The 71,351-nt window shown below is 44.7% G+C and overlaps 3 protein-coding genes across 9 annotated transcripts; all 3 read right to left on the reverse strand.

Moving 5' to 3' along the window:
• Positions 1–11,029: 11,029 nt before the first annotated feature.
• Positions 11,030–21,029, reverse strand: LOC106578932 (homeobox protein SIX3). 2 transcript variants are annotated; one of them, XM_014158209.2, is made up of 5 exons: positions 19,991–21,029; positions 12,643–12,749; positions 12,198–12,569; positions 11,828–11,991; positions 11,030–11,533 (listed from the first exon to the last, which is right to left on the reverse strand). In XM_014158209.2, the coding sequence occupies exons 2-5, from the start codon at positions 12,715–12,717 to the stop codon at positions 11,401–11,403; spliced, it is 744 nt and encodes a 247-aa protein (XP_014013684.1). In that variant the 5' UTR covers positions 12,718–12,749; positions 19,991–21,029; the 3' UTR covers positions 11,030–11,400. The 2 variants fall into 2 exon arrangements, with proteins under 2 accessions (XP_014013684.1, XP_014013683.1); XM_014158208.2 differs by lacking the exon at positions 19,991–21,029 and having other exon boundaries at positions 12,643–13,024.
• A 1,717-nt stretch (positions 21,030–22,746) lies between these two features.
• On the reverse strand, positions 22,747–54,001 carry LOC106578933 (protein phosphatase 1B). 4 transcript variants are annotated; one of them, XR_001322554.2, is made up of 9 exons: positions 44,616–44,645; positions 33,224–33,718; positions 32,628–32,801; positions 32,330–32,503; positions 27,521–27,638; positions 26,703–26,814; positions 26,528–26,585; positions 22,975–24,847; positions 22,747–22,937 (listed from the first exon to the last, which is right to left on the reverse strand). XR_001322554.2 is itself a non-coding variant. In XM_014158214.2 (8 exons), the coding sequence occupies exons 2-8, from the start codon at positions 33,704–33,706 to the stop codon at positions 24,824–24,826; spliced, it is 1,143 nt and encodes a 380-aa protein (XP_014013689.1). In that variant the 5' UTR covers positions 33,707–33,718; positions 53,629–54,001; the 3' UTR covers positions 22,747–24,823. The 4 variants fall into 4 exon arrangements, 3 of the variants coding, with proteins under 3 accessions (XP_014013689.1, XP_014013688.1, XP_014013685.1); XM_014158214.2 differs by lacking the exon at positions 44,616–44,645 and adding an exon at positions 53,629–54,001 and having other exon boundaries at positions 22,747–24,847; XM_014158213.2 differs by lacking the exon at positions 44,616–44,645 and adding an exon at positions 53,629–54,000 and having other exon boundaries at positions 22,747–24,847; positions 33,224–33,715.
• Positions 54,002–63,941: 9,940 nt separating this feature from the next.
• On the reverse strand, positions 63,942–68,900 carry LOC106578935 (metastasis-associated protein MTA1). Of its 3 annotated transcripts, XM_014158218.2 has the most exons (6): positions 68,438–68,900; positions 68,129–68,290; positions 67,997–68,025; positions 67,561–67,691; positions 66,859–66,886; positions 63,942–64,976 (listed from the first exon to the last, which is right to left on the reverse strand). In XM_014158218.2, exons 1-6 carry the CDS (start codon positions 68,526–68,528, stop codon positions 64,917–64,919), a joined length of 501 nt encoding a protein of 166 aa, XP_014013693.1. In that variant the 5' UTR covers positions 68,529–68,900; the 3' UTR covers positions 63,942–64,916. The 3 variants fall into 3 exon arrangements, with proteins under 3 accessions (XP_014013693.1, XP_014013692.1, XP_014013691.1); XM_014158217.2 differs by lacking the exon at positions 66,859–66,886 and having other exon boundaries at positions 67,561–67,688; XM_014158216.2 differs by lacking the exon at positions 66,859–66,886.
• Between the last annotated feature and the right edge of the window lie 2,451 nt (positions 68,901–71,351).

Here is a 71,351-nt window from a genome sequence, read left to right on the forward strand (position 1 = left end):
AACTCAGAATCAAATATGCTTCCCAAAAATAACATGATCGCTGTGGTAGAACTTTTATTTTGATTGGCGATTTTCTGCATTGCTCTGATGATGGGTAATTCAAATGTTTTAAATTTTATGATTATTTTGCACAATGTTGTATGCATGTTTGAAGAAAAAAATGTATACTTCTATGTTAGTATTAAATCAAATCAAATTGTATTGGTCACATACACATGGTTAGCAGATGTTAATGCGAGTGTAGTGAAATACTTCTAGTTCCAACAGTGCAGTAATATCTAACAAATAATTTAACAATTCCCAACAACTACCGAATGCACACAAATCTAACAAGTAATCTAACAATTCCCCAACAACTACCTAATACACACAAATCTAAAGGGGTGAATGAGAATATGTACATTATTAAAGTGGCCAGTGATTGGGTCTCAATGTAGGCAACAGCCTCTTTGAGTTAGTGATGGCTGTTTAGCAGTCTGATGGCCTTGAGATAGAAGCTGTTTCTCAATCTCTCGGTCCCAGTTTTGATGTACTGACCTCGCCTTCTGGATGATAGCAGTGTGAACAGGCAGTGGCTTGGTGGTTGTTGTCCTTGATGATCTTTTTGGCCTTCCTGTGACATCGGGTGCTGTAGGTGTCATGGAGGGCAGGTCGTTTTCCCCCGATGATGCGTTGTGCAGACCGCATGTCAAGTCCTGACCATAGAGAGCTATTATTTTCTGTGGTTGAGTAGGTCAGGGCGTGACTGGGGGGGTTTTCTAGTTATTATTTTCTATGTGGGGTTCTAGTTTAGTTTTTCTATGTTTGGGTGTTTGGTATGATTCCCAATTAGAGGCAGCTGGCTATCGTTGTCTCTAATTGGGGATCATACTTAAGTAGATTTTTTTTCCACCTGTGGTTTATGGGATATTGTTTTGAGTTAGTGCACGTAGCATCTCTGTAGTCATGGTTCGTTGTTAGTTTATTGTTTATTTGTTTTTGTCTTTGCTTAGTTTCACTTTCTAATAAATAATGTGGAACTCAACATTCGCTGCGCCTTGGTCTGACATTCATTCCAACGAACGTGACAGAATATCCCATCAACAAAGGACCAAGCAGCGTGTTCACCAGGTGAAGGAGTCCTGGACTTAGGAGGAGATCCGGGCCGGAAAGGATCGCCTTCCATGGGATCAGACAGAGGCAGCGAGGGAGGAATAACGACGACACCGGGGTTCGCGACCACGAGGGAAGCCCGAGAGGCAGCCCCCCAATTTTTTTGTGGGGGGGCACACAGGGTGGTTGGCGAAGCCAGGGTTTGAACCAGAGCCAACTCCCCGTACTCACCGTGGGGAGCGTGTGACCGGTCAGGCACCATGTTTTGCGATGATACGCACGGTGTCTCCAGTGCGCATCCACAGCCGGGTGCGTTCTGTGCCAGCTCCTCGCACTTGCCGTGCGAAAGTGGGCATCTGTCCAGGACGGGTGGTGCCGGCTCAGCGAGCCTGGTCTCCAGTGCGCCTCCTCGGTCCAGGATATCCTGCGCCGGCTCTACGCACTGTGTCCCCAGTACGCCTTCACAGCCCGGTACGCCCTGTGCCAGCTCCAGGCACCAGGCCTCCAGCGACGGTTCCCAGTCCAGAGCTTCCGGCGACAGTTCCCAGTCCAGAGCTTCTGGCAACAGTTCCCAGTCCAGAGCTTCTGGCGACAGTTCCCAGTCCAGAGCTTCCGGCGACGGTTCCCAGTCCAGAGCTTCCGGCGAAGGTCCACGGTCCGGAACCTCCAGAGATGGTCCACGGTCCGGAACCTCCAGAGACGGTCCACAGTTCGAAACCTCCAGAGACAGTACACGGTCCGGAACCTCCTGCAACGGTCCGGAACCTCCAGCTCCATGGCCGGAGCCTTCCCCTGCGCCGATGCCCAGTCCAGGCACAGCGTCCAGTCCTGTTCCATGGCAGGAGCATTTCTCTGCACCGATGTCCACAACAGGTCTGGTGTCCAGTCCCGCTCCATGGCAGGAGCCTTCCTCGGCATCCAGGTCCAGTCCAGGCACAGTGTTCAGCCTGGGTCCATGGCTAGATCTGCAGGATGAGCGGATTCTTCGTCCCGCGCCAGAGCCGCCTCCGATGCTGGCGGATCCGCGGGATGAGAGGGTTCTTTGTCTTGCACCAGAGCCGCCACCGACATTAGACACCCCCCCCCCCCCAACCCTCCCTTTTTGTTTCAGGTTTTGCGGTCGGAGTCCGCACCTTTGGGGGGGGTACTGTCACGTCCTGACCATAGAGAGCTATTATTTTCTATGGTAGAATAGGTCAGGGCGTGACTGGGGTTTTTTCTAGTTATTATTTTCTATGTTGGGTTCTAGTTTAGTTTTTCTATGTTTGGGTGTTTGGTATGATTCCCAATTAGAGGCAGCTGGCTATCGTTGTTTCTAATTGGGGATCATACACTGCTCAAAAAAATAAAGGGAACACTTAAACAACACATCCTAGATCTGAATGAAAGAAATAATCTTATTAAATACTTTTTTCTTTACATAGTTGAATGTGCTGACAACAAAATCACACAAAAATAATCAATGGAAATCCAATTTATCAACCCATGGAGGTCTGGATTTGGAGTCACACTCAAAATTAAAGTGGAAAACCACACTACAGGCTGATCCAACTTTGATGTAATGTCCTTAAAACAAGTCAAAATGAGGCTCAGTAGTGTGTATGGCCTCCACGTGCCTGTATGACCTCCCTACAACGCCTGGGCATGCTCCTGATGAGGTGGCGGATGGTCTCCTGAGTGATCTCCTCCCAGACCTGGACTAAAGCATCCACCAACTCCTTGACAGTCTGTGGTGCAACGTGGCGTTGGTGGATGGAGCGAAACATGATGTCCCAGATGTGCTCAATTGGATTCAAGTCTGGGGAACGGGCGGACCAGTCCATAGCATCAATGCCATCCTCTTGCAGGAACTGCTGACACACTCCAGCCACATGAGGTCTAGCATTGTCTTGCATTAGGAGGAACCCAGGGCCAACCGCACCAGCATATGGTCTCACAAGGGTCTGAGGATCTCATCTCGGTACCTAATGGCAGTCAGGCTATCTCTGGCGAGCACATGGAGGGCTGTGCGGCCCCCCAAAGAAATGTTACCCCACACCATGACTGACCCACCGCCAAACCGGTCATGCTGGAGGATGTTGCAGGCAGCAGAACGTTCTCCACGGCGTCTCCAGACACTGTCACGTCTGTCACGTGCTCAGTGTGAACCTGCTTTCATCTGTGAAGAGCACAGGGCGCCAGTGGCGAATTTGCCAATCTTGGTGTTCTCTGGCAAATGCCAAACGTCCTGCACGGTGTTGGGCTGTAAGCACAACCCCCACCTCATACCACCCTCATAGAGTCTGTTTCTGACCGTTTGAGCAGACACATGCACATTTGTGGCCTGCTGGAGGTCATTTTGCAGGGCTCTGGCAGTGCTTCTCCTGCTCCTCCTTGCACAAAGGCGGAGGTAGCGGTCCTGCTGCTGGGTTGTTGCCCTCCTACGGCCTCCTCCACGTCTCCTGATGTACTGGCCTGTCTCCTGGTAGCGCCTCCATGCTCTGGACACTACGCTGACCGACACAGCAAACCTTCTTGCCACAGCTCGCATTGATGTGCCATCCTGGATGAGCTGCACTACCTGAGCCACTTGTGTGGGTTGTAGACTCCGTCTCATGCTACCACTAGAGTGAAAGCACCGCCAGCATTCAAAAGTGACCAAAACATCAGCCAGGAAGCATAGGAGCTGAGAAGTGGTCTGTGGTCCCCACCTGCAGAACCACTCCTTTATTGGGGGTGTCTTGCTAATTGCCTATAATTTCCACCTGTTGTCTATTCCATTTGCACAACAGCATGTGAAATGTATTGTCAATCAGTGTTGCTTCCTAAGTGGACAGTTTGATTTCACAGAAGTGTGATTGACTTGGAGTTACATTGTGTTGTTTAAGTGTTCCCTTTATTTTTTTGAGCAGTGTACTTAAGTACAATTTTTTCCACCTGTGGGTTATGGGATATTGATTTGAGTTAGTGCACGTAGCATTCTCTGTAGTCACGGTTTGTTGTTAGTTTATTGTTTGTTTTTGTCTTTGCTTAGTTTCACTTTCTAATAAATAATGTGGAACTCAACATTCGCTGCGCCTTGGTCCGACATTCATTCCAACGAACGTGACACCGCACCACCCTCTGGAGAGCGTTGCGGTCTAGGGTGGTACAGCCGCCGTACCAGGCTGTGATACAGCCTGACAGGATGCTCTCGATTGTGCATCTGTAAAAGTTTGTCAGGGTTTTGGGTGACAAGCCAAATTTCTTCAGCCTCCCGAGGTTGAAGAGGCACTGTTGCGCCTTCTTCACCACACTGTCTGTGTAGGTGGACCATTTCAGTTTGTCTTTGATATGTACGTCCAGGAACTTAAAACTTTCCACCTTCTCCACTGCTGTCCCTTCGATGTGGATAGAGTCAGCGTATAGATCAATGTCGTTCTCTGATTTGTCAGAAAGACTGCATTTAATTAGTGGACACCACTCATTTTTATTACAACACACCTGTCATAATTGTTTTCTTCATTAATAAGGCTAGGTGTCCCGTTAGCGGGAAACCTGTCGACAACATCCGGTGAAATTGGAGGGCGCGCAATTCAAATAAATAATCGTAATATTAAACATTTATGAACATACAAGTATCTTACATCGTTTAAAAGCTTAAATTCTTATTAATCTAACTGCATTGTCCGATTTACAATAGGATTTACAGTGAAAGCATACCATGCGATTGTTTGAGGACGGCGCCCCACATCAACATATTTTTCAACCAGCACAGGCTTCATAAAATCACAAATAGTGATGAAATAAATCACTTACTTTTGAAGATCTTCCTCTGTTTGCAATCCCAAGGTTCCCAGCTACAACATGAATGGTCTTTTTGTTAGATAAAATCCTTCTTTATATCCCAAAAACTTAGTTTAGTTGACGCCATCGATTTCAGTAATCCACTCGTTCAACATGCAGACAGAGTCCAAAAAGCTACCGCTAAACTTTGTTCAAACAAGTCAAACTACATTTCTATTTAATCCTCAGGTACCCTAAAATGTAAATAAACTATTTAATACGGAAAGAAGTATGTTCAATAGAAAAGTAAAATTAGCAGGCGCGCCTCCTCTTCGTCAAGCGCCGACAGACTGATTTTCCACTGTGACTCTTTGTATCAAAACTCCAAATTCTTCCCCGTTTTGGAAGAAACAACCCTGAAACCTTAAACAGACGGTTGACATCTAGTGGAAGCCATAGGAATTGCAATCTAGGAGCTAGAATTGCATAGGACCCATAGCTTTCCATTATAAAATCCTGGGACCTCAATGAAAAAAATATTCTGGTTGTTTTTTCTTTGGATTTTTGCCTACCATATCAATTGTGTTATAGTCTCATACATTATTTTAACATTTCTACAAACTTCAAAGTGTTTTCTATCCAATGCTACCAATTATATGCATATCCTGACTTCAGGCAGTTTACTTTGGGCACGTTAGTCAGGCGGAAATTCAGGAAAATAGACCCTAGCCCTAAGAAGTAGAGGTTTATTATTATTGTTATTGTTATTATTGCTAAAGGTACTGTATAGGTGTAAACATAATTTTTTTAGCAAGAGATAGCCCTTGTATAGCCTAAGAAAGTAGCAGAAATATGCAGAAAGTAGTTTGAATGCATTTTATTGAAGAGTTTCCCTTACACCTATACAGTATGGAACTTTTTTGGCAACATAGTGATATATTCTTATATACTGTACAATGAGGAATTCAACTACAAAATACTAGTCTTCTCCCATTTTTTTAACCATTGCCCCCACCCACAAGGTGTATAAACAACAATAATAAATAAGAATAAAATAAGATAATAGTTACAAAACAAAAACGTGAAGAACATAAATCAATCAACTCTAATTAGCACATGTAGGACAGTACGCAAGAGTGTGTGCATGGACTTTGCAGATGTATTTCTCACAAGTGCAGCACATAGTACCGAGTTAATGTGTGGGGGTACAGGCTAGTTGAGGTAATTTGTACATGTATGTAGGGGTAAAGTGACTATACATAGATAATAAACAGTGAGTAGCAGCAGAGTAAAAACAAAGGTGGGGGGGTGTCAATGTAAATAGTTTGGGTGGCGATTTGATCAATTGTTCAGCAGTCTTATGGCTTGGGGGTAGAAGCAGTTAAGAAGCCTTTTGGACCTAGACTTGGCACTCCGGTACTGCTTGCCGTGTGGTAGCAGAGAGAACAGTCTATGACTTGGGAGACTAGAGTCTTTGACAATGTTTTGGGCCTTCCTCTGACACCACCTATTATATAGGTCCTGGATGGCAGGAAGCTTGGCCCCAGTGATGTACTGGGCCGTACACACTACCCTCTGAAGCGCCTTACAGTCGGATGCCGAGCAGTTGCCATACCAGGCAGTGATGCAACTGGTCAGGATGCTCTTGATGGTGCAGCTGTAGAACTTTTTGAGAATCTGGGGACCCATGCCAAATCTTTCCAGTCTGCTGAGTGGGAAAAGGCATTGATGTGCCCTCTTCACGACTTTCTTGGTGTGTTTGGAACATGATAGTTTGTTGGTGGTATGGACACCAAGGAACTTGAAACTCGACCCGCTCTACTACAGCCCCGTCGATGTTAATGGGGGCGTGTTTGGTCCTCCTTTTCCTGTAGTCCACAATCATCTCCTTTGTCCCCCCTTGTTGAGGGAGAGGTTGTTGTCCTGGCACCACACTGCCAGGTCTCTGACGTCCTCCCTATAGGCTCTCTCATCATTGTCGGTGATCAGGCCTACCACTGTTGTGTCGTCAGCAAACTTAATAATGGTGTTGGAGTCATACTTAGCCACGCAGTCGTGGGTGAACAGGGAGTACAGGAGGGCACTAAGCACGTACCCCTAAGGGGCCTCCGTGTTGAGGATCAGCGTGACATGTGTTGTTGTCTACTCTTACCACTTTTGGGTGGCCCGTCAGGAAGTTTAGGATCCAGTTGCAGAGGGAGGTGTTTTAGTTCCAGGGTCCTTAGCTTAGTGATGAGCTTTGTGGGCACTGTGGTGTTGAACTCTGAGCTGTAGTCAATGAACAGCATTCTCACATAGGTGTTCCTTTTGTCTAGCTGTGAAAGGGCAGTGTGGAGTGCAATTGAAATTGCGTCATCTGTGGATCTGTTGGGACGGTATGCAAATTGGAGTGGGTCTAGGGTTTCCAGGATGATGGTGTTGATGTGAGCCATGACCAGCCTTTCAAAGCACTTCATGGCTACAGATGTGAGTGCTACGGGGTGGTAGTCATTTAGGCAGGTTACCTTTGCTTTCTTGGGCACCGGGACTATGGTGGACTGCTTGAAACATGTAGGTATGTTGAATCTCAAATATAAAATATATTTTGATTTGTTTAACACCTTTTTGGTTTGTACATGATTCCATATGTGTTGTTTCATAGTTTTGATGTTTCACTATTATTCTACAATGTAGGAAATAGTCAAAATAAAGAAAAGCCCTTGAATTAGTAGGTGTGTCCAAACTTTTGACTGGTACTGTCTGTTCAAATGTGAAATGTCACATTTGAAGTGTTCCAAAAACACGTTTTCACATGTGAAATATCATGTAAAGTGTTACAAAAAAACGAATAAGGTACTTGTTTAGATGCGCTGATGGCTTAATTTTTAAAATGTAAATCCTGTAATTTTATTGTAAGTTACCGGTTACTGAGTTATGGTGAAATAGTGTTAACAACTTTAATGTATTTCTACAGCAGAACTGTATTTTGTATATAATGTACAACAACTAACTGTATTCAGGAAGTAAACAGAAATTCTAATTCCACTTCTTTTCAATTACCAGTTGTGAAGTTGTAAATACCAGTTGGATGCATTCATGTGCTTTGAACTCGTTGAGAAACACCAATTGGCGAATGGCCAACAAGCTGCGTCAACCATAAACACATGATGGAGTTCAAAAACCATATTAATAGATTGATTTTCATAAATAATGTTTTGTTGTTACATTTAACTGCTGAATATGCTGTTATCGAGGTCATTTCCTTAATAGGTGATGTCAGAGGTCAGCATATGGGAGAAGTCGGAGCTCAGGGATGATAGATGCATTCCCCACTAGTAATTACCAGTTGGAGGGCCGTTGAAGTGGATTTTTCCCAGTTGTGTGTTGTAAATTCCCACTTCCCACTTGGTTATGAATCGGTACTGCACTTTGAAATGTACGTATGTGCGGGCAATGTGCTCATTAGCATACTTGGGGGCATGGTAAAAAAAAACATCCGTGGAAATGTTTTTAAGTGTTTTTATCATTATGTTGATAAAGGTTGAGCACCTCTTTCGACACTGTCAGTTTTGCAATCTCTGTACAAACTTGTGACAATCAAGAGCTGCAATGTTAAGAGATTATTGTGCTTTTTCCAAAAGCTTAATGCCAGTTGATTCACAGGATAGTACCGTTTAATTCTCAGTAACTTAATAACTTGTTGCAAGTGGGTTATTGTAAAATTCATAGTAATGTACTGTAGGTAACCTGTCACAGTCACTGACCTGATGGTCTGGTAGGTAAGAAGTGTTACAATAACATGGTGGCTTCTATGAATGAATTATCATATGGCTCTTTAGTATAACATACATTTTACAAGGCTGCAGACCTGACAGTATGCAAGCTCAGTATTTACTAACAGAATACAACAGACCAGATTAGCTGGGATGACATTCCCTCTCACGGGAGACCAAAAAGAGCTAGCTGAAAAGCCACGCCTTGAATAAGCCACTCTTGCAATCTTCTAATAGGCTGCCACTGATAAAGTATGCTGCCAATCAGCAAGGGATGTATGTGCATGTTGTCAACAGAAACATCAGTGAAGGTCCAGTAGGCTGGCAAGGATTGCTAGCGGCAGCAAGTGTCATGTAAGTTAAATTTTGCCAATAAGTTATTGTTTCCAGTAAAAAAACATATACAAATTCCCAGCAACTTCTGGCAACAACTTACCATTAATTTAACAGAAAAAACACACAAAAAAAACTTTTGTAAGGATAGCTACTAAAGTTTTTTTTAAGAGGTTTTTGTCTGACAGTGATCTACAAGATGGTGCCGACAGATATTTTCGCCCTGTTCCTAGCTCATAGCCAACTTGGCAATATTTTCTTTTTTTGTGATATTTCTTACATTATTTGCTCAGAACGTTTCTTGCATTATTATCTACAGCCGAAAATAACTTTGGGATATTAGCTCGGCAATCACTCACCAGCATTTCGACCAGAAATGTGACTTTCTTGAATTGAATCCTTTGTTCATAGCCCCCGAGGCATTTCCACTCATGCAAGGGGCTGCTACAAGACGCCGCAAACGGAGAAGAGGAATACGGAATGGGATTTTAGTCCGACTCAGGGGGCATGCACACCATCTACTGCTTCCGAGTATATTACTCGCTAATGTTCAGTCCCTGGACTTTAAAATAGACAAGCTCAGGGCGAGGATCTCCTTCCAGAGAGACATCAGGGACTGTAACATACTCTGTTTCATGGAATCATGGCTCTCTCCACATATACTGTCCCCGTCTATAGAGGCTGGACTGAGGGCTTGTAGGCCTGTTGTAAGGCAGGTCCTCACCAGACATCACTGGCAACAACGTCGCCTATGGGCACAAACCCACCGTCGCTGGACCAGACAGGACTGGCAAAAAGTACTCTTCACTGACGACTCGCAGTTTTGTCTCACCAGGGGTGATGTTCGGATTCGCGTTTATTGTCAAAGGAATGAGCGTTACACTGAGGCCTGTACTCTGGAGCGGGATCGATTTGGAGGGTCCGTCATGGTCTGGGGCGGTGTGTCACAGCATCATCGGACTGAGCTTGTTGTCATTGTAGGCAATCTCAACGCTGTGCATTACAGGGAAGACATCCTCCTCCCTCTTGTGGTACCCTTCCTGCAGGCTCATCCTGACATGACCCTCCAGCATGACAATGTCACCAGCTATACTGCTCGTTCTGTGCGTGATTTCCTGCAAGACAGGAATGTCTGTGTTCTGCCATAGCCAGCGAAGAGCCCAGATCTCAATCTCATTGAGCACGTCTAGGACCTGTTGGATCGGAGGGTGAGGGCTAGGGCCATTCCCCCCAGAAATGTCCAGGAACTTGCAGGTGCCTTGGTAGAAGAGTGGGGTAACATCTCACAGCAAGAACTGGCAAATCTGGTGCAGTCCATGAGGAGGAGATGCACTGCAGTACTTAATGCAGCTGTTGGCCACAGCAGATACTGACTGTTATTTTTTGATCCCCCCCCCCCCCCTTTGTTCAGGGACACATTATTCCATTTATGTTAGTCACTTGTCTGTGGGACTTGTTCAGTTTATGTCTCAGTTGTTGAATCGTGTTATGTTCACACAAATATTTACACGTTACGTTTGCTGAAAATAAACGTTTCTTTTTTTTGCCCAGTTTATATTTATATTCCGGACTCTGACATTGCTTGTTCAAATTTTTCTATATTTCTTAATTCCTTTATTTTTGCGGCGACGATTTGCGTGTATTGAAAGGGAAAGAGCATACCTGGTCAGTTGCACAACTGAATACATTCAACCGAAATGTGTCTTCCGCATTTAACCCAACCCCTCTGTTTTGTATTGTTAGGTATTACTGCACTGTTGGCGCTAGGAACAAAGCATTTTATGTGTACGCGACCAATAAAATTGTATTTGACTTGTGTAAAAGACCAAGGACATGCTATTGGAGCCATACAAATAGGTAAATGGCTCTGCATTCTAGTCTGTTGTCTCCATCTAGTGGTCTCAAGGAGGAAATGCGTCTGCCAGCATAATGACATCTCATTGTAGCCACCAGAATGCGCTGTTTCACATGACTTGAAGCCAGTTTATGTTCACGCAGTGATTAAATAACACCTCATTGCAAAAAGCAGTCACACTCCGTGAATGACAACGCTTTATGCTTTGTAGAACAACGACCAACTCCAGTCCAATAATAAATGAACTCATAACAAATATATCAACGTAATTTATTTTCATAAAGTACGTATTTGTCAATTATAAACCAACATACAGGCCTTTACAGTGCTTCGAAGGACCTTCTGTACAATTTTCCTGACATCAGGTGAATAATTTATTTACAGATAGACAAACAGACAGGGAAGGTGCACTAAACACCATGATTGTCAGAAAAGCATCAGAAGTGAGTGAGAAAGAGAGAACGAAAGAAAGCGAGATGGATGTTCTGCACACTGTAAATATCATGTAGGTCTGTTTCGGACAGCAAACTCTTATAACATAACAAAAATAAATATGTCCATATGAATTCTCCGTGAAATCCAAGCCCCTTAGTAGCATGTATCCCGTTATCAATGGGCTGAGTTTCAGATGTCAAAGTCAGAGTCGCTGTCCATTACAGAGAGGATCATCTCCGGGCTGCATGCACTTCCGGTGGGGCTGCATTCTGTCCTGGCCAGAGCGAGCATTGCTCCCGGTCGCATCCCGTGGTGCGCGAGCCTGGGAAATAACACACAAATAGTTGTATTACCCATATCACAGTTTACCACCCAAATGTTTATAGACCTAGAAAACACTTAGTGCAAATGTTGCAAAATAGGTAAAAGTCCTATACACATCAGTGCGTCTCATACAATATGTTTATCCAGAACTCATGTAAAGTCCAAAGCTTTCTATTTGGGTTCACTTTGCAGAATCAGATTTCCCGTCTATTTTTAAACAATAGCGTACATTCTCCCTCAACGGAAGTTGTGGATTATGATATAATTACGTTTATTTATGTACTGTATTAACCTGTTCTTGTTGGCGGCAGCGCGGTCTCTCTGTCTTCGGTTCTTGAACCAGTTCCCGACCTGTGTTGGAGTGAGCCCGGTGGCGCGCGCCAGCTCCCTTTTCCTCGCGGGGTCTGGGTAGGGGTCCTGGAGGTACCGTTCCCTCAGCAGGCCCCGCGTCCGCTCCTGGAAATTATCATCGTTATTATCAACATCATCATAAACTGTAGGCTATTTATGGGAAAACAAATAATAATGTAATCCAAACAATACATAGATAACTCGAAATTAAATGTAGGCTATCCATAAAAATGTAAGTGTAGAATTGAGCTACAACTCCAGATAGGCCAAAGCCTGATGAATATTAAACACCAATATAACAAACAAAAAACCTTGAAGCAGTGTGTGTTCGTCTCGCCGTCCCAGATTGTTCTTGGTAAAGGGAACTTCTTCCTGATACGGTACTTGTCCACCGGGCCCAGCGATCGCCCGCGCAGCCTCTCAGCCTCCCGGTAGTGCGCCTCGAGCCACATGGCCTGTAGTTTACCGTGCGAGGCGCTACGCATAAAGCTGTGATTCTCCAGGATGCAGTAGAGTTCGCGGTAGTTCTCGGTGTGAAAGGCGACCACGGCACGCGCCCTCCGGACGGACTCATGCTCTGTAATGAAGCACGCGCCACCTGGGGCCACCGGCAGGGACCACAGAAACCGCGCGAGCCGCTCGACGTCCCCGGTCTCCTCCAGAGTCTCACACACACCGGCCACCTAACAAGAACAACAACTGTCATCTCCAAAAGTAAGACACACCACAAACAAATAAACACACACACACACACACCTGCGCTGCGGAGAAACGTAGCCCAGGGAGAGCAGAGGCAGGTGCGCATGTAGGGGGTTCCTCCGGTAAGAGCATGCCAGGCAGGAGGAGATGGGCGGGAAAGAGCTCTAGCGGGGACATGAACACCATCGGGTCAGCGTAGAGGAGAGAAGAAAAAAAGAGAAGAAAAAGCCAGTTGTCCGTTATGAGCTCCGTTATGAGCTCCGTTATGAGCTCCCCACGTCTGGTGGAGTCTTTCTATAGCTCACCTGATGGGCGGGGTGGGACCCTAGGTCTGCATCTCCATTGGGTGCCCTGCTGGAAGGGGCGGGGCTTTGAAAGCAGCAATGCCCACCACAGCCTAGTAAGCAACAGACCCTTTCCCCCCCCCTTATCCAGAAAAAGTGTTCTGAATTCTACAATGTCAATGGAAAATCTCAATTGGAAAATTCCCCTCCTCACCTTCTTTTTAAAGGTAATCGAGGAGAAGCAGCGAGTAGAGTGAACTTGGAGAAAATGTGGAAACAAATGTGCTTGTAAGAAATTACACTCTCGTCCACTAGCATGTCATCAGGCAAATGATGTTTACAGTGGAATCTCAAATACATGTGTAAAGTGGTAAAATGATATGTAGCTAGTTATGCCTTAGGTGAAATTGCCACTGGGGATGGGGGGAGGTGTAGAATTTCAGGAAATTAGCTTTAAAAATGAAAACATTCACACCCCTTCCCCTACTAATTTCACCCTTGGTGGCCCCCCATTCTCATTGGGTCATAGCACTGTCAATCTGGCTCAGATTGAAAAGGAGAAAGTGCATTCGTTCTGGTTTTCCTGTTGGCTGGGGAAAAAAAATGTGTCAGGCTGAACCTATCGCACCCGGCACGCCTGGCAGGCTGAACCTATCGCACCCGGCACGCCTGGCAGGCTGAACCTATCGCACCCGGCACGCCTAACAGGCTGAACCTATCGCACCAAAATAGTGCCCTGTCTTCATTGGCATTTCTGTCATTTGAAGAAAAATGTTCAGCATGACCGAGATGCTGACATTTATTGGGACAAATCTCATCCTGGAGGCAGAACTGTGTGGTTTCCGCTAGATGGGCCAGCTGCAAAGTCAAATGTGTCTGTATTGTAAATCTCTTTTTGGTCTTCAGTTAAGGTTAGGCATTAGGGTTAGCAGTGTGGTTAACATGAGTTTTTTCTCCTTTATTTAACTAGGCAAGTCAGTTAAGAACAAATTCTTATTTTCAGTGATGGCCTGGGAACAGTGGGTTAACTGCATTTTTCAGGGGCAGAATGACAGCTTTTTACCTTGTCAGCTCGGGGATTCAATCTAGCAACCTTTCGGTTACTAGTCCAACGCTCTAACCACTAGGCTACCCGCCCCGGTCTACATAGTGTGGCAGAGGTCCTGAGTTCCAGCCTCAGTATGAGCCGAATCAGGAGGAAGTGGTACTCGCTAAGCAAGCAGCGTGGCCACCTTTAAACAAGGAACGTCAACCCAAGTCCCTTTCATATTCTAGACATGATTACGTTTCAACTGAGTGCCTACACTCCAGATAATGACATGGCTAAATGGGTCCCTGGGTACTATCCAGCTGTTACCTGTGAATGCTTTATGTTGAACTGTAGCTGATCATACAAAGTGAATATACAGGCAAGGGTCTACACACCAGGGCATGGGTGGACTTGAAAAGAGGTGCAAACATGCCTTATTCATGACTTTATTGTAAACATACAACCTGCAGAGGTGGTTTCAGATTGAAAGTGGATCTCATCTCATTTTCCTCTGACACACTGGTTGAATCAATGTTGTTTCCACGTCATTTCAATGAAATTACGATGAACCAACGTGGAATAGATGTTGAATTGACGTCTGTGCCCAGTGGGTAGATACTTATCTCATTTGCGTGTCACTACAGTGCCAGGCATTTTGTTGATGTGAATGAGAACAAAGTTAACTCTAGCCAAGGCTGGAATTAACTCTTACATTCTCAGATTTGTGTTTAGTAGACATAGTTAGGTTAAATAAATAAATACCCTGGATTCTGGAATGTATTAATGATCAATTATAATCTCAGAGACCGGCACAAACTGTAAGTTGGGCTCCCGAGTGGTGCAATGCTTGAGACGTCATTACAGACACCCTGGTTTGAATCCAGGCTGTATCACAACCGGCCGTGATAGGGCGACGCACAATTGGCCCAGCGTCGTCCGGGTTTGGCCGGTGTAGGCCATCATTGTAAATAAGAATTTGTTCTTAACTGACTTGCCTAGTTATAAAGGTTCAAATAAATAAAAGTTGCTCTGGATAAGAGTGTCTGCCAAATTAATAAACTGTCAATGTAAGATATTTAGCCTTGGCTAGACCTGTGTTTTGTGCATCTCGTAGAAACTGGGTATTCTTACACAAAATATGATTTCATCAGATTCTTGATGAGAATGAATACCCATCTGTTCACTATTTGATGATGTACTGGCATTTCAATAGCAAAACAGCTCAACCGTCCATGTCCTTGTTCGTAAAAGCTTGTCCTGTTGTTATGTGACATGTATGCCCCCATTTTGAAACACCATTGTTACAGGATTAATTGTGTAAAGTCTCCCATTGGACCTTTGGCAGTAACATCTATCAGAAGAGGAAGCTTTCAAGGTCTGGGCTCTTCTTTCAGCCAGATACTCTGGTTGCACCTGGCTCCTACTAAGTATGTGAAGACACAGCTGTCCAGAAAACTAGCACCTTAAATGTAATATATACAGTTGAAGTCGGAAGTTTACATACACCTTAGCCAAATACATTTAAAATCAGTTTTTCATCATTCCTGACATTCAAGCCTAGTAAAAAAAACTCTGTTTTAGGTCAGTTAGGATCACCATTTTATTTTAAGAATGTGAAATGTCAGAATAATAGTAGAGAGAATGATTTATATTCACTCAATTAGTATTTGGTACCATTGCCTTTACATTTTTTAACTTGGGAGTATGTTTTGGGTAGCTTTCCACAAGCGTCCCACAATAAGTTGGGTGAATTTTGGCCCATTCCTCCTGACAGAGCTGGTGTAACTAAGTCAGGTTTGTAGGCCTCCTTGCTCGCACACGCTTTCTCAGTTCTGCCCACAAATTTTATTTCGGATTGAGGTCAGGGCTTTGTGATGGCCACTCCAATACCTTGACTTTGTTATCCTTAAGCCATTTTTCCACAACTTTGGAAGTATGCTTGGGGTCATTTGGAAGACCCATTTGCGACCAAGCTTTAACTTCCTGACTGATGTCTTGAGATTTTGCTTCAATATATCCACATAATTTTCCTCCTCGTGATGCCATCTTTTTTTGTGAAGTGCACCAGTCCGTCCTGCAGAAAAGCACCCCACATGATGCTGCCGCCCCCGTGCTTCACAGTTGGGATGGTGTTCTTTGGCTTGCAAGCCTCCCCCTTTTTCCTCCAAACATAACAATGGTCATTATGGCCAAACAGTTCTATTGTTGTTTCATCAGACCAGAGGACATTTCTCCAAAAACTACAATCTTTGTCCCCATGTGCAGTTGCAAACCGTAGTCTGGCTTTTTTATGGCGGTTTTGGAGCAGAGGCTTCTTCCTTGCTGAGCGGCCTTTCAGGTTATGTCGGTATAGGACTCGTTTTACTGTGGATATAGATACTTTTGTACCTGTTTCCTCCAGCATCTTCACAAGGTCCTTTGCTGTTGTTCTGGGATTCTTTTGCACTTTTTGCACCAAAGTACGTTCATCTCTAGGAGACAGAACGCGTGTCCTTCCTGAGTGGTATGACGGCTGCGTGGTCCCATTGTGTTCATACTTGCGTACTATTGTTTGTACATATGAACGTGGTACCTTCAGGCGGTTGGAAATTGCTCCCAAGGATGAGCCAGGTCCACAAGTTTTTTTCTGAGGTCTTGGCTGATTTCTTTATATTTTCCCATGATGTCAAGCAAGGAGGCACCGAGTTTGAAGGTAGGCCTTGAAATACATCCACAGGTACACCTCCAATTGACTCAAATTACATCAATTAGCCTATCACAATCTTCTAAAGCCATGACATAATTTTCTGTAATTTTCCAAGCTGTTTAAAGGCACAGTAAACTTAGTGTATGTAAACTTCTGACCCACTGGAATTGTGATACAGTGAATGATAAGTGAAATAATCTGTCTGTAAACAATTGTTGGAAAAATTACTTCTGTCATGCACAAAGTAGATGTCCTAACCGACTTTCCAAAACTATAGTTTGTTAACAAGAAATTTGTGGAGTGGTTGAAAAACAAGTTTTAATGACTCCAACCTAAGTGTATGTAAACTTCCGACTTCAACTGTATATATACACACAATTTTATTTATAATATATATATGTGTGTGTCTTTTAAAACAAGCGTATGTTCCATGGTTCAGGAAGCCTGACCTAGAGCATACCGTTTTAAGCCTAACTGGATCTGTGTTAATGCAGATTGAATGTGTTTATCAGACTAGTGTTAGATATGATAATCTGACTATAATAGAATGGCTTAACACTCAAATGATGAATATGATGAAGCAGAACAGTGGAATAATGGTTTATATTAACGGCAGAACACAGAGTAACACACGCTCAGTCTGTGGTCTAGATGAGATTCTCCGCCACAATGCCCCTGTACCTGATGTTTGCCATTACTGGTATTAACGGCAGAACACACGCTCCGTCTGTGGTCTAGATGAGATTCTCCGCCACAATGCCCCCGTACCTGATGTTTGCCATTACTGGTATTAATGGGGCAAGCTGCTTAACAGTGATATAGTGGACAGAGTTCACACCCTGGACCTGCGATTTATTTCATCATAATGATAATTGTCTGTGTGCATGTATGCGCATGTGTCCAGTGTGTGTGTGTGTGTGTGTGTCCACTACCTTGGGATGCAGACATACAGTGAGATTTGATTTCAGAGGGCTAGATGAAGTTCTATATATCTACAGGATATGAGGTCTGGGGAGTTGACTTGGGATGCGGCAAGATTGTTGTGCCCTGTCCAAAAACAACCGTACACCAGATTGGTGATTGACACATCTTATGACACATTGTTGTTCTTCATGCTTCCAGATTAATCAAAAACAATGAGAAAAAACACACACAGGCCCATGCAGATGTGCCAGTGTGGACCGGGGGGGTCACTGCACGGCTCAAAGGGTTAATGCCTATTACCCCCACATGCAAATGGACCTGTCTGAGCCCTGTCAGTGTGTGTGTGTGTGTGTGTGTGTTTGTGTGTGTGTAATGTTCTGTACTGTCTAGGAATGTGTTGATGGTTTATTCACTCAGGATGAGGCATCTGGACCACGATATGTCAAGGCTGTATCCATTCAATCAATTCTCAAACTCTCTCTCATAAACACACACACGCTACTTGAAATGTCTTAGCTATTGATCACAGTCTGTCAGATCCACTGTGGAGTCTAAAGCAGACTGGTGGATCTATAACACCAGGTAGGTGTGTGTCTACTTGACCCAGACAAAGGTACGCTGGTATCAACGTTCTGTCCTTATAAACTGTATATCAGGCTGGTTCTATACTCAATACACATCTATTGTCCCCAATCTCCCCATAGAGAAATATGAACCATACAGAAACATACATCACATTTAAACAGGAGGCCAAATAATAGGAGGCGAAGAGAAGAGGGGGAGGGGAGGAATAGAGAATGGGAGGAGGAACAAAGGGAAGGAGAAGAGTTGCCTGATGACTCACTGAATTTAATAAAAAACTAAAAAGTGAGAAGTAGGCATTGGTCTGAAGCCGAAAAAGGAAATTCACGAGCACAATGCGTTACTTCACCCATGCTCAACCAAGGTTTTCCAGCATACAGCTTTGACCCACTACAGTAGCTATGTTGGTCTATTGTACTTCCAACAATGTATAGGTAGGTTGCTTAGGATTCAAACCTTCTCAAAACAGCCTAATTCATACTCTTTAAGGAGGCTCTCCCACAATAATGTGATTTGTACCGCATACAAGGTAATAATGTGTTGCATTCTTCCACCCCACACTAAGACATTCCAATACACTACATGACCAAAAGTATGTGGGAACCTGCTTGTCAAACATCTCATTTCAAAATCATGGGTATTAATATGGAGTTGGTCCCCCCTTTGCTGCTATAACAGCCTCCAATCTTCTGGGAAGGCTTTCCACTATATGTTGGAACATTGCTGCCACAAGAGCATTAGTGAGGTCAGGCATTGATGTTGGGAGATTAGGCCTGGCTCACAGTCGGCTTTCCAATTCATCCCGAAGGTGTTCGATGGGGTTGAGGTCAGGGCTCTGTGCACGCCCCTCAAGATCTTCTACACTGATGTCGACAAACCATTTCTGTATGGACCTCGCTTTGTGCACAGGGGCATTGTCATGCTGAAACAGGAAAGAGCCTTCCCCAAACTGTTGCCACAAAGTCGTAAGCACAGAATCGTATAGAATGTCATTGTATGTTGTAGCATTAAGATTTCCCTTCACTGGAACCATGAAAAATAGTTCCAGAACATGATTCCTCCTCCACCAAGCTTTACAGTTGGCACTATGCATTCAGTTAGGTAGCGTTCTCCTGGCATCCGCCAAACCCAGATTCGTCCGTCAGACTGCCAGATGGTGAAGTGTGATTCATCATTCCAGAGAACGCGGTGAGATTTACACCACTTCAGCCAACGGTTGGCATTGCGCATTGTGATTTTAGGCTTGTGTGTGACTGCTCGGCCATGGAAACCAATTTCATGAAGCTCCCGATGAACAGTAATTGTGCTGACTTTGCTTCCAGAGGCAGTTTGGAAGTCAGGACAGAGGATTTTTTTTTTTAAACGCACTACGCGCTTCAGCGGTCCCGTTCTGTGAGCTTGTGTGGCCTACCACTTTGCGGCTGAGCCGTTGTTGCTCCTAGACATTTTCACTTCAAAATAACAGTACTTACAGTTGATCGGGGCAGCTCTAGCAGGGCAGAAATTTTACAAACTGACCTGTTGGAAAGGTGGCATCCTTTGAAGGTGCCATGTTGAAAGTCACTGAGCTCTTCAGTAAGACCATTTTACTGACAATGTTTGTCTACGGAGATTGCATGGCGGTGTGCTCGATTTTCTACACCTGTCAGCAACGGGTGTGGCCGAAATAGCCAAATCCACTAACTTGAAGGGGTGTCCACATACTTTTGTATATAAAGTGTATGTCAACTTGACACGGACAGTCTGGTGACGACAGCACACGTTCGTTACTGTTTATTTCGCTTGCTTGTCTGTCTAAAACAGTTGTGTTGGAAACAAGTTACAAGTTAGCAAGCATGGATGGCATTGTCTTTTGACTGCACAGAGGTCGCGCAAGCAATTAACATTGTGATGTTTTACCTGGGTGCTTCGTGTGTAACCACGGCTACTTTTTACTGGGTGGATGGCGACTTCAGGTTTTCAGGAACCCATTGAAAAGTAACACGACTATAACTAATCTCTCTCTACATACATTCAGTCAGACTGCCCTCGTAGAAGTCCTTTCTGTTGATGTCCAAGTGAGGGACGTTGTACTTAAGTCATCAGCGATTGGATTGTCTCTAACCACTCAGAGTATCAAAGCCAATAACTATTTCCAAAACGCTGCTTTACTCAAGTGTGTTCAGGCTCTGACCCAACCTATCGGTTTCTGGGACCAATCAGAACGTTTTAATGTGTTCACATTCGAGAAGTCTTCAGGGAGGAGAACAAATCCAGCCTCACGGTGGAAAAGAAACAGTGGGCCTGGTGTTTGGCCAGAGCAATGTGGATGAGTACCCACTCAAACAAAAGTATAAACACTCACCTATTAACAAAACTATAAGATTATAAATAGATCATATGTCCCAAAGACTCTGTGTGTGCGTGTGTGTTAGGGTAGGTTGAACTGGGCAGATGACTCGGTAATTAAATAATTATCCAGTAATATGGTGACATCACATTAACAAGGTTGTTTTTAATGACTGTGTGTGTGTGGACAAAAACACAAACAGCTGGAGGAACACACACAGCTGTCTACAGCTATTTGTATTCAGTATTATCAAATAGGCAAGAGAACCTGAGGAAAGCGAGGGGACAGGAGAACCTGAGGAAAGCGAGGGGACAGGAGAACCTGAGGAAAGCGAGGGGACAGGAGAACCTGAGGAAAGCGAGGGGACAGGAGAACCTGAGGAAAGCGAGGGGACAGGAGAACCTGAGGAAAGCGAGGGGACAGGAGAACCTGAGGAAAGCGAGGGGACAGGAGAACCTGAGGAAAGCGAGGGGACAGGAGAACCTGAGGAAAGCGAGGGGACAGGAGAACCTGAGGAAAGCGAGGGGACAGGAGAACCTGAGGAAAGCGAGGGGACAGGAGAACCTGAGGAAAGCGAGGGGACAGGAGAACCTGAGGAAAGCGAGGAGAGGAGAACCTGAGGAAAGCGAGGGGACAGGAGAACCTGAGGAAAGCGAGGGGACAGGAGAACCGATGAAAGCGAGGGGACAGGAGAACCTGAGGAAAGCGAGGGGACAGGAGAACCTGAGGAAAGCGAGGGGACAGGAGAACCTGAGGAAAGCGAGGGGACAGGAGAACCTGAGGAAAGCGAGGGGACAGGAGAAACTGAGGAAAGCGAGGAGAGGAGAAAAAGGAAGGAAAGGGGCAGGAGAAACAGGAAGGAAAGGGGCAGGAGAAACAGGAAGGAAAGGGGCAGGAGAAACAGGAAGGAAAGGGGCAGGAGAAACAGGAAGGAAAGGGGCAGGAGAAACAGGAAGGAAAGGGGCAGGAGAAACAGGAAGGAAAGGGGCAGGAGAAACAGGAAGGAAAGGGGCAGGAGAAACAGGAAGGAAAGGGGCAGGAGAAACAGGAAGGAAAGGGGCAGGAGAAACAGGAAGGAAAGGGGCAGGAGAAACAGGAAGGAAAGGGGCAGGAGAAACAGGAAGGAAAGGGGCAGGAGAAAAAGGAAGGAAAGGGGCAGGAGAAAAAGGAAGGAAAGGGGCAGGAGAAAAAGGAAGGAAAGGGGCAGGAGAAAAAGGAAGGAAAGGGGCAGGAGAAAAAGGAAGGAAAGGGGCAGGAGAAACAGGAAGGAAAGGGGCAGGAGAAAAAGGAAGGAAAGGGGCAGGAGAAAAAGGAAGGAAAGGGGCAGGTGAAAAAGGAAGGAAAGGGGCAGGTGAAAAAGGAAGGAAAGGGGCAGGAGAAACAGGAAGGAAAGGGGCAGGAGAAACAGGAAGGAAAGGGGCAGGAGAAACAGGAAGGAAAGGGGCAGGTGAAGAGGGTAAGGAAAAATGAGAGAGAGGGGAGGGAGTGAGTTGTGAGTGTAATGTACTGTTAATTTTTGTTTATTTCACTTTTGTTTTTATCTACTTCACTTGCTTTGGCAATGTTTCCCATGCCAATAAAGCCCTTGAATAGAATTTAGTTGAAAACAAGGAGAGTCGGAAGAAATAACGGACAGAGATAGGAAGAGGAGGAAGGGACAGAGGGCACAGGAGTAAGGTAGGAGGGAGGCAGCAGTAGGGGAGGGGCATGGCGTGTCTTTGTGCGTATAATAATCTGCTCTAATCCAGAGTGGGTTAACCCATCTGAGCAGTCAAAGCAGATTATCCCTCTAACAATGGCCTGACCTCATCTGCTAAATGACTCCACTAGAAATCATATGCTGTCACACACACTTTTACTATCTATATGCAGAACCCTCCACAAAACAAAGAATCGCAGGACAATGTCCAGTCATACCTCTGCCCTAGGAGAAGAGCTGGTGTGTTACCATGAGAAACAGATGAATAAAAAAAGCTGTATAAAATATGAATAACTGAATAACTGAAGATCCTCTGACCCCAGGGGTTAGAGTAACCCATCACAAAATTAAACAACTCCCCCACAAAACACACAAACAGCCCATAATCCCCTAATCCAGCTCAGATTAAGAACACCTTAAAGATGTGATTTCAATTGGAGATTATGGTGAAATGATGATTGAGAAACAGAGGGTATGGGGGGGGGTCTGCAGTTTGATTCTCCCTGAAGTGTACACTCCATTCATTGTCCCTCCATGAGGAGGCATGAGTGTCCACTTCCAGAAAAATAAGTGAAAATTGGAATGCACATAAAAAGGGTAAAGTATACACACTACCCAGAGACAGTGGCCACTGGTCCTTGGCAGGTATTTTATTTCATATATAGACGCTTTCTGTAATCAAATGTGAGTGCAATCAAACAACAGCAAAAACAAAACATTACCGATGTAGTCTGAACCAGGAACCAGAACCAGGAACACAGGGTTAACACTGGGACTCTACCTGAACCAGGAACACAGGGTTAACACTGGGACTCTACCTGAACCAGGAACACAGGGTTAACACTGGGACTCTACCTGGGTTAAAAAGGTACATGCCACAATTTGACTTCGTCATACAGTGAGGGCAGCACTCTGCTTTAAAGAAAACAGCAACAGAATATTAATTGTCAGTTTTGGCAGATTTTAATTGTGAAACCAGGAAGTTGCCCTGCAGTGTATGGTGACGTCACATTGCGGGGTGCACCTTTAAAACTAGAAGCCTGGGGGCCAACTGAGTCTACCAGAGGGTATGTCGTCACAAAGCAGGATCAAATGTTTAGGTAACGTTCCTAAATATTCTCAAAATCCATATTTCCTAGTTTAAAAAATAGATTTTAATTCAACTTCAGCTTTTGTAATAATTTGTCAAATAAACAGCTACACGTGACTGTTGATCAAAGTGACCAGGTTAACTATTGATCCTGCTTTGATCAGGGGGCAGGGAAGAGTGGCAGGGCTGGGAGGTGGTGAGACAGCGGGGTCTAGGAGAGGTCTGTTTTGGACAAAGCAGGTCCAACAGTGACACCCTAAGCCCTACTCCCTCCCTCCCTCAGTCCAGCCAGTGACATCACACAGGATGATATCTTCACACAAAACCCACCCCCTCAGAATCCACCATTGTGAGCCCATTCCCACCCGAGAGAAGAGAGACATAGTCCTCTGCTGAATCCCAAACCAGTCCCTTGCCTCTACCAACTCACTGAGGTCCCTCCAATGTCACACTTGCTGACAAAACGGGAGGCTGATTTTCAGCACAACGAAGTGATCAATGAACCCCATCAACTTTGGGACACACATGACTTGCATGATGCAATTCACGTTCATAAATTAAATGTGCATGAAATTCTAATTGAGAAATGTCCCATTGTTTCAATATATAGTGTAAATCGTAGTAAATTGAACATTTCATTTGGAAGGTATTATAATTCATTACGTCAGACCTCGAAATCAGACTAACAAATGTATGTGACATAATTAGGCACACATTTTCACAATTTATGAAATTATACAAACTCCAAAATATCTCGTGGTGGGTGTCGGTATACTACTTTTCTGTGAAGTATCAAAGTGTAACAGAGGGTTGAATTAACCCCTAATCCCGCAATATTTTCACTCCCTCAGCTTTGGGAAACTTGTGCACATGGCTGGCACGAACGCGCAAATCTAGGGCCGAGGGGGAAGGAACTGGTTTGGGATTCAGCACTCCACTTTCTCTACTCCTCTTCTCCTTCCTTTATCTGACAGCAAACAAGAGGAAAAAAACATCACAAATCTCCATCCATCAGCAGGAGCCAATCAGAGGCAGTCAGGTGGGATCAGTTTTAACCAATAACTTGTCCAGTAGCGGTGGAGTTTTGCAGAGGGGGTCGTGAGGGGTTGTATAACCATCAACATGTAGCACGTGGACCCTCCTCTGAGTGTGTGTGTGTGTGTGTGTGTGTGTGGTACATGCATGTGCAAGGTGTGGTGTGTAAGGTTGAAGGGTGTGTGAGTGTTCGGGTCCAAGACAAGAGCCAGATTGAACCAGTCTGGTTCCTGGTCCCCACCTCAAAGCTTTCTTTCACACACATACACAAATACACCTCAGGTCCTCATGTCCGTGTGTAGTCGGGTGATCAATGTCAACAACATCAAAAAATAAAAATAAAAACACCAGAAAACCTGGAAGGTAAAAATCATCTTCTACCATTCTGACGTTTCATCAGTCCTTAAAACAACCGCAACACCTCCAAAATCACACTCCTCCCAGGTAACAGCAGGGCGTGTGTGTGTGGGTTCGTCCTCACACACATGCACGTCGTCCACTGGGCGTGTGGAGGAGGCAACTCCCCCTCTGGGTGGCTAGACCAATCACAGGAGGAGACCGGGGTCGCCGTTACCACGACTACCAGTGGTCCTCCAGATCACACTGAGAGAAAGAGGGGACAGAGAGAAGGTGTTTATGAGGTGGCATAGGAAATACAATATAAATATATACTGATGTTGAGAAGTGTGTGTGTGGGAATCAGGAGCTAAGAATGTGAGGGGTCGATATGTGGGATGAGTCGATCTTGGACTCACCTGACGGTGGCCTACTGAAAGGCCGGCTGTGTCTCAATTCTCATACTAGGCTACATCCCATTTAATTGGATTTTTGTCAAGAATATAACATTTGTACTGAGTATGCTAGAAATGCCAGGATGCCATGTAATAGGAATTCACTGTACACTATTCAGAACGTTAAGAGCCATTTCAGACCCACAATGGAATGTTTACAGGAAAAAGTGTTTCTATACCAGAACAGAAAGACTGTCAGACACCGACCAAATCTGACAGACAAGAGACAAACCAATTAGATACAGATCTTAGTATGATTATTAAATCAAATCACTTTTATTATTTTATTTGTTCATAAATCGCTGTATGGAACAGATTCAGCCCCCCCAATAGCCTTTTTACAAGTGAGGACCGGCAAAATGTCCTCTTGTGAGGACTTCTGGTACACAGAAGTATAGTAAAACGTGCATACACGTTTCACAACCATTTTGTGCCTTGTTGCTGTCATATACTAAGTGCCATATTCTGAGATAAATACAACAATGATAGGGGACACACTTTTTGAAAAGCAAGTATTTGAAAAAGTTCTGTATTTTGAACTTCTTTTCGAACATTCTATTTTTCCTGAATTTTGAAGTAGAACAGGACCTTAGAGTACTGAAGTGGACACACACATTCTACCAAACACACACAGGCACGCACAGACTCTCTCTCACGCACGGCCGACCAGACAGACACAGACAGGTGGTTTATGGGAACTTGAGCTTTTATAACGCAAGTCCAGTAGAGGAGCAAAGTCCTCTCACTCAGTCGGGTAGAGATCCAGCCAGGGGGACCTGGTTGGTCGAGGTCTGCCAGAGCTCCTGGAGGGGCCGTGTCTTTGGTTCTCTCTCTGTCCAGGTGGGTGGTCTGGCGTCTCGACGACGGCGGGTGAAGGAGAGAGGGGGAGGGCGATGGGGAGTCAGGGAGGTCATCTGCGGTAAAGGAGAAGGATTCCTCACGTGTGGGCTGTATTTTCCCCAGGCAGACGGTAGACAGCGAGAGCTTCCTCCAGCACTGAGCGATACTGCCCCCGGTGGTGCAGGCGGAAATGACACACTTACGCACGCCCTTGCACACGCCCTTGCACGAACGCTTCTCACACCACACTAGCCCTACCCCTGTGGCCAGATACCTGTAGTGACATTGTCTTTGTCCAGTGAGGAGGGGAGAAGCCATCAGTGCCTTCCAATCCCACACTACGAGTCCCAACTCCCAAAACACAGGCACAGTAAAGACAGACTAGACTACGCCATATAGCTAGTTCCTGTTCTTAAGACGTCCTGGACTTTGGTGGGATGATCTAAAAGGTTGGGACATGGCAGGAACATCAGGGAGCAGTATTCATGTCATGTGAAACAAAGTCTCGACTCTGGATCAAATACTCCATTTTGATCACGCTTGGTCCTCGAAGCCCATTCACACCCCTGCCCAGAGGGTGGTGCTGTTGTGACTGGGCTGGAGTGGGTCATTGTGGAGGTGGGAGGTCAGGGGTCAAAGGAGAGTTACTCACCCCTTCCTCTTCTCTGTGTGGGTTCAGCCTGCTGTACACCGCCTCGATCACACTGCGCCTGAACACACACACAGATTACACATTATCGTTTGTGTGCATTAGTGAAGATTGATCTGAAAAGAAAATGAAGTACATTTCTTCAGTGCGAGTGTGTGCTTGTGTGTGTAGTATTTACTTGCTGGCCAGGCCTCCTCCAGGTGGTAGGTTGGGGATGTTCTCAGAGGCGATGTACCTCAGAACAGACACCAGGTCAGGAACCCCCTCTTCTCCACAGCCACCCAGCAAGTCTATGGACAGACACAGGGTTAAATTGGAAACAGAAAGATGGAAGGCCGGTTGCCTTTAAACAGATTCTACATGTTGAATCGGCGCAAACAGCCATTGCTCGTGGCTGGCTAAAACACACTGCAGCGACAGCTAGCGATAGGGCGGCTGGCTAAAACACACTGCAGCGACAGCTAGCGATAGGGCGGCTGGCTAAAACACACTGCAGCGACAGCTAGCGATAGGGCGGCTGGCTAAAACACACTGCAGCGACAGCTAGCGATAGGGCGGCTGGCTAAAACACACTGCAGTGACAGCTAGCGATAGGGCGGCTGGCTAAAACACACTGCAGAGACAGCTAGCGATAGGGCGGCTGGCTAAAACACACTGCAGCGACAGCTAGCGAAAGGGCGGCTGGCTAAAACACACTGCAGATACAGCTAGCGAAAGGGCGGCTGGCTAAAACACACTGCAGCGACAGCTAGCGATAGGGCGGCTGGCTAAAACACACTGCAGAGACAGCTAGCGATAGGGCGGCTGGCTAAAACACACTGCAGAGACAGCTAGCGATAGGGCGGCTGGCTAAAACACACTGCAGAGACAGCTAGCGATAGGACGGCTGGCTAAAACACACTGCAGCGACAGCTAGCGATAGGGCGGCCACTCTGCTTTTAGCTGTTCTTCGGTGCAGTGTGTCCAAGCTCTCAGAGAGGATGTGCTTGTTCTCACCCTCTACACGCGTCTCCAGGTATTTGTCCAGTTCCTCCTCTTTCTTCAGAGCTTGTTCAGACACCTTGGGAGCTCCTGGTAAAGTCACCAACACCACACTCATGTTATCCCTACTGCCCTGGACACACACACACACACAGAGAGGGTTAGAACGTCAAATACAATCGTATAGGTCACATGATGTATACAACAGGTGTTGATCTTACTGTGAAACGCTTACTTACAAGCCTTTAACCAACAATGCAGAAAAGAAAAATAAGAATTAAGAAAACATTTACTAAGTAGAAAGAAAGTAACAATAAAATAACAAGGCTATATACAGGGGGTACTGAGTCAATGTGTGGGGGTACAGGTTAGTCAAGCTAATTGAGGTAATATGTACAATTGAAGTGGGACGATTACATACACTTAGATTGGAGTAATTAAAACTCGTTTTTCAACCACTCCACATATTTCTTGTTGTTAACAAACTATAGTTTGGCAAGTCTGTTAGGACATCTACTTTTTTGACATCTACTTGACACAAGTAATTTTTCCAACAATTGTTTACAGACAGATTATTTCACTTAATCACAATTCCAGTGGGTCAGAAGTTTACATACACTAAGTTGACTGTGCCTTTAAACAGCTTGGAAAATTACAGAAAATGATGTCATGGCTTTAGAAGCTTCTGATAGGCTAATTGACATCATTTGAGTCAATTGGAGGTGTATCTGTGGATGTATTTCAAGGCCTACCTTCAAACTCAGTGCCTCTGCTTGACATCATGGGAAAAATCAAACGAAATCAGCAAAGACCTCAGAAAAAAAATTGTAGACCTCCACAAGTCTGGTTCATCCTTGGGAGCAATTTCCAAACGCCTGAAGGTACCACGTTCATCTGTACAAACTATAGTACGCAAGTATAAACACCAAGGGACCACGTAGCCGTCATACCGCTCAGGAAGGAGACGCGTTCGGTCTCCTAGAGATGAACGTACTTTGGTGCAAAAAGTGCAAAAGAATCCCAGAACAACAGCAAAGGACCTTGTGAAGATGCTGGAGGAAACAGGTACAAAACTATCTATATCCACAGTAAAATGAGTCCAATATCGACATAACCTGAAAGGCCGCTCAGCAAGGAAGAAGCCACTGCTCCAAAACCGCCATAAAAAAGCCGGACCACGGTTTGCAACTGCACATGGGGACACAGATCGTAGTTTTTGGAGAAATGTCCTCTGGTCTGATGAAACAAAAATAGAGCTGTTTGGCCATAATGACCATCTTTATGTTTGGAGGAAAAAGGGGGATGCTTGCAAGCCGAAGAACACCATCCCAACTGTGAAGCACGGGGGTGGCAACATCATGTTGTGTGGGTGCTTTTCTGCAGGAGGGACTGGTGCACTTCACAAAATAGATGGCATCATGAGGCAGGAAAATTGTGGATATATTGAAGCTACATCTCAAGAAATCAGTCAGGAAGTTAAAGCTTGGTCGCAAATGGGTCTTCCAAATGGACAATGACCTCAAGCATACTTCCAAAGCTGTGGCAAAATGGCTTAAGGACATCAAAGTCAATGTATTGGAGTGGCCATCACAAAGCCCTGACCTCAATCCTATAGAAAATTTGTGGGCAGTACTGAAAAAGTGCGTGCGAGCAAGGAGGCCTACAAACCTGACTCAGTTACACCAGCTCTGTCAGGAGGAAGGGGCCAAAATTCACCCAACCTATTGTGGGAAGCTTGTGGAAGGCTACCCGAAACAATTGACCCAAGTTAAAAAAATTAAAGGCAATGATACACTCATTTAGTATTTGGTGTATTTAAACTTCTGACCCACTGGGGATGTGATGAAAGAAATAAAAGCTGAAATAAATCTACCATTACTCCACATTTTAAAAATAAAGTGTTGATCCTAACTGACCTCAGACCGTACATTTTTACTAGGATTAAATGTCAGGATTAAATGTCAGGATTTGTGAAAAACTAAGTTTAAATGTATTTGGCTAAGGTGTATGTAAACTTCCGACTTCAACTGTACATGTAGGTAGAAGTGAATATGCATTGATAATAAACAGTAGCAGTAGAGTAAAAGAAATGGGGGGGGGTATTTGATTAACTGTTGAGCAGTCTTACGGCTTGGGGTAGAAGCTGTTAAGGAGCCTTTTGGACCTATACTTGGCACTCCGGTACCGCTTCCAATGTGGTAGCAGAGAAGTCTGACTTGCGTGGCTGGAGATTTTTAGGGCCTTCCTCTGACACCGCCTGGTATAGAGGTCCTGGATGGCAGGAAGCTTGGCCAAAGTGAAGTACTGGGCCTTGCGCACTACCCTCTGTAGCGCTTTGCGGTCAGATGCTGAGCAGTTGCCATACCAAGCGTTAATGCAACCAGTCAGGATGCTCTCGATTGTGCAGCTGTATAACTTTGAGGATCTGAGGATCCATGCCAAATCTTTTCAGTCTCCTGAGGGGGAATGGGCGTTGTGGTGCCCTCTTCATGACTGTCTTGGTGTGTTTGGACCATGATAGTTTGTTGGGGATGTGGACACCAAGCTCTAGACTTGCTCCACTACAGCCCCATTGTGCTTGGCCACGCAGTCGCGGGTGAACAGAGACTACAGGAGGGGCCCCAATGTTGAGGATCAGCGTGGCAGATGTGTTGCCTACCCTTACCACCTGGGGGCGGCCCATCAAGAAGTCCAGGATCCAGTTGCAGAGTGAGATTTTCAGTCGCGGGGTCCTTAGCTTATTGATGAGATTTGAGGGCACTATGGTGTTGAACGCTGAACTGTAGTCAATGAACAGTATTCTCATCTAGGTGTTCCTTTTGTACAGGTGGGAAAGGGCAGTGTGGAGTGCAATAGAGATTGCATCATCTGTGGATCTGTTGGGGCAGTGTGCGAATTGGAGTGGGTCTAGGGTTTCTGGGATGATTGCGTTGTGAGCCATGACCAGCCTTTCAAAGCACTTCATGGCTACAGACATGAGTGCTACAGGTCGGTAGTCATTTAGGCAGGTTACCTTAGCGTTCTTGGGCACAGGGACTATGGTGGTCTACTTGTAATACCTACATGTTTCAAACTTGGTCAGGGACAGTTTGAAAACGTCAGTGAAGACACTTGCCAGTTGGTCAACACATGCTCCGAGTACACGTCCTGGTAATCCATCTGGCCCTGCAGCCTTGAATGTTGACCTGTTTCAAGGTCTTACTCACATCGGCTATGGAGCGCTTGATCACACAGTCGTCCGCACCAGCTGGTGCTCCAATGCATGCTTCAATTTCACTTGCCTCAAAGCGCACATAGAAATCATTTAAGTCGTCTGGTAGTCTCGCGTCACTGGGCAGCTCATGGCTGGGCTTCCTATTGTAGTCCATAATAGTTTGCAAGCCCTGCCATATCCGACAAGCGTCAGAGCCGGTGTAGTAGGATTCAATCTTAGTCCTTTATTGACACTTAACCTGTTTGATGGTTCGTCGGAGGGCATAGCAGAATTTCTTTGAAGCGTCCGGGTTAGAGTCCCGCTCCATGAAAGCGGCAGCTCTACCCTTTAGCTCAGTGCGGATGTTGCCTGTAATCCATGGCTTCTGGTTGGGGTATGTACTGTGGGTGCAACGTCACCGATGTACTGATTGATGAAGCCGGTGACTGATGTGGTATACTCTGGGTGAATCCTGGGGGCGGCAGGTAGCCGAGTGGTTAGAGTGTTGGACTTGTAACCGAAAGGTTGCAAGATCGAATCCCCGAGCTGACAAGGTAAAAATCTGTCATTCTGCCCCTGAACAAGGCAGTTAACCCACTGTTCCTAGGCCGTCATTGAAAATAAATAATTGTTCTTAAATGGACTTGCCTAGTTAAATAAAAGGTAAAGTAAATATTCCAGTCTGTGCTAGCAAAACAGTCCTGTAGCTTAGCATCTGCGTCATCTGACCACTTTCGTATTGAGCGAGTCACTGGTATATCCTGATTCAGTTTTTGTTTGTAAGCAAGAGGATGGTCATTTGCCAAATGGAGGGCGAGGGAGAGCTTTGTATGCATTCTTTGTGTGGAGTAAAGGTGGTCTACAGATTTTTTTATCCTCTAGTTGCACATGTTACATGCTGGTAGAAATGAGGTAAAACAGATAAGTTTTCCTGCATTAAAGTCCCTGGCCACTAGGAGCGCCGCCTCTGGATGAGCATTTTCTTGTTTGCTTATGGCCTTACACAGCTCATTGAGTGTGGTCTTAGTGCCACCATCGCTTTGTGGTGGTAAATAGACAGCCACGAAAAATATAGATAAACTCTCTTGGTAAATAGTGTGGTCTACAGTTTATCATGAGGTACTCTACCTCAGGCAAGCAAAACCTCAAATATGAGATTTCACGCACCAGCTGTTATTGACAAATAGACACAAACCACCACCTCTCATTTTACCAGAAGTAGCTAGCCTGTCTTGCCAATGCACGGAAAACCCAGCCAACTGTATATTATCCATGTCGTCGTTCAGCCACGACTCGGTGAAACATAAGATATTAAATTTTGGTTGGATAATATCAAACGGAGCTCATCCAGTTTATTCTCCAATGATTGCATGTTGGCCTATATGATGGAAGAGGCGGGTTACCCACTCGCCAACGAATTCTCACAAGGTACCCGGATCTGTATCAGTGCCATCTCTTCATGCGAATGACGGGGATTTGGGCCTGGTCCGGTTGCAGTAGTAAATCCTTTGCGTCTGACTCATTAAAGAAAAAAATCTTTGTCCAGTTCGAGGTGAGTAATCGCTGTTCTGATATCCAGAAGCTCTTTTCGGTCATAAGAGACAGTGGCAGAAACATTGTGTGGTGTGTACCTTGTGCAGGCAGGTGTCCACCACGGCGTTGCAGACTCTCTCCAGGTCGTCAAACACTTGTAGCCGGGACCTGACGAACTCGCACAGCTCCTCGTTAGACATCACATCCCAGATCCCATCGCATGCCAGCACCACAAACTCATCCCCCTCCGCAGCACGCTCCAACACACACACCTGGGGGAGGAACACACACACCTCAGCCTGAGAGGTCACACACACACACCTCAACAAGGACAAAGAACTATAAGCTGTTCCAATCAACATGCTACAGTAATAAAGGCTTTTTAAAAACACACACCTCTGGCTCTGGGCTGACCAGCTGTTCTGTGGGACCCTTCCCATCCACACACTTGTAGTCATAGTCCCCCAGGGCTCTGGACACTGCCAGGGAACCATTCACCCTCTGGATCATCACTGAACCCCCTGCGTTCTGGATACGCTCCTTCTCTCTGGGGTTACATGGCTTGTGGTCCTAAAAGGGGTGGAATCATATGTGCATCCCAAATAACTACTCATTACATGATCAAGATTAGAGCTTCTGCACCCCGCCTAGCTCAAACTGATCCCCTAAAAATACATGATTCATTTTACTATCGCTCAGTCTCTTCATCAATCCCACCCTCTCCCCTTACTCAGTATTGTACCTGTGTAGAAAATCCCTCCTCCCACCCGCTCTCCCTTTGAGTGTGTGTATCCCAGTATATATATATATAAAAAAGAGCTACTCTCCTGTAGGTTCACTCCAACCCCAGTTGTAACTAACCTGGTTAGGCACATCAACCAGCTAACTATTAGAGGCAGGGGCTCTATATTAGAGTTCGAGTGATAACCTACAGGACGGTTGCTCTCCAGGAACAGGGTTGGAGAGTCCTGGTCTAGTGTGTAGTATTGTACCTGTGTAGAGAATCCAACTCGCCCTTCTCGGCTCAGCACGGCCCGGGAGTCGCCACAGTTTATGAAGTAGAGGTGGGAGGGGCTTAGCAGCACACCCACTGCCGTGGAGCCGCTGCGATCCAACCCATGCCGCAGGTCCGAGAAGTTGCGCATGTACTCGTCGATCCTCAGGAAGCCGGCGCGGATCCCATCCTTCACGCCCTCCACTGAGCCCATCCCCGGGGTGAACTCTGCCCCCCCTAACAGGATGTGCTCCAGCAGGTGGGCAGAGCAGTAGTTGGCGACGCGGGAGCCGGCGTGCCCGTCATAGACGGCGAAGAAGGACCAGTCGTTGAGGCCTTGGGGAAGGCCCACCATAGCAGTGTGGGCATCCTCCATCTCCACCCGCCAGCCCTGCATGCTACTCAGGCCATAGTGCAGCCCGTTGCCCTGGCCATGGGCCGTGTGCTTCTCAGTCTTAGGCTTGTCCAGGAACGCCCCCATACCTACACACTGCTGACAGACAAAGATTACATAAGGTACATTATCAACAGTCATACGTTAATATGTCAATGTTACCTTTAGGAAGTCTAGACACTCCTCTTTTATGTCCATGAGGTACAGGTTTTAGACTAACTTTTCCCACTGGTGCTACTATTTCCACCAGTGCTACCATTTCCACCGGTGCTACCGGTGCCACCATTTCCACCGGTGCCACCATTTCCACCGGTGCTACAGGTGCTACCATTTCCACTGGTGCTACCATTTCCACTGGTGCTACCATTTCCACTGGTGCTACCATTTCCACTGGTGCTACTATTTCCACTGGTGCTACCATTTCCACTGGTGCTACCATTTCCACTGGTGCTACCATTTCCACTGGTGCTACCATTTCCACTGGTGCTACCATTTCCACTGGTGCTACTATTTCCACTGGTGCTACTATTTCCACTGGTGCTACCATTTCCACTGGTGCTACCATTTCCACTGGTGCTACCATTTCCACTGGTGCTACTATTTCCACTGGTGCTACTTTTCCCACTGGTGCTACTATTTCCACTGGTGCTACTATTTCCACTGGTGCTACCATTTCCACTGGTGCTACTATTTCCACTGGTGCTACCATTTCCACTGGTGCTACCATTTCCACTGGTGCTACTATTTCCACTGGTGCTACTATTTCCACTGGTGCTACCATTTCCACTGGTGCTACCATTTCCACTGGTGCTACCATTTCCACTGGTGCTACCATTTCCACTGGTGCTACTTTTCCCACTGGTGCTACTATTTCCACTGGTGCTACTATTTCCACTGGTGCTACTATTTCCACTGGTGCTACTTTTCCCACTGGTGCTACTTTTCCCACTGGTGCTACTATTTCCACTGGTGCTACTATTCCCACTGGTGCTACTATTTCCACTGGTGCTACTTTTCCCACTGGTGCTACTATTTCCACTGGTGCTACTATTTCCACTGGTGCTACTATTTCCACTGGTGCTACTATTTCCACTGGTGCTACTATTTCCACTGGTGCTACAGGTGCTACTATTTCCACCAGCCAGAGACAGTTGTTTGGTTAGCCATGTTTCGGTTGTGCTCATGTTATTGCAGTTTGCAAAACAAATGGCCACTGGATGGATACAAATAATATATAATTCTGCCAGGTAGCCATAGGATACTTTGTAGTTAACATTTAATTGAGAAGGTTTCATTAGCATCACCACTAACGACTAAACACACAGACGGGGCATTCATGTGCCCTTTCAGAAAGTTACATGAAAATACAAATCACTGATGCATTACGATTAACTTGGGCTAATTAATGCATTTAGTTGATATCCTACTAATAAGTTCGATAAAAAAAAAAGTTGAATTCCGTTTTAATGTCCGAATTCCATGATTCCGTCTGCGTTGTCCTGTGGCGATAATGACCTGATCTGTGTGGTTTATACAATCAATTTAACTTTGTTCCTAATTACATAAGTAATCATTTATTTGAACAGTAAATCTCTATTGATAAACTGCAGAAATCAAGATGTAGCCTAGGCCTATTCACAATGCAGGTGAATGCTTAGTGAATAGGCTGATTTCATGAGGCTACAGATGAAAAACAATTTTCCCTTTCATTTGTGACTTATTTTATTGTTGCGATCAACAACATTTGCATAGAATAAGCAATGTCTTTTGTACACAGTGAGAGAGAAGAGACTGGAGGGAGACTTCAGGCGTCTGCGTGTTTCCCGGCCGAAACAGTTCGGTGGAGTTCGTGGATATATTATGATGATGTTTTGGGCTTTGGTGAGGGATTTTTCGGTTGTTCGGGCACACACAAAATATTCTGGAGGCAAACTGAAAGTCTAAATCTACGCCCTTTCATGGGTGATTGGTCAACAGTAAGGATTATTCAATCAAGTGTGTTGTCATTCAACGAGAGACGAGTCATTTTCATGCACATTTTTTCATGGTGAAATACTGCACCAAACATCTTAGTTAGATGTAAAAATTGTGCGACTAAGATCTCTTAGGCAAAAACGTAAAAACTCATCATCTTAGATTATTTTGACGAAGTTGATAATGACTATGGAGTCTCAAAATGTTAATATTGATTTAGATTTCCCCCTCTGAAATGTAATTTAGTTGAGGCTGCTATTGGGTCAATGTAGGGCTGCACGATTAATCAAATTTTTATTTTTAAAAATGGTGATATTGACATGTGCCATATCCTTATCTCAAGAGGCAGTGATATTTTTAAGGGAGTGGCTCCTAATCCGTGACCAGATTTTATATTTCTGGGGCTCCGTATGCATGAGCACACAAATTCCTGCAGTATCTCGTGGGAATTTGGGACTTCACCCATTCTCATACCGAAACCAGATTAGATACATAGCTAATTAAAATCAGAGTTAAATGCCCAAAATATGATATTCGCCATGTCACTAAGCAAAAAACTAACCAAACAGCAATAGCCACTACAATGTCAAAACATGATTGTCATGAGTTCAAAACCATTTGCTTGATTTTGCAGACCCACGACTATGGTGTGTAGTCGTTAGCTAACATTAGCATGCTAGCAACGCTAACATTAGCTAGCCAGCGTTAGCTACCAAACTATTCTAGCCCAATGAAAACTGATGCAACCATGTTGCTACAAGGCAAGTTAGATGACCAGCAGTGACATTTAGGCCCATATGAGATGCAAGGCTCGAATAAGTGCCATTGCGCTGAAATACCTATGAAAATACTGTTTGATGAACTAAATTAGCTAGCAAGGTATACCAGTTATCAAAGAGGTTCGAGTTTAAGGTGACCAGATTTCTGAAATGAAAACCAGGGTCTTTTCCAGTTCAGCGGTCAATATATCATTAAAATGTCCAATGTTATTATCTATGAAATAAAAAAGGGGACAATTCCAGTTTCATGTATTTAGTCTAACAGGCTCACTGTGATAGAGAAAACAACTACAATATATCTATACTATAGAGATATACTATACTATAGAGATATACTATACTACAATATATCATTAAAATATCCAATGTTATTATCTATGAAATAAAAAAGGGGACAATTCAGTTTCATGTATTTAGTCTAACAGGCTCACTGTGATAGAGAAAACAACTATATTACAGAAACACTACAGACAAGACAGAACTGTCCCATCTGAACAGCCACTCAGTGGTTCTGGTAGTCTGAGTAGATTAAGAGCAAAGGTGAACATGAACAAAATTGAAAAAAAACCGACAATAGTATACAGTTGAAGTCAGACGTTTACTGTAATGACCTGACAAGATCATAAAGGAACATTTGTCCGGACAGAGGGTTGAGTTTACGGTTTATTAACCCAACTTCACACAGGCTACTGTTTGGCCGTAGCCCACGCCAAATGAATGAAGGATACCCTATAAAACAACCGTGACCTTCTCTTGTGAAGGCCAGAAGTAAGAGAGAGAACAATGGTCTGAACTTCCAATGCTCCATCCCCCTGCCCAAACCCCCCTCCATGCCACTCCGCCAACCACCAGGATGCCCGGCATCCGAACATTCCAGGCATTCCCGTGATAGGCAGATAGCAGGTTGATTGGCATGTCAGACCCCGCGAACACTGGGTACTGGTAAGTACAACACAACCAACTAATAGCCTAACACAACACACAGCTGTCTGTGCGGGTCGCTACACAGCCCCCCCCCACCACAAAGTCCCTTGTCCCCGATGGAACAAAGTCTCTGGGGGTGGGTGCCTGGAGAATGTCATTGCCAGAGAGGGGAATTGTGGGGGTCCCTGGGGTTTTGGGAGAAGAGGCCCCTCTGTATGGGGCTAACCTGTCCCGGTACAGTGCCACCTTTCTCCCCCTGGGAGGAAGCTGCACCCGGTAAACAACCTCCCCTACCCTTTCCAGGACACTGCAGTGACCGTCCAACTTGGTGCATCTGCCTTTTTTTCTTAGAGGGCTGTCGACCCAGACCAACTCCCCAGCCACAAAGTGCCTCAGGAAGGAGTCGTGTTCTGTCTCCTAGAGATTAATGTACTTGTGCGAAAAGTGCAAATCAATCCCAGAACAGCAAAGGACCTTGTGAAGATGCTGGAGGAAACCGGTACAAAAGTATCTATATCGACATAACCTGAAAGGCCGCTCAGCAAGGAAGAAGCCACTGCTCCAAAACCGGCAATAAAAAAGCCAGACTACAGTTCGCAACTGCAAATCGGGACAAAGATTCGTACTTTTTGTAGAAATGTCCTCTGGTCTGATGAAACAAAAATAGAACTGATTGGCCGTAATGACCATCGTTATGTTTGGAGGAAAAAGGGGGAGGCTTGTAAGCCGAAGAACACCATCCCAACCGTGAAGCATGGGGGCAGCAGCATCATGTTGTGGGGTTGCTTTGCTGCAGGAGGGACTGGTGCACTTCACAAAATAGAAGGCATCATGAGGCAGGAAAATTATGTGGATATATTGAAGCAGCATTTCAAGACATCAGTCAGGAAGTTAAAGCTTGGTCGCAAATGGGTCTTCCAAATGGACAATGACCCCAAGCATACTTCCAAAGTTGTTGCAAAATGGCTTAAGGACAACAAAGTCAAGGTATTGGAGTGGCCATCACAAAGCCCTGACCTCAATCGAATACAAAATTTGGTGGGCAGAACTGAACTGAAAAAGCGCGTGCAAGCAAGGAGGCCTACAAACCTGCCTCAGTTACACCAGCTCTGTCAGGGGGAATGGGCCAAAATTCACCCAACTTATTGTGGGAAGTTTACAAGGATTAAATGTCAGGAATTGTTCAAAACTGAGTTTAAATGCCTTTGGCTAAGGTGTATGTAAAATTCCGACTTCAACTGTATATTTCTCAGAAGAATGTATTTTCTTCAGGATTGCTGTCTTTGGCCAGCTTCTCCATGAACTCCTGGCAGGGGAGGTTGAAGTTGGTCTTCACAATAAGCATGGCCTTGATGGTAGGAACAGTGATCCTATTTCTTGCTGCTGTCCATATATCATTCATTTGGGAAAACACTCTCTCGACTGGTGCATTACTTCCAGGTAAGCACATGACAACAGACGCTAATCTAGCCAGGTTAGTGTGTGGGATGTCATTCTCTGAAGTGAGTAACCACCGTGCTCCATCTCTGACTAAGCGGTGTCTCAGATGTTTTCCATTCTTCAAATCGATCCCCCCTTCAGGAACTCTTGCAGGCCAGTAACCTCGTCAAACAATGCATCCACATTGATGGTCACATTGCAGGAAAAATGCCCCAGTGTGCCTGATGCCTTCTGGATCTCTTCACATTGAGGTTGCCTTTTTAAAATCCTGAGAAAAGATAAGATCCTGTAGGTTCATGCTCTACAACATTCGCAGAGTACGACCCTGCCTCACACAGGAAGCGGCGCAGGTCCTAATCCAGGCACTTGTCATCTCCCGTCTGGATTACTGCAACTCGCTGTTGGCTGGGCTCCCTGCCTGTGCCATTAAACCCCTACAACTCATCCAGAACGCCGCAGCCCGTCTGGTGTTCAACCTTCCCAAGTTCTCTCACGTCACCCCGCTCCTCCGCTCTCTCCACTGGCTTCCAGTTGAAGCTCGCATCCGCTACAAGACCATGGTGCTTGCCTACGGAGCTGTGAAGGGAACGGCACCTCCATACCTTCAGGCTCTGATCAGGCCCTACACCCAAACAAGGGCACTGCGTTCATCCACCACTGGCCTGCTGGCCCCCCTACCTCTGAGGAAGCACAGTTCCCGCTCAGCCCAGTCAAAACTGTTCGCTGCTCTGGCACCCCAATGGTGGAACAAGCTCCCTCACGACGCCAGGACAGCGGAGTCAATCACCACCTTCCGGAGACACCTGAAACCCCACCTCTTTAAGGAATACCTAGGATAGGATAAAGTAATCCTTCTAACCCCCCCCCTTAAAAGATTTAGATGCACTATTGTAAAGTGGTTGTTCCACTGGATATCATAAGGTGAATGCACCATTTTGTAAGTCGCTCTGGATAAGAGCGTCTGCTAAATGACTTAAATGTAAATGTAAATGTAAAAAAGGAGACAATGTAAATCTTTTAGATTATCTGTGGCTTTCTCCATGTGTGCTTTCTCCATGAGTGCAAGTAGTTCACAGCCATAGTGAAGAATGATTGGGATGTTTTGAGAAAGCTCTCTAAACATGGCTCCATTTTCCTCTAGCTCTCTCAGAAGTCATCACCTCTTGCAATCAATTTTGCCTCAACGTTTCTCACAATTACAGCAGACTCAACAGCACAGCGGTCCTAGCCTTCAAGCATCTTGATCATGTCATTGAATACAGTCAAGTTTCCATGGACAAAGGCCAGCCAAAGTTCAGTCAGTGGCTCTTCGAACATTGTTCGCAGGACAACAGGGCATTTGTCTTCGGAAAGAAAGAAGGATTTCAATGGCACATATATTTTCAGCACTCTATCTAGAGCAGGGAGCATGGATAGCCAGCGAACATGGCTGTGTCCTAAAATGTTATCATAGTCCTGGACAACAAACTCACAAAAGCTCTTCAGTCTTTCTACTCTGATATGAAAATATCTTTGTGAGCAGGTACTCAACATCATATCCAAAGTTGTTCTGGCCGTGTTATGAATGATGTGTGCAGGACAACCTAAGGCAATCACCTCCTGCTGCAGAGCATTTTTAACTTTGGTATGGACATTGACCCTCCCCAGCCTATTCAGTCCTCCAAAGTTGGTATTTGTTGTCGGCAGAGAATGTTTTCCAGGTTACATTTTTGGATGACCACCAGGACCTCAGCTGCAATTTCCTCTGCTGTTTCTCTGTTCAATTCAACAAAATCAAGCAGTTTTGTTTCCACAGATGTGCTGCCATCATACATCTTACAATATCTGACTACTATTGGCAGCAGCTTTACATGTCCGTGATTGGACGCATCAATGGACAGGGACACAAATTCAACCTGGTCTAGGTCCTGTGTTGCCAAAGTAGTTGTAAGTCGCTCTGGATAAGAGTGTCTGCTAAATGACATAAATGTAGTTCCCCATGGTGCTAACATGTTACTCACTAAGGTGTCACATTTTGTCCTAGCACATGTAAACGTTGACTCAAGCTTCCGTGCCAGTTGTGCTGTGCAGTCCATAGATCTGTAACTATGATTGTGTCGCATAGTGTGGTATGCAAAGACACCCTCCTGCACAGCTAAACCATATTCTTCTTGGGAAGGCTCTACCTTCTTGAAGAATGTGGTGACAGAGGGCATACCAACACGGGCAATCAGAGAGGCTTTATGCTTTTCATCTGTTGATGTTCTACGAATGCCGTTCTTCCGCGGCTGTCAATTGAAAGAGGAATTACAAAGGGTGCAGTGAACAATTCTATCATCTTGACCTGAGTGTATAAATGGAAATTCTCTCATGTCATAAAAAGTGCATTTCTGTTTCTTGGGAAGAGCCATTGTACCTCCGTCTGCTCTTCTTCACTCTCCTTGTGTCGCTCTTCTTACTCTCTTAACTTTTTAATTCTCCACCAATCTTTCTCCTCTTTTCTTCTCTCGTCTTCCTTTCTTTCCTTCTCTTTACCTTTCCACCTCACTCTTCTACACTCACTTCACTCTTTTTACTCCCTTAAATTTTTCCTTCTCCTTCCTTTCCAATCTTGAATAATAAATAGTACACTATTAGATAAAACACATTCCCATTGCTTGACTCATTTTTGTACATGTTATCTCAAAAACATTGTTTGGAATAATAAATTGGCAGACTCCGTAATCATATATCTTTACCTTTCCTCCATCTCCTTCACCCTTCTTCCTATCCAGTCTTCCTCCTCGCCTTCCTCTCCACTGCTGTTATCCATGAAAACATTCCTCTACTAGCCCCTCCATCCAGTCATCCCTCATCCCTCTCCACCCACTAGCCCCTCCATCCATCCATCCATCCATCCACCCCTCCATCCATCCACCCACTAGCCAGCCCCTCCATCCACTAGCCAGCCCCTCCCTCCCTCCACTAGCCCCTGCATCCATCCCTCCCTCCCTCCACTAGTCCCTGCATCATCCATCCCTCCCTCCCTCCACTAGCCCCTGCATCATCCATCCCTCCCTCCACTAGCCCCTGCATCATCCATCCCTCCCTCCACTAGTCCCTGCATCATCCATCCCTCCCTCCACTAGTCCCTGCATCATCCATCCCTCCCTCCACTAGTCCCTGCATCATCCATCCCTCCACTAGTCCCTGCATCATCCATCCCTCCCTCCCTCCACTAGCCCCTGCATCCTCCATCCCTCCCTCCACTAGCCCCTGCATCCTCCATCCCTCCCTCCACTAGTCCCTGCATCATCCATCCCTCCCTCCCTCCACTAGCCCCTGCATCATCCATCCCTCCCTCCACTAGTCCCTGCATCATCCATCCCTCCCTCCCTCCACTAGCCCCTGCATCATCCATCCCTCCCTCCACTAGTCCCTGCATCAACTATCCCTCCACTAGTCCCTGCATCATCCATCACTCCCTCCCTCCACTAGCCCCTGCATCATCCATCCCTCCCTCCACTAGCCCCTGCATCATCCATCCCTCCACAAGCCCCTGCATCATCCCTCCCTCCACAAGCCCCATGCATCCATCCCTCCCTCCCTCCACAAGCCCCTGCATCCATCTCCCCCTTCCACAAGCCCCTCCACCCACCCATCTCTCCACCCACCCATCTCTCCACTAGCCACTCCACCCATCCGTCTCTCCACCCATCCATCTCTCCACCCATCCATCTCTCCACCCAACCATCTCTCCACTAGCCACTCCATCCATCCCTCCACCCACTAGCCCCTACAGTTGAAGTCGGAAGTTTACATACAATTCAGCCAAATACTTTTAAACTCAGTTTTCACAATTCATGACATTTAATCCTAGTAAAAATTCAACTTGGTTCAAACGTTTCGGGTAGCCTTCCACAAGCTTCCTACAATAAGTTGGGTGAATTTTGGTCCATTCCTCCTGACAAAGCTGGTGTAACAGAGTCAGGTTTGTAGGCCTCCTTGCTCACACATGCTTTTCAGTTTTGCCCACAAATATTCTATGGGTTATTAGAGGGAGGGATGGATGGATGGCCACTCCAATACCTTGACTTTGTTGTCCTTAAGCCATTTTGCCACAACTTCGGAAGTATGATTGGGGTCATTGTCCATTTGGAAGACCCATTTGCGACCAAGCTTTAACTTCCTGACTGATGTCTTGAGATGTTGCTTCAAAATATCCACACAAAAAAATTCTGGGGTCTTGGCTGATTTCTTTTGATTTTCCCAAGATGTCAAGCAAGGAGGAACTGAGTTTGAAGGTAGGCCTTCTTCATCCATTCCCTAACCCCTCCCTCCCTCCATCCCCTAACCCCTCCCACTATCCATCCCTCCCTCCATCCCTCCCACTAGTCCCTATGCATCCATCCACTAGCTCATCCATCCCTCCCACTATTCCCTCTGCATCCATTCACTAGCCCCTCCATCCATCCACTAGCCCCTCCATCCATCCATTCACTAGCCCCTCCATCCATCCACTAGCCCCTCCATCCATCCATCCACTAGCCCCTCCATCCATCCATCCATCCACAAGCCCCTCCCTCCATCCACTAGCCCCCCATCCATCCATCCACTAGCCCCCCATCTATCCATCCATCCACTAGCCCCCCATCCATCCATCCACTAGCCCCCCATCCATCCATCCACTAGCCCCTCCCTCCATCCACTAGCCCCTCCCTCCATCCACTAGCCCCTCCTCCATCCATCCACAAGCCCCTCCCTCCATCCACAAGCCCCCCCATCCAGCCATCCACTAGCCCCCCCATCCATCCACAAGCCCCCCCATCCACCCATCCATCCACTAGCCCCTCCATCCACCCATCCATCCACTAGCCCCTCCATCCACCCATCCATCCACTAGCCCCTCCACCCATCCATCCACTAGCCCCTCCATCCATCCATCCACTAGCCCCTCCATCCATCCATCCATCCATCCATCCATCCACTAGCCCCTCCATCCATCCATCCATCCACTAGCCCCTCCATCCATCCATCCATCCACTAGCCCCTCCATCCATCCATCCATCCATCCACTAGCCCCTCCATCCATCCATCCATCCATCCACTAGCCCCTCCATCCATCCATCCATCCATCCACTAGCCCCTCCATCCATCCATCCATCCACTAGCCCCTCCATCCATCCATCCATCCACTAGCCCCTCCATCCATCCATCCATCCACTAGCCCCTCCATCCATCCATCCACTAGCCCCTCCATCCATCCATCCACTAGCCCCTCCATCCATCCATCCACTAGCCCCTCCGTCCATCCATCCACTAGCCCCTCCAGCCATCCATCCACTAGCCCATCCATCCACTAGCCCATCCATTCACTAGCCCATCCATCCATCCACTAGCCCATCCATCCATCCACTAGCCCCTCGATCCCTCCCACCCCTCCCCTATGCATCCATCCATCCACTAGCCCATCCATCCATCCACTAGCCCCTCCATCCCTCCCACCCCTCCCCTATGCATCCATCCATCCACTAGCCCCATAACTCAATCATCTTCACCTCTAGGCTACCTCTTCCTCATTTGTGTGCGCTTTGTGGTCCACCAGCCACAGCCCACGTTTCACCAGCCACTCACATTTTTGTCCAATCCAAGAAATCACATGCACATGGTTTGTAATGTTAAAACAATATATCAAAGTGTATTCTATCCCTTTTCCAGCAGGCAAGGTCTTCATCTTTCTGTCTATTGTATGAACCCATGCAGTACCCCACCCTGCTTTCACCACCATAGCGTTTAGACTCTCTTCCAGCACTGACATACGCACAGAACTATGGGAAGAAAATAAATATATACACACATACAACCGCTCCCAAATGCTGTGACCACCCGCCAATGTGGCTAGTAAGAATAGACATTCTTACCAGACAATCTAGCATTTTGCTGGTGGCTGGTGTTGATTTCCCACTCCGTCAGTGTCTCTCTCTGTCATGTTAGGCAGCAGTACTACTCTCTAAAAATAAAACAAACTCACTATGCAGTTTAGGCTTCATTCAGCTACCTCAGTCCACACAATCTCGCAAAATGGGAGCAGTGTGTGTACGGTGTTAGAGGTAGTCGCATAGCCCAGCCTGAAACAACAGGGAAACACACCTTTCTTAGCACCCCCTTTACTCACCTGTGTCATTTAAGATGGACTGCCACACACACACGTGACATAGGCATAGCTGTTATTGAGACACATACACCCCCTAACTTGTACGAAAGAAAGCACACACTCGACCATTCAACCCTCAGACCGAAACCAGATTTCCCACACAGAGGCTTTTTTCTGCATTAGAAAAGTGATCAAAAGGGGTGGCAAAACATTTTCTGTGGAAATTTAAAGCTAGTCAGCGGACGTTGCATAAGCTGCACAGCAAATATTGCAATAAGCAAGATACATGACTTCACTCTCAGTCAAACATAGCCGTGCACATGCACCGATACGTCGCTTCACACACACAATGTGGGAGCCAGGGGACCAAGATAGCGCCGAAGTTAAGCCTCGCACTCCAACGCTCTTAGTTGTTGCTGAAATGTACCCACTATGCGGTTACTTTGCGCATCTACGTCATATCGCCGAGTCCACCTTTAAAACGACTAAAAGCGGATATAAACCATGTAGGAAAGAGAATGAACCTATAACTTGATGATAAAAGCACCAAGATTTTTTTTAAAACAAGGGGGGGAACATTGTTGTCAAGGCCCCAATGATTTTGTTAAGTTTGAGTCACTCAGATAGGATAAGAAAATGGCATGAACCATGACAAAATGTGTAGAATTGCAGGAAATTTGCTTTAAAAACGGCAACATTTGGTCTCTGCGGCCAAGAGGGGCTCAAAAATGTACAGTCGGCGATCGCGCCATTGGCCAAGCCCACTGCCCCGGCCCGGTCACGCCCACCACCTAAGCCCCATTTTGATCCTGAAAAATCCCTGACATGGCTGCCAAGATCCACTGGCTCTGCAGAGGGAATGAGCTCTGAGTTCAGCTCTGTGGTCACACACACACAAGTACACTTTTTTAAACTGTTCACAGATCCATTTAGAATCTTCCAATATACTGCTTCTTGTCTATAGGCTCCACTCACTTAATCACCCAGTCAACACACACACACCCCAAACCACATTCTGGGTTTGAGTCATTCTGGCCAACACCCAGACACACCCATCTCATGGCATATAATGTACACACAAACAACCTTCTGCAGACAATGCTCATCTTGCCCTGACCAGAGCCCTCTGGCCTCAAGCCCAGCCAGGGAGCGAGAGTTAGCATCTCACCTTTAGGACATGATCTGCTGTTCTCCCAGTCCATACTAAGTGGCCCCATCTCATATCAACTCTGCCTAACCTGGTTCTAGACCCTACACACTAGGGATGGTTAATGGAATATCTGGATAAACGAAAGGACGTTAGTACTCGATAACTTCATGTGTTCAGTTTTGGAGAAAAAAAATGGTATGCCTATTTTAACAATGAAAAAGCTTTGTCTAAATGTAATTATACTTGACATTGGCATGACATTTGAGATTCTAACTTTATTTATAAAACAAACTTTAAAATATAGTGTTCTCCAATGGTGTGCTGCGCATATAGCCCTCCAGGCTACCCTGACAGTATGCTATTTTCCCCCCATTTCAAAGAGCAAGTACAGGTGAGTTTCCAAAAGACATGTAACAGAGCAAAGTAAAACACTCACCATAAAACCCTTTTGTAACAGAATCAGGTCTATCAGGGCGAAAATGAGACTTCTCTTTCGCTGTTGACAACTTAATGAAGAAAAGCACACTGTCCGCTGTTTACCTCTGCCATGGGCATTTGCGTCATTCAGACTGGTTATTTTTTTTTTTTTAGAATGACAATTCGTATTTTAGTAAAAAAAAAAAAAATTTGCATAGAAAGTCTTGGGCGGACCACAAGTGTTTATTCGGGCCGCCTATGTCCAAACAGTAAAAAAAATCTATTATTCGGGGTGAAAAAAAGATTTGTGAAAACTTAAAACGACTAAAACCAGGGAGAATCTAAAACTCAAAAAATTATGCATTTGAGTATTTTTGTCATTGATTTGGTTATAATTTGACCTGTGTGCCGCCCTATGAGACTCCCAATCACGGCCGGTTGTGATACAGTCTGGAATCGAACCAGGGCCTGTAATGACACCTCTAGCACTGAGATGCAGTGCCTTAGACCGCTGCGCCACTCGGGAGGACCCTGAGTGTTTGAGTCAGATAAGCAATGGCAAAATGTGTAGAATTGCAGGAAATTTGCTTTGAAACAGCAAAATGTCACTGCGGCCAACAGGAGGGCCTGTACATTTTTGGGTCGACAGCCTCACCATTGGCCACGCCCTTGACACACCTGCTGACAGCAGGAATGGCCACAAGAGTTGTAGCCAGAGATTTTAATGTTCATTTCTCTACTATAAGCCGCCTCCAATACCATTTTAGAGAATTTGGAAGTATGTCCAACCGGCCTCCAAACCGCAGACCACGTGTAACCACGCCAGCCCAGGACCTCCACATCCGGCTTCTTCACCTGCGGGATGGTCTGAGACCAGCCACCCGGACAGCTGATGAAACTGGGTTTGCAAAACTGAAAGATTGTTGCACAAACTTCCAGAAACAGTCACCGGTGTCTTCACCAGACTGTAGTTCGGCATCGTAACAGAGTTCAGTGGGAAAAGGCTCACCTTCGATGGCCACTGGCACGCTGGAGAAGTGGCAGACGTGTGGGTGAGCGGTTTGCTGATGCCAACGTTGTGAGCAGTGACCCATGGTGGCGGCCGGGGTTATGGTATGGGCAGGCATAAACAACAGACAACCAACACATTTGATCTATGGCAATTTGAATGCACAGAGATATCGTGACAAGATCCTGAGGCCCATTGTCGTGCCATTCATCTGCCACCGTCACCTCATGTTTCAGCATGATAATGCACAGCCCCATATACAATTCCTGGAAGGTGAAAATGGCCTACTTACTCAGACATACCACCCATTGAGCATGTTTGGGATGCTCTGGATCAACTTGTATGACAGCGTGTCACAGTTCCCGCCAATATCAAGCAACTTCGCACAGCCATTGGAGAGGAGTGGGAGAACATTCCACAACAGTCTGATCAACTCGATGCGAAGGAGGTGTCGTACTGCATGAGGCAAATGGTCACACCAGATACTGACTGATTTTCTGATCCATGGCCCCACCTTTTTTTTTAAGGTATCTGTGACCAACAGATGTATAAATGTATTCCCAGTCATGTGGAATCCATAGAGTTGGGCCTAATGACCGATTTCCCTATATGAACTGTAACTCAGTAAAATCTATGTAATTGTTGCATGTTGCACTTATATTTTTGTTCAGTATACATTTGACCGTCGTGCTTATCGGTCTATTTGCATAATACAGTGGAATTAAATTGGCGTGTGTGTATTCATTAGTCATCATGTAGCCTAGTGGTTAGAGAATTGGACCAGTAATCGAAAGGTTGCTAGGAAAAAAAAATCACAGAGCTGACAAGGTAAAAATCTGTCGTTCTGCCCCTGAACAAGGAAGTTAACCCACTGTTCCTAGGTCATCATTGTAAATAAGAATTTGTTCTTAACTGACTTGCCTAGTTAAAAAAAGGTCAAATAAAAAATGACTTATACAACTATGACACGCGTACATCATACGCAGCCCCCTTTTGAGCAGGATTTCTCCTGCAGCTGCTCAGCTGATTGACTGCTGGACTAAAACCTGCTTTTATAAGCCCATTTATTGAGCAACAATTATAAATGCAAACGTGTTAAAAACAGTTTTGTTGCATGAAAATAGCTACTATTTTCATTTCTCAACTGGAAGCCTAATTGAAGCGCACCTCCCATTCACCAAGTGCTGTCAACAGGCTCTCGGCGCATCACCATCACTTTACAAAAGGGAGCTGGAGGCAGTATGCATTTTGAAAACATAGGCCTACTTAATTATGGGAAACCTGAATGTTTTACTATATATTAAGAGGCATGTCTTACCTTGCTTCAAATTAGCCTATAGACAAATACGACCATGGAAACACGGAGGCAATTATTTTATAACGACTTCATAGTCGGCGTGTGAGTTTCAAGTTTGGGGAAGCTTACAATTTATCCTACCATGTCTACTGATCTGCATGCCAGTTATCATTTCCTATATGTACATTTGCATGGAACAGTTATTTCATTAATAACTTATTTCAAGATAATTGTCACGTGGTTAATCATAAAAATCTACTAATGCGAGATCACCAGCCTCTGCCATATGGACACATTGATACACCGTGATCCAGCCTCTGCCATATGGACACATTGATACACCGTGATCACCAGCCTCTGCCATATGGACACATTGATACACCGTGATCACCAGCCTCTGCCATATGGACACATTGATACACCGTGATCACCAGCCTCTGCCATATGGACACATTGATACACCGTGATCACCAGCCTCTGCCATATGGACACATTGATACACCGCGATCCAGCCTCTGCCATATGGACACATTGATACACCGCGATCACCAGCCTCTGCCATATAGACACATTGATACACCGTGATCCAGCCTCTGCCATATGGACACATTGATACACCGTGATCACCAGCCTCTGCCATATGGACACATTGATACACCGTGATCACCAGCCTCTGCCATATGGACACATTGATACACCGTGATCACCAGCCTCTGCCATATGGACACATTGATACACCGTGATCCAGCCTCTGCCATATGGACACATTGATACACCGTGATCCAGCCTCTGCCATATAGACACATTGATACACCGTGATCTATTGGCGGCTAAAATGAGCGCATAAAACTCAGCCTATAGGCCAATGCAGCAGTAGGCCAAAATCTTCCATTGTCAACTAAGTCAAAATACACAAAGCCGACAAAAAAAGTTGAAAATGATCAATTCAGGTTCTTTCAAATGTAATTAATCTCTACTCCGCCTGTCTGCCTCACTTTCTATGTCTTAGACTGCTCTTTTGATCAATTCCCCATTACATATGTTTACTACCAGTGACAAATGTAATGTGGAATTTATGAAAATAAACAAAAGGGAAAACAATTCACACAACAAAACGATGAATGTGCAAGAATTGGCAGGAGACAGCTGAACCATTCTGGCGAGAAACGCGCCTATATCTTCGCCACAACCCCCTCCTCGTCTTAATTTTTAATTATACTCAAGACATCTTCACACATATTTTAGATGTTTTCCACTGATGGCCGCAACTCAATAATAAGCTAGGCCTATTGCCACGTGCGCTGGCCAAATTACACAATTCCCAAATAGGCATACATGCTTGTGATTTTAAACAATCCACAGCTATAAAAAATAAAAAGCAAATGATCCTCAATTCCTCTGTGGCTAAGTCACGCTTTCTGATGAGGTGTTTTTCTATTCTGACAGGAGTAATGATATTATTTTTGTTAATTTCTTTCAATAGCCTACACATCCTCATTCTCCTGAAGTCAAAGGCACAATCCTAGTCATATTAACAACCCATCTTAGTTGTTGCATCTTTAGATTTCCCCTCTATGTTTCTAATAGAGATGTATCTCTGTCACATGGAAAAGCTCTAAGATGCGCTGTTTAGAATGGAGTTTTCCTGCCAATTGCGATTGGCAAAAGTTTGAAAATGAAGTTTTATTGGTTGCTTCATTAGAGATGCATGTTCTGTTAAGATGAATTACCATAATTGAAATGTGATTTTTCATTCTGAGCACCGTGGGTGGACTCCCTCATGGGTTATGTACACCATTCCCTGTCAAGTTGTCGGGCACCACATTTTCCTAACTGAAACCCTGGTACGGCCGTACAGAGATTGTATGGCCAAACATAACAGATTGAGCCAATGGAGTCATCAGGTCGGGGGGGTGATTACACCTAAAAAAGAATAATTAAAGAAAACACAATATGTCCGCCTTTGAACGTATACGCAGTACCAGTCAAAAGTATGGACACACCTACTCATTCAAGGGTTTTTCTTCTTCACACTTGGTAGAATAATAGTGAAGACATCAAAACTATAAAATAACATATGGAATCATGTAGTAGCCCAAAAAAAAGTGTTAAATATATTTTAGATTCTTCAAATAGCCACCCTTTGCCTTGATGGCAAATTTGCACACTCTTGGCATTCTCTCAACCAGCTTCATGAGGTAGTCACCTGGAATGCATTTCAATAAACAGGTGTGCCTTGTTAAACGTAAATGTATGGAATTTCTTTCCTTCTTACTGTGTTTGAGTCAATCAGTTCTGTTGTGACATGGTAGGTGTGGTATACAGAAGATAGCCCTATTTGGTTAAAGACCAAGTCCATATTATGGCAAGGACAGCTTAAATAAGCAAAGAGAAACGACAGCCCATCATTACTAAGATATGAAGGTCAGTCAATCTGAATAATTCCAAGAAGTTTGAAAGTTTCTTCAAGTGCAGTTGCAAAAACCAAGCGCTACGATGAAACCGGCTCTCATGAGGACCGCCACAGGAAAGGAAGACCCAGAGTTACCTCTGCTACAGAGCATAAGTTCATTAAAATTAATTGCACCTCAGATTGCAGCCCAAATAAATGCTTCACAATGTTCAAGTAACAGATACGTCAAGATCAACTGTTCAGAATAGACTGCTTGAATCAGGCCTTCATGGTCAAATTACTGCAAAGAAACCACTACTAAAAGGACACCAGTAAAAAGAAGGGACTTTCCAAGAAACACAAGCAATGGACATTAGACTGGTGGAAATCTGTCCTTTGGTCTGATGAGTCCAATCGCCATGTCTTTGTGAGACGCAGAGTAGGTGAACGAATGATCTCCACATGAGGTTCCCACCGTGAAGCATGGAGGAGGTGTGATGGTGCTTTGCTGGTGACACTGTCAGTGATTTATTTAGAATTCAAGGCACACTTAACCAGCATGGCTACCACAGCATTGTGCAGCAATACACCATCCCATCTGGTTTGTGCTTAGTGGGACTATCGTTTGTTTTTCAACAGGACAATGACCCAACAAACCTCCAGGCTGTGTAAGGGCTATTTGATCAAGAAGGAGAGTGTTGGAGTGCTGCATCAGATGGCCTGGCCTCCACAATCACTCGACCTCAACCCATTTGAGATGGTTTGGGATGATTTTGACTGCAGAGTGAAGGAAAAGCAGGAAACAAGTGTTCAGCATATGTGGGAACACCTTCAAGACTGGTTGAGAGATTGCCTTGATGACAGCTTTGCACAGTCTTGGCAAAGGGTGGCTACTTTGAAGAATCTCAAATGTATTTTGATTTGTTTAAAAAAATTTGGTAACTACATGATTCCAACTGTGTTATTTCATAGTTTTGATGTCTTCACTATTATTCCACAATGTAGAAAAGAGTAAAAAATAAAGAATAACCCCGGAATGAGTAGGTGTGTCCAAAATGTTGACTGGTTCATCTTACTCTCAGAATGGGTGGAAACCTATCCAGTCGAATTAGATCTACAGCCCAGCACCAACACACCTGATACAGCTAACCGAGATCTTGATGGGAGTTGATTAGTGGAACCAATCATGTCTGTTAGTGCTGGTCTGGAACTAATACCTGCACACCCTGTATCTCTCCAGGACCAGGGGAGAAGATCAGTGTCTGTTAAGAGTCTAACATTTTGGTTTCAGAACATTTATAGTTACATTCGGCCTGAACACGACCCTGTACTGAACCTTTCATCCTCTCACTCCATTTCCCTGCCTTGTCTCTTCTCCCTATTCTCCATCTTAGTTCCAGTAGTGATAAAGATAGGGCTGTGTCAATGCTAAAGGTCTGTCCAAGTTAACATAACATTCATCCATCCTAGAGTCACTGCATATTTCTTGTGTTTTTATCTTATTTAACTCTGCATCATTAGGAAAGAGCTTATAAGTAAGCATTTCACTGTAAGGTCTACACCTGTTGTATTCGGTGCATGTGACAAATACATTTTTATTTGAGTCACTACTCTGTGTATACCTTTATATACCTGAAGAATAGCTAGGGGGTCAGAGTCTAGGTGACCTTACACAATCTGGGTCAGCAGGTGACGGACCTCGCCCACTGCCCCTCAAGGGTCACACCAGACTGCCACACACCCCCCACCTGGCCCACTGCTACACCGACACCAAACCATAGAGGCCCTGCTCTAACTGTGCAGTAGCAGGGGTTTGTAGCATGGTGAATGCACCAGTCCTGGGTTAAGATTCTACCATGGATGGGTCACAAATTAGAAAGCTACATTTATGGTAATATTCAAAATCACCCAGACTGGCCATCACAGACCACCAGCATTGCTTTAGTTAACTAGTTGGATAGTTATCTAACTGTAGTCAATGGTTAACGTCAGTTAGCCAAATGCCAGTATGTGTCTGACTGAGTTATAAAATGCAGTTGAGGAGAAAGCGCAGCAAAATGTGGAGTGGGGGAGGCGATTATATAATTAACTGTGCTAATAATATTACATTTGATCCGATTAGGTTAAACGCGTTAAACACAACTGCCAACAAACCAAACGATACAGTTAACTGGCAAGATGTCACCTGAAAAATAGGTGGCTAACGTTAGTTAGGTAAATTGTTGGCAAAACAATGACAGTTCCCAGCCTACGCACGGAATTGGAAAACAATTGATGCACCTTTTAGACGGCGTTGGCAGTCAAACGCAAGTAGCCAAAGCAGCTAACTTGCTAGCTAATGTTAGCTGCTACCCAAACTAACGTTACACAACAGCATGCGAGAATCAATAGAGTAGCTATTTCTGCGATAACGTCAGATAGCTAAATGCTAATAGGCCATGCTAGGCTAACATTAGCAAGCTAGCCTAGCCAACAACGATTGCCCCACCAGCTAAACCTCTTCACTTATACTTACGTTTCCAACTGTAAAACGAATGTAGATGTTTTTGAGGTCCCTGTGTAGTGGGTATTTTCGTGGTGTGGTGTCGAGCTAGCTGACGTTATCTTGTTTTGTTTCCTTATTTGACAAAACAAAATCGGCGAGTTTGGCCTCAGATGAGTGGCGATAATTCCTTTCTCGGCGGTTCCCTGTTCGGATGGCGTAGGTTTTTACGCATGTTTGACACTAACTAAGTTTGTCACATCAGGCACAAAAAAAGTGTTCTGTACGTCTCTAAACAAATATGGGCAGTCAGTAATAGTTAGCTAGCTATAATAGACAACACAGACGAATCTCGCACTTTCGTCCTTTGGCTGCTGAACAAGAGGAGGTGCTATTTTCGATATTCGTTCGCTGGTTGGTCAAAAATTCTCGAAGACGCTAACATTGATTTGTTGAAATCACTGTCAATCAGTTCTGCCCCCCCCGTTCAAATCTGTCGTTTCATTGGTTGTTGTGTGTTCTTCTAACATTTCGCAAAGTTGCGCTCGTTTTCCCCATGGCGTGTCCTGAGATCAGCAGATGAGTTAAGGGGTCAGTTACAACTAAACAGGAGTTTTTAGTTAGACGAGATTAACAACTATATGATTAAAAAACACACATAAAACACACAACTCCACACTACAAATTCTCCAGTGTTAAAAAACAACTAAATTAAAACCGAGTGTTAAATCAACACTGAAAGTGTGGAGTCTGTGGACCCATAGATACTGGAACCGTGTTAAATGAACAAACTGGTTAGTGTAAAGCCTTATTCAAATACATCCCAGAGTACCATACCTTTGTGGACCCAAGAAGAGTAGCTGTTGCATGTGCAGTAGCTAATGGGATCCTAGTAAACTAAATTTAACGCATTTTTTGGAGTAAATTGTAGTTACCACGGTTTCCACTAGACAGCACAGCCACAAAGTCAAAATTGTCTGTGTTGTAAAAAAAAAAAAAAAAAAAATTAAAAATGAGGATAGTGTTAAGCATAAGGTTAGAGGCGTGGTTAAGTTTAGGGTTAACACTAGGGTTAGGTTTAAAATCACATTTTAAGAAGATTCAAGAAAATTTAAGAAGATTTTAAGAACTGTTGAAATAGGTGGGGGGTGTTTATGGCTTTGTGACTGTGGTAGTTAGTGACGACCAGTTACCACCCATTACTGTATTTGTTAGTGACAGAGCCATGGTTATTAGATTCATTCATTTTCAGTTTAATGAACTTCACCAAGTGAGATCCCAAGCGAAAATGTTATCATAAAAATATATGTTTAACACAATACCATATGTATTTCATGAGGCCTTATTTTGAGGGCCTAGTTTTTATTTATGTATTTAACTAGTCAAATCTGTTAATTAAGATCAAATTATTATTTACAATGACAGCCTACCCCAGCCAAACCCTAACAACACTGGAACAATTGTGCACCGCCCTGTGGGACTCCCAATCACAGCCAGTTGTGATACAGCCTGGAATTGAACAAGGGAATCAAACCAGGGTTTGTAGTGATGCCTCTACCACTGAGATGCAGTGCCTTAGACCACTGCGCCATTCTAATCCAGGGGCCTGAAATGCATACACATCACTTTCAACCAAAACCACGCCCATCGTTATCATATTTCCCAGCATGCTCTATTGCAGGTAGATTTTTGAATTGTTTGTTTCAATATCTATGTTAAATCTTATCTAATATCTAATTAATCTTATGCTACTCAAATATAAATTACAAAAATGTTCTAAACTAATTCAATATGTTACTGGGATTTATGTTACTGAAATGTTTGTTCCAGTTCAGATGGTTTAGGTAGTCTCATAATTGAATCTTGCGCCCGGAGGTGGTTTGAATATGGAGGATGAGGACAGGAGGTTGATAGGCGTCAAATACAAGAGTAGAAATTCGTAGCTCGTAAGAAAGCAGAAAAGTTGAAGAAACAAAAAAACCTGTGACAAGAGAGGTTATTGAGAAAGAGAAGTACAAAAAATGAAATTGCACTACAGCAGCTCGGAAGGTGATACTGACAAGAGGAAGGTGGCTACAAGGTGGAAGGAACAAGGAAAAAACCTGGGCAAATCAAATGTATTTATAAAGCCCTTTTTACATCAGTAGATGTCACAAAGTGCTTATACAGAAAGAGATGTTTGGTGTCAAGTACAAAAATGGAAAAACGTACTTTAGTAGCTCAGAGCATGAATCTGATGAGAGTGACATGGAGTTTGAAGGAGTTGAAGAGAGAGAGGTTGACATTTTTTATGGAGTAACAAATTCGGATTCGGAGCAGCAAGGTGTGGAGGTTGATATGTCTGTCAAGAGTGGGAAGAAACGAAAGGATGGCAAAGATGATTTTGGCCCAGTGGGAGTGAGATTTTGGGGAGAAAATGGATCCTTGCCTCTGGCTGGTCCATATGTGGTGTCCTGTTGGGTGGAGAAGAGGTTTGGGGACTGTTGAGTTGGTGAAAGTACCTCGAAGTGGACTCAATATTATGTTTTGTATTCCTTCCGTCCAGAGAGAGCGGGCGCTCCTTACCACGTGCGTAGGGATAAGAACTGTGACTTGCTTTGCTCTCCGGAGCAGGGCGCCATTGAAAGGAATGATAACTGGGATGACATTAAGTGTTGGAGAGGATCAACCGAAATTGATGATTCCCGGTGTCTGTGACACCCGCCGTTTGGGACAAAGCAGACCGCCCTGCTGAGTTTTGATACAGAGTCTTTACCCAACAAAGTCAAGTTAGGATGTGTCAGTTGTCCCGTGAGAGCTTTTGTCCCAAACTCCTTAAGGTGTTTTAGGTGCCAAGCTTATGGTCATGTTGCAGGAGGTTGATTCCTAGATGTTAGAAATGTACCGGAGGGCATGAGACAAAATAATGTGTAGTATCGGTGGGAAAAGTTGTGTGTATTTATATTTGTATTTATTATGGATATCCATTAGCTGGGGTCCCCATCTTCCTGGGGTCCAGCAAAATTGAGGCAGTTACAGTGCATTCGGAAAGTATTCAAATCGCTTCCCTTTTTCCACAATTTGTTACGTTACAGCCTAATTTAAAACTTGTTTCTTTTACATTTATTTAACTAGGCAAGTCAGTTCACTGACTTATGGTACTTATGGTACTGTAAGCACCTGTTGTATTTGGTCCATGTGACAAATAAAATTTGATTTGATTTGAAGAACAAATTCTTATTTACAATGACGGCCTACCCCTAATTTCGGGAAAGGTATCAGAATTTTGCAGCCCTACCTGTAAATCACATTATGCTGAGGAGACTATTGAATGCGTTTAAACTGGAACCATTATTCAGTAACTGGTGCAAAAATTCAAACTAACTGATTGGATTAGTTTATACAAATGTATGTTATTTATCTTTGTGTAGCATAAGATTAATCTGTCAATCAATGCACAAACAGATATTAAAACAAACATGTCAAAAAATCCACCTGCAGTAGAGCATGCTGGGAAATATGACAATGATGGCCGTGGTTTTGGTTCAACGTGATGTGTATGAGTTTCAGGCCCCTGTATTAGGGTAAAACTAGGCCTTATGAAATACTTATGGTACTATGTTAAATATATATTTTTTATGCTGAGATGTTTGCTTAGGATCTCACTTGATGAACTTCATAGGACTGAAAATGGATGAACGCAATGACCATGTCTCTGTCACCAGTGGAGGCTGGTGGGATGAGCTATAGGAGGAGGGGTCATTGTAAAGTCTGGAATGGAATATATGGAATGGTATCAAACATATAAAACCAACTCCTATATTTTCTCTCGCCAGCCTCCTCTGTCCATCCCTAACAAATAAAGTCATGGGTGGTAACTCTGCAATTTACTCGAAAGGCAAGGCACTCTGGGAAATATTTAAATAAGGCCTTACTCTAAGCAGTGTGTTCATTTAACACTGTTCCGATGTCTATATGCGTCCACAGACAACACTTTCAGTGTTGATTTAATACTCTGTGTTAATTTTGTTTTTTTAACACAGGAGCATTTGCTGTGTAGCCTAAACCTAACCCTTAAGCTTAAAATAGTCTTTATCTTCATGGGGACATGGGAAATGTCCCCACAAGGCAGAATTTTCCTTGTCTTACTATCCTTGTGGGGACTTTTGGGGATTTTAGGTCCCCACAAGGACAGAAGAACCAACCCACACGCACAAATTAAATCAAATCAAACTTTATTTGTCACATGCGCCGAATACAACAAGTGTTTACCTTACCATGAAATGCTTACTTACAAGCCCTTATCCAACAGTGCAGTTCAAGATGAGTTAAGAAAATATTTACCAAATAAACTAAAGTAAAAAATAAAAAGTAACACAATAACATAACAATAAAGAGGCTATATACAGAGGGTATCGGTACAGAGTCAGTGTGTGGGGGTACAGGTTAGTTGAGGTAATTTGTACATGTAGGTAGGGGTGAAGTGACTATGCACAGACAATAAACAGCGAGTAGCAGCAGTGTACAAAACAAATGGAGGGGGGGGTCAATGTAGTAGTCCGGTGGCCATTTGATTAATTGTTCAGCAGTCTTATGGCTTGGGGGTAGAAGCTATTAAGGAGCCTTTTGGCGCTTGGCGCTCCGGTACCGCTTGTCATGCGGTAGCAGAGAAAACAGTCTGTGACTTGGGTGACTGGAGTCTCTGACAATTTGATGGGCTTTCCTCTGACACCACTTATTGTATAGGTCCTGGATGGCAGGAAGCTTGGCACCAGTGATGTACGCATTACCCTCTGTAGCGCCTTACGGTCAGACGCCGAGCAGTTGCCATACCAGGATGCAACCAGGATGTTCTCGATGGTGCAGCTGTATGATAGGCAGTGCAGATAGACAGTCTGAGGTCTTTAGGATTAATATCAGAGATTACCCCTCCGTGTAAGACTCAGGGGAGCTTGTTGTCATGTAGTGTTTCTTGGTGTTTCCCAGCAGGATTAATATCAGTCTTATTATGAACATCTCATCAGATACCACTGCAGCTTTTGCCGAGGCCAACAAGCGTTGTGACACACACCCACAGGCCAGTGTGGAGTGGGTATTTCATTTGCTGAAATGTAGGATTATCATTGGTAGAATTCGATCATTCTTCTCTGATCTCAGGATGATCAATCTCAGTTTATCCCCCAAACAGACACAGACAAACACACACGCACACAAGCTCCGGGTCTGCTGTGGGGTTAGGGGTGTGTGTGTGTGTATGTCTGTACAGTGCATTCATAAAGTATTCAGACTCATTTTGTAACGTTACATCCTTATTCTAAATTGGATTAAATTATTTTTCCCATCATCAATCTACACACAATACCCCATAATGACAAAGCAAAAACTGAAATATCACTTTTAAATAAGTATTCAGACCTTATACAAAGGACTTTGTTGAACCACTTTGGCAGCAATTACATCCTCGAGTCTTCTTGGGGATGATGCTACAAGCTTGGCAAAACTGTATTTGGGGAGTTTCTCCCATTCTGCAGATCCTCTCAAGCTCTGTCAGGTTGGATGGGGAGCGTTGCTGCACAGCTATTTTCAGATCTCTCCAGAGATGTTCAATCAGGTTCAAGTCCGGGCTCTGGTTGGGCCACTCAAGGGCATTCAGAGACTTGGCCAGAAGCCACTCCTGTGTTGTCTTGGCTGTGTGCTTCGGGTCGTTGTCTTGTTGGAAGGTGAACCTTCTCCCTACTCTGAGGTCCTGAGCACTCTGGAGCAGGATTTCATCAAGGATCTCTCTGTAATTTGATCCGTTCGTCTTTTTCTCGACACTGACTAGTCTCCCAGTCCCTGCCGCTGAAAAACATCCCCACAGCATGATGCTGCCGCCACCATGCTTCACCGTAGAGATGGAGTCAGGTTTCCTCCAGACAAGACGCTTGGCATAGAGGGCCATGAGATCAATCTTAGATTCAACAGACCAGAGAATCTTGTTTCTCATGGTCTGAGAGTCTTTAGGTGCCTTTTGGCAGACTCCAAACGGGCTGTCGTTTGCCTTTTACTGAGGAGTGGCTTCCATCTGGCTACTCTACCATAAAGGCCTGATTGGTGGAGAGCTGCAGAGATGGTTGTCCTTCTGGAAGGTTCTTCCATCTCCACAGAGGAACTCTAGAGCTCTGTTAGAGTGACCATCGAGTTCATGGTCACCTCCTTGACCAAGACCCTTCTCCCCTGATTGTTTAGTTTGGCAGGGCAGCCAGCTCTAGGGAGAGTCTTGGTGGTTCCAAACTTATTCCATTTAAGACTGATGGAGGCCAGTGTGTTCTTAGGGACTTTCAATGCTGCAGAAATGTTTTGGTACCCTTCCCCAGATCTGTGCCTCGACACAATCCTGTCTCGGAGCTTTACGGACAATTCCTTTAACCTCATGGCTATGTTTTTGCTCTGATATGCACTGTCAACTGTGGGACCTTATATATACAGTTGTGTGCCTTTCCAAATCATGTTCAATCAATTGAATTTAGCACAAGTGGACACCAATCAAGTTTTAGAAACATCTCAAGATGATCAATGGAAACAAGATGCACCTGAGCTCAATTTCGAATCTCATAGCAAAGGGTCTGAATTCTTGTGAAAATAAGGTATTTCAGTTTTTTTATTTTTAATACATTTCTAAACATTTCTAAAAACCTGTTTTTGCTTTGTCATTATGAGGTATTGTGTGTAGATTGTTGAGGAAAAGGTTTTATTTAATCCATTTTAGAATAAGGCTGTAACATAACAAAATGTGGAAAAAGTCAAGGGGTATGAATACTTTCCGATGGCACTGTATGTATTTATGTATGTAAGTACAGTACCAGGAAAAAGTTTTAGAACACCTACTCATTCAAGGTTATTTCTTTATTTTTACTATTTTCTACATTGTTGAATAATAGTGAAGACATGCCAAGAGTGTGCAAAGCTGTCATCAAGGCAAAAGGTGGCTACTTGGAAGAAAGTCAAATATAAAATGTATTTTGATTTGTTAACACTTTTTGGGTTACTAAATTATTCCATATGTGTTATTTCATAGTTTTGATGTCTTCACTATTATTCTACACTGTAGAAAATAGTACAAATAAAGAAAAACACTTGAATGAGTAAGTGTGTCCTAACTTTTGACTGGTACTGTATGTATGAGAGAAACAAGGGGTCAGGCAGAGGCTGTGTTGCGCTGGACCCTATAGGGGATTTAGAGTCTTAGAGCAGCGGCTCAGAATCCTAAATTAAAAACTGTACTGTCTAATCTGCCAGGGAGAGAACCAGTGTCACACACACACGCAAACACCCTGAAATCTGAGCACTAATCCATTATGTTTTCATGGCTCAGGGTACACACACACACACACACACTGATAAAGACACACTGATTGTGTCCAGGGCCGGATGAAAGAAAGGATAGAGGGAGGAGGAGGAAGGAGAGGTAAGGGACACAGATTTACACTCTCATTTTCAGTTCAGAGATCAGAGACATCTAGGTCACTTCATTATTACAATCTTCTGCGTGTTCATTCCCAGTTTACACAGCATACAGAGCTATATATATATATATATATATATATATATATATATATATATATATATAAAAATACACACACACACACACAAACATTTGAATGCACAATGAAACATTGTTAATAGAAAGAACACACATATTTAATAAATCCTACTTGGTGGCTCTCCCCCTTAACAATGTTATGTTAACTTTACCTTGAGGCTTGCCCCCAACTGGCCACAATACTATTTTGGGGGGCGCCGGCCTCAGCCATGGAAACACAAAAGTCTGACTCATCAATCACGAATTGAAATATATTTATAGAAAATACTGGTCAGTTTTCAAGTCATTAATTACATTTTTATTCACTTCCTGAATCATCTGAATATACATATTTTGTAATGGCCCTAACTCGGGTTTAAGAATCTGTAACCATGAGAAGTTAATACTGGAGAATACTGGGAGAAGATATGTAGGCCTATACAACAGATGAAAGGGGTTATGAATAACTTTGCCTATACTGTGGCACTGGGACAAAGGTTTGGGAATACTGGATGTGGAGGGGGGGGGGTGCTGAGATGTGCTGCCCTCTGGTGGAGAAGGACAGATCATACTAGGTTTGCGTTTAATCTTCATTTAACGAGGCAAGTTATACTTGCATTACGGCAGAACGATATATTCACAATGTAAATGTAACTTCTACAGCAGTAAATCAATGTTTCATTTTTACCTTTAAAGTAATATATTTCCAACCGGTAGAGAGACCATCTATAAATCTCAGTTGCAACAATCCTAATGTAATCAGAAAATGTTCAGCGTTTTCTCTCCTGTTTACAAGTAGGGTGTGCTGTTGAGCAATTGAAGAGGTATTTAGTATTAATGTCTGTGATTTGAACACGGACAGATCAAAACTTCAGCCTTCATCCCGTTTGGGTTGTAAAATTAGTATTTACAAACAATAGATCAGTCAGTATTGATATGACAGAGCAGCAGTTGTGTATTCTACAGATGAGATGAGCACTTACAATTGAATTAACCTTTAAAAATAAAGATAGCAGTTTTGAAACTCCAGTATTTGCAACGTACTACACTCGTTTTCAGTACGGGACATTTCAGTTGCAGGTACTCCTAACCCCGCAGCATCATGTTTTACGTTTTACTCATTTATTTAACCAGGTAGGCCAGTTGAGAACAAGTTCTCATTTACAGCTGCGACCTGGCCAAGATAAAGCAAAGCAGTGTGACAAAAACAACAACACAGAGTTACACATAAACAAACGTACAGTCAATAATACAATAGACAAATCTTTATACAGTGTGTGCAAATGAAGTAAGGAGGTTAGGCAATAAATAGGCCATAGTGGCGAAATAATTACAATTTAGCAATTAACACTGGAGTGATAGATGTGCAGATGAGGATGTGCAAGTAGAAATACTGGTGTGCAAAAGAGCAGATGATACATTCAACGATACACCATTGTAGAGTGTACTTTAAGTCTTTTTCATCTTTTAACAACTTCTTCTCTGCGGTTCGGTAACCGAGCACCGATAAAAACGCTCGGCTCCAGGTGAGGATCGAACTCACAACCTCGGCATAGTTCTACTGAATACTGTTGTATATGTACCGCACGCTAACTAACAGAAACACACTTTTAAGAATGTCACATCTGTTCTTGGGGGGAAACGTAGCCTAAGCAGCTGATATCGGACGTTAGATCCGCCCACTATCTATAGCCTAGCCTAGGAGAAATGTCGACGTTTTCTGTCATTTTCCTTTTCTACCTTTTTTTCTACTTCTAACAACTCGGTAGCTTGCAGCTGATTGTATCGATATGTATGACTGACTGGAACGTATGTAGTGAACTTACTGCAGAGGGGAGCAGTAAGGGAGAGAAAAACGTTACCAAGATGAGTATACAGAATAGAGAATGCTGGTTCAGAAAATAAAAGAGGTTAATGGGGATTAAAAGCTAAAAACGATTTTCTAATAATATGTTTGCTCTTTCTTTCTAAATACCTAATGTCCTCTGTAATAACAGGGACCGATGGTGCGCCACCGTGAGGCTTGATGGATCAGCCCTACCACCCACTAAGCACACTGTAGAGACAGGGTGCATTTTGTGTATTAGGCTACTGTTCATTTACCAGTATGCTGAGGCAAATATGATTCTCATACCCCATTTCCCCTATTCGTCTGTGGTTGAGGGGTTCTTATTGAAATGCCTCTAACAATAGGTCTGGTATTGTATGCCCACGGTCTGTGTCCTGTATTGTGTCGTATCATTCACTGGCTGTCGGTATGGAGTTTCTTTATGTGTGATAATGAGACTGGAACAGTCTGCCATTAAATCTGTGTTGAAGGCTGGGAGGCATATGAGAAATCACCCTCCATGAAATAACACATAAACCAATGGGAGGGGAGTGGGAAAGGGAGGTGGTGTATTTGTTTTATGTTATGGTCTCACCCAAGCGTAACGCACAGAAATAACAGTTCTATCTTTCTCATACACACAGACACACACCTATACTTGTAGTGCATTCAAATCGCAAACACACACAGACGGTGTGCTGTAATCGTCAGCGTGTGATTGGTGCTCTGAGCAGTCTTCTCTGGTAGTGTTTATTATTGTCTTTCCGTGGGATATTTACAACGTCATTCCGATATCAAATACCCAAACCTGAAAACCCAGCCCCCATCCATCATAACAAACAGTCACACACACACACAACACACACACACGTACTGATCCCTGGCCCTGGGACTTGGAGTGTTGAATTAATTTAAGCTTCAGGCCCTCTGAAGGAAAGGACACAAGGAGATACGGAGAGAAGACATAAAGGAGACAAGTAGAGGAAACTGTGTTGTTTTTAATCAGCATATTTCATATTTCAACACGTGACATTCATGAACACCAACATAAGCAAATCAGGAGGCTTGACCTCAGTGGCATGCTACTGCAGGGGACGTCCTAAATAGCCCCTTAATCCCTTGGGCACTAGATGGCTCTGGCCAAAAGTTGTGCCCTACACAGGGAATAGGATACCAAATCAGATTAGATCTGTCATGACAGTCCCAGGTTCCATTGAGGAGAGAGGAAGTGTTCTGCCTATAGCAGTGCTAGGTAGAGCATAAAATAGAATGGCTAGACTGTACAGAGTTGCAATCGGTATAGTAATATACAATGGCTCAGATGCAGAGGAGCGTATTTCTATGTTGTTGACTCAGAAGTTAGCAGTGTTGTGGAACTGTAAGATACATAATGATGCAGTTATCTAGTTACTGATCCAATCCCTTTAACCATCTAGTTTGTGATCAAACCATCCCTTTAAATCCAGCCGATCTGGTTAGTTGATATCAGGTTAGATCTCCCTGACAAACTGAGGAGAGCTCACAACTACCAGTCACTGACATGCAGTAGGTACTGAAGAAGAAAAAAACAATCAAGTTCACACACTCACTGGTTTTCTGTCCCAGGGGAGTTGGATCTGTACAGGTGGGAACCCCTTTATGTCTGTCTCCACGGCAACGAAGCACATCACTTCCTGCCGAGGTGAAGGGTCAGATTCCGAAGAGTCCAGAGGTTTTTTTTTATTTAAAGGGGGGCATTGGGGAGGGCGGGGCTGGGTGAAACTAGGATTAGGGTCTTGCATGTCGAGCTGAGCCTAGGCAGGGGACAGGCATGGGAGGGAGATAGGGTCAGAGGTCAGGGGTCAGTCGTGGATGACAATGGGTCCCCTCATCCGGAGGCTGGGGTGGGGGTGTGGAGGGGCGAGGAGCAGCCCCTGTGGTGGTGCCTGGGATGCCCTGCGCAGGGTGATCTGCTCACAGGGCTGTCGACAGGCGCGCCTCAGCTGGGACCGAGACAGCAGCCGCCTGACCCTCCTGGAGAGACAGGACACGACATCAGGTGGACAGGACATGACATCAGAGGGGAACTCAACAGAACATTAGAACACTGTTAAAACATTGGGATAGACAGAGAGAGAAATTAAGTAAAGGGCTGTTGTCCGAGGGAGTCGATTACTACAGCAGCATCTCTCTCTCTCTCTCTCTCTCTCTCTCTCTCTCTCTCGCTCAGGGTTGTTTATCATTTCTCTGAACAGATAAACACATCAATTACCTCCAGTACAACGCTGGGATTGAATTAGTGCAGGCTAATATAGACACTGTGTGTGAGAGTGTACCACAGAAGGTTGGTGGCACTTAAATTGGGGAGGATGGGCTCGTGGTAATGGCTAGAGCGGAATCAGTGGAATGGTATCAAATACATCACATGGTTTCATTGTGTTTGATGCCATTCCATTCACTCCGTTCCAGCCGTTACTATGAGCCATCCTGCCCTCAGCAGCCTCATGTGGTGTGTACGTGCGTATTGTGTTGTTTAGGCCATTGTGTTTTACCGCATCAAGAAAAGAAAGAGAGAGGGAGATGGAGAGAGAGATGGGTCCTGAGGGCTGTCCTGTGAATGACTGAGTGTTTATTATAAAGAGTGATGACTGTAATAGAGCTTTTCTGCGTGATATAATCTGTAATATTGATCACTCCATCTAGTGAGGCAGGACCAGTCACAGAGTCATGGAAAATGTATGAGTGTGAAAGTACCTTTTGCTGAATATATTATTTCATAGTCTCGGAAGTCCCAGACCTAGGGCAACAGCACTAGGTCTGTGGAACATGGTGGATTTTCTCGGTGACTTTGAAAAGGGAGAATTTTTTGGGGCGGGTGTAAAATGTGAGTGGGAATTGTGCTCAAAAATGATCTCGGTAACATGACAGAGGCGGACCCGAGGCCGACGCAGATAGCTAGGCTAATTATAGTGGTTGTAAGCTTGTAACACTAACGTTAGGTGTCATGGTGCAAACTACTCACTTGAGAAATACACTCATTGAAAATATTATCCGTGAGCTCCATCTAGCTAGCTACCAATTTTGCATCCGGTGGGGAAGTTTACGCCAGGGCACTAACGCACAAGGCTCTGGATGGATTTTACCAGCCCATTTCCTCCTAGCCCAACCTATGCTTCTACCTGTGCAGGCGTGTATGTCGGAACATTATTAATGGAGACTAATCTCTACCTGCTTAGAAACAAACACACATAGCCGTGGGAAGTAGTTTTGGGGTGCTGCGTTTGAATATTTGTAGATTTTTTGGCCCGCACGACAGGCACTGTAGGTCTGCTAATACAGCACTATTAAAGGCTCATTGCACTCATTTTCTGAAAATATTTAGTTGGGGAAAATTTGTATTTATTATTATTTGTATGTATTTTTTTATTTTTCAGGGGGTGCACCCCTACTTCCCACAGCTATGGTCACACACCACCAGCCTGACCTCTAGCTGAGCTCTGATTGGTTCTAATAAAGAATAGAGCATCTACATCATCTGTTGTTAGTGTCAGTCAGCCAAACAGATGAGACTCATTAGCATATTCTATTCCTGTGATTCTGGGAAGATGAAGTCTCCTGACACACACACACATACACGGGTGATGTAAGTGGATGCTCCAGTAATGCAGTAATGATATTTCCACTGTAACCTGGTCAATCTCAGACAGTTGGTCTGAAGCCGGGGGGTGATGCGGGTGACAATGGTTCATGGACACAGTGAGTGTGTGTATGTTTGTGTGTGAGTGTATTATCAAGTTGACTGGACTGAACGCTGCACAAGTGAGAAAACAGACTCCACAGGTAACCCAGGTCACGTGTGTGTGTGTGTGTGTGTGTGTGTGTGTGTGTGTGTGTGTGTGCGGGGTGGGGGGCTTACCGTGAGCAGTTGTGTAACGGCTGCAGCACTGAAATGAGACAAGCAGCCAGTCACTGACAGGAAGGGAAACACACACCGACCCACGATGCAACAGGGCACAAGAGGTCAGGGGTCAGAGTCTGTATTCCCAAAAGAGTCTCAGAGTAGGAGTGATAGTGCAAGATTTTATGGAACTGATCCCAGATCAGCACTTCTACTCTGAGACACTTATTGAATAGAGACCCAGGTGTTGTGCACATTAAGAGTCATTACATCATGTGAGTGTGTTTTGTATGAGATGAGAATATTTGGTTACCTGTGGAGTCCCATTCATCAGCTTGGCAATGGCCTCAGTCTCAATCCTGTTTACAACCCTGCAGTTGTCTCCTTGTTAGTCCCCTATAAAATATGTTCAACTAACCCTCGCAAGTTGTTGCATAGCAAAACTATATCTAAAGACTAATTGGCCCAGTTTTCCCACTCAACTCCTGATGAATCTCAACCCACAGCAGTGATCTGCTTATTAATTAAATGTCTACACGCTGATCTCTGGAATTCTATTTCTGTGCTTGGTGAGTCAGGGTTGTCGAAGCTTGTTAGGACACAGCTGCTTCAGCCCAGTCAGCTGTCAGTCACAGGCATAATAAGCCGTCACTCTCCAATCACACGCAAGACGGCCTCACGCATCATCAGGCCAGTTGACCAATCAAAGGCCACCCCTACCTGGTCTCCCGGGAGACAAAGAAGAAGCTGTCATCGGGGGCATCGATCAAGTTTGGGCGTCTCTTCCTAATCATGACTCCGCCCCTAGCACTGCCCCTGGTCCCCCCGCCTCCACTGCTACGGCCATTCTGCTGGGAAGAGCCAATCACAAACAATTACTCCAGAACGAGACAATCAAATACGAGCACCTCATGATTATCCAATAAAAAAAACTGCTATGCTTAATGATGTAATATTGTAGAGTCAACCTTAAATGTGTGTATTTGAAGTCTATGGTTGGTCTACGGGCAGATTGGTATATCATGTGATGTGGTCAGCTGACATGTTAAACACCTATCCAGGCTATTTGAGATCTATCATGCGTCTGCAATGTAGTCAGGCAGGAACAGCACATATTTAAAGTCCTGTGTTTAGTAAAAGAGAAACTGTTACTCACCACTGGTACCGTTGTCTGGCCTGGGTTTTCTACAGAAGGACACAGGAGACAATATGATAGAGATTAGTTGGAGTGTGTGTGATTGTAGGTGTGTGTGCAAGTGTGTGTGTGTGTGTGTGTGTGTGTGTGTACCTGGGCGTTTCTCTGGCTCGGCTCTGGTGTGGTGGTGGAAGCTGCGTTTACCCAGAAGGCCATGGGGACCGTGAGGGAGAGAAGAGAGGAGGCGGCGAGGGGGAGGGGCTTGCAGGCCAAGGGTTCGGTGAGAACGGGGGGCGTGTATCGCAGGGCGGGACTCTGGAACACATAGCATCACATGTTTGACCACCCATATTACTCCGTTTTTTTCTATTTGTTGTCATAAGAGAATGTCATTCCTTGGAGACTACTCTTATGTCATACAAACACGTATTTGCTCCATTGTTTAGGCATTGCGTGTGTTACCCAGGAACTGCAAGACGCTGGTCAGGGTGCTCCTCTGGGCGGTCCGGATTCTGAGTGGTCGCCCGACTTGCCCCTCCGACAGCCGCAACATATCTAGACCAATCACCACACAGCAGCTCTACTACTGACCAATCACCAAACAGCGCCAGTGACAGACAAAGCAGCTGTACTATGTCATTCAGTCAAGAATACGGAGAATGTTTCAGACAGAGAAAAGATATGAACATTGCTTCATCTACTGGTGCCTGTGGCATGCTGTGTAGTTGTTTTGAATTGGTGAACCTCTAATACAGAATTTATCTGAAAGCTCTGAAACTAACCGTTACCAACTAATAGTAACTGCTAATAAAACTGTAAATACCTGCAGTATGAGTTGAAAGCAGTTTGAGAGTGAAACACTGTGTTAGATGACTTACTGTATGAGGTGGTTATGGGTAGATGTAGCAGCAGTGTGTTAGATGACTTACTGTATGAGGTGGTTATGGGTAGATGTAGCAGCAGTGTTAGATGACTTACTGTATGAGGTGGTTATGGGTAGATGTAGCAGCAGTGTGTTAGATGACTTACTGTATGAGGTGGTTATGGGTAGATGTAGCAGCAGTGTTAGATGACTTACTGTATGAGGTGGTTATGGGTAGATGTAGCAGCAGTGTTAGATGACTTACTGTATGAGGTGGTTATGGGTAGATGTAGCAGCAGTGTTAGATGACTTACTGTATGAGGTGGTTATGGGTAGATGTAGCAGCAGTGTGTTAGATGACTTACTGTATGAGATGGTTATGGGTAGATGTAGCAGCAGTGTTAGATGACTTACTGTATGAGGTGGTTATGGGTAGATGTAGCAGCAGTGTTAGATGACTTACTGTATGAGGTGGTTATGGGTAGATGTAGCAGCAGTGTTAGATGACTTACTGTATGAGGTGGTTATGGGTAGATGTAGCAGCAGTGTTAGATGACTTACTGTATGAGGTGGTTATGGGTAGATGTAGCAGCAGTGTGTTAGATGACTTACTGTATGAGGTGGTTATGGGTAGATGTAGCAGCAGTGTGTTAGATGACTTACTGTATGAGGTGGTTATGGGTAGATGTAGCAGCAGTGTGTTAGATGACTTACTGTATGAGGTGGTTATGGGTAGATGTAGCAGCAGTGTTAGATGACTTACTGTATGAGGTGGTTATGGGTAGATGTAGCAGCAGTGTTAGATGACTTACTGTATGAGGTGGTTATGGGTAGATGTAGCAGCAGTGTGTTAGATGACTTACTGTATGAGGTGGTTATGGGTAGATGTAGCAGCAGTGTGTTAGATGACTTACTGTATGAGGTGGTTATGGGTAGATGTAGCAGCAGTGTGTTAGATGACTTACTGTATGAGGTGGTTATGGGTAGATGTAGCAGCAGTGTGTTAGATGACTTACTGTATGAGGTGGTTATGGGTAGATGTAGCAGCAGTGTGTTAGATGACTTACTGTATGAGGTGGTTATGGGTAGATGTAGCAGCAGTGTGTTAGATGACTTACTGTATGAGGTGGTTATGGGTAGATGTAGCAGCAGTGTGTTAGATGACTTACTGTATGAGGTGGTTATGGGTAGATGTAGCAGCAGTGTGTTAGATGACTTACTGTATGAGGTGGTTATGGGTAGATGTAGCAGCAGTGTTAGATGACTTACTGTATGAGGTGGTTATGGGTAGATGTAGCAGCAGTGTGTTAGATGACTTACTGTATGAGGTGGTTATGGGTAGATGTAGCAGCAGTGTTAGATGACTTACTGTATGAGGTGGTTATGGGTAGATGTAGCAGCAGTGTTAGATGACTTACTGTATGAGGTGGTTATGGGTAGATGTAGCAGCAGTGTGTTAGATGACTTACTGTATGAGGTGGTTATGGGTAGATGTAGCAGCAGTGTTAGATGACTTACTGTATGAGGTGGTTATGGGTAGATGTAGCAGCAGTGTTAGATGACTTACTGTATGAGGTGGTTATGGGTAGATGTAGCAGCAGTGTTAGATGACTTACTGTATGAGGTGGTTATGGGTAGATGTAGCAGCAGTGTTAGATGACTTACTGTATGAGGTGGTTATGGGTAGATGTAGCAGCAGTGTTAGATGACTTACTGTATGAGGTGGTTATGGGTAGATGTAGCAGCAGTGTTAGATGACTTACTGTATGAGGTGGTTATGGGTAGATGTAGCAGCAGTGTTAGATGACTTACTGTATGAGGTGGTTATGGGTAGATGTAGCAGCAGTGTGTTAGATGACTTACTGTATGAGGTGGTTATGGGTAGATGTAGCAGCAGTGTGTTAGATGACTTACTGTATGAGGTGGTTATGGGTAGATGTAGCAGCAGTGTGTTAGATGACTTACTGTATGAGGTGGTTATGGGTAGATGTAGCAGCAGTGTGTTAGATGACTTACTGTATGAGGTGGTTATGGGTAGATGTAGCAGCAGTGTGTTAGATGACTTACTGTATGAGGTGGTTATGGGTAGATGTAGCAGCAGTGTGTTAGATGACTTACTGTATGAGGTGGTTATGGGTAGATGTAGCAGCAGTGTGTTAGATGACTTACTGTATGAGGTGGTTATGGGTAGATGTAGCAGCAGTGTGTTAGATGACTTACTGTATGAGGTGGTTATGGGTAGATGTAGCAGCAGTGTGTTAGATGACTTACTGTATGAGGTGGTTATGGGTAGATGTAGCAGCAGTGTTAGATGACTTACTGTATGAGGTGGTTATGGGTAGATGTAGCAGCAGTGTTTAGATGACTTACTGTATGAGGTGGTTATGGGTAGATGTAGCAGCAGTGTTTAGATGACTTACTGTATGAGGTGGTTATGGGTAGATGTAGCAGCAGTGTGTTAGATGACTTACTGTATGAGGTGGTTATGGGTAGATGTAGCAGCAGTGTGTTAGA

The sequence above is a fragment of the Salmo salar genome, chromosome ssa19 (genome assembly GCF_905237065.1).
Source record: "Salmo salar chromosome ssa19, Ssal_v3.1, whole genome shotgun sequence".
Classification (NCBI taxonomy): domain Eukaryota; kingdom Metazoa; phylum Chordata; class Actinopteri; order Salmoniformes; family Salmonidae; genus Salmo; species Salmo salar.

What these genes read in the sequence shown, in the direction of transcription:
- LOC106578932 (XM_014158208.2), bottom strand. Translation starts at nt 12,771, where the DNA reads ATGGTGTTCATGTCCCCGCTAGAGCTCTTTCCCGCCCATCTCCTCCTG. An exon ending in CGAACACACACTGCTTCAAG is followed by an intron (nt 11,992 to 12,197) that starts GTTTTTTGTTTG and finishes GATAATTTCCAG; the next exon opens with GAGCGGACGCGGGGCCTGCT. An exon ending in GCTGCCGCCAACAAGAACAG is followed by an intron (nt 11,534 to 11,827) that starts GTTAATACAGTA and finishes GTTATTTCCCAG; the next exon opens with GCTCGCGCACCACGGGATGC.
- LOC106578935 (XM_014158216.2), bottom strand. Translation starts at nt 68,528, where the DNA reads ATGTTGCGGCTGTCGGAGGGGCAAGTCGGGCGACCACTCAGAATCCGG. An exon ending in GCCAGACAACGGTACCAGTG is followed by an intron (nt 67,692 to 67,996) that starts GTGAGTAACAGT and finishes GGCTCTTCCCAG; the next exon opens with CAGAATGGCCGTAGCAGTGG. An exon ending in TTTGTCTCCCGGGAGACCAG is followed by an intron (nt 64,977 to 67,560) that starts GTAGGGGTGGCC and finishes CTGTCTCTCCAG; the next exon opens with GAGGGTCAGGCGGCTGCTGT.
- LOC106578933 (XM_014158210.2), bottom strand. An exon ending in TGGTCAGCCCAGAGCCAGAG is followed by an intron (nt 32,504 to 32,627) that starts GTGTGTGTTTTT and finishes TTCCTCCCCCAG; the next exon opens with GTGTGTGTGTTGGAGCGTGC. An exon ending in TGGACACCTGCCTGCACAAG is followed by an intron (nt 27,639 to 32,329) that starts GTACACACCACA and finishes GTGTGTGTCCAG; the next exon opens with GGCAGTAGGGATAACATGAG.